The sequence below is a fragment of the Trichosurus vulpecula genome, chromosome 3 (genome assembly GCF_011100635.1).
Source record: "Trichosurus vulpecula isolate mTriVul1 chromosome 3, mTriVul1.pri, whole genome shotgun sequence".
Lineage (NCBI taxonomy): Eukaryota > Metazoa > Chordata > Mammalia > Diprotodontia > Phalangeridae > Trichosurus > Trichosurus vulpecula.
Genome location: NC_050575.1, coordinates 100,244,892 through 100,310,779, shown reverse-complemented (window position 1 = coordinate 100,310,779; position 65,888 = coordinate 100,244,892). Strand labels below are relative to the sequence as shown.

The following is a 65,888-nucleotide window of genomic DNA, read 5'->3' as shown; positions in this document are numbered from 1 at the left end:
GCCCAGGGTCACACGGCCAATACGTGTCTAAGTCCAGAGTTGAACTTACGAACATGAATCTCTCTGATTTCAAGGTCAGTATTCTATCTTCTGCACCACCTAGCTGCCCCTGTATGTATTTGATCCCCAGGATCAAAATATATTGACAAAAATAAAATAATTTCTAGGCCAACATTTTATAGCCTCCCCAGCTCAGCCATCCTTGGCACTGTGGCATCATAGAACACCATCCAGAGCTGGAAAGGACCTTGGAGGCCAACCAATGCAGCTATCTTACTTTCAGATGAGGAAACTGAGGCTCATAGGGGTCAAAGTGACTAATTGGAACTCAGGTCATCTAGATTCTGGGCAGCTAGGTGGTGCAGTGGATAGAGTGCCAGGCCTGGAGTCAGGAAGACTCATCTTCTTGAATTTAAATCTGGCCTCAGACACTGTGTGACCCTGGGTGAGTCACTTAACCCTCTTTGCCTCAGTTTCCTCCTCTGTAAAAGGAAATGGCAAACACTTCAGTATCTCTGCCAAGAAAATCCCTAAAAGTTTAGGGTCACAAAGAGTTGGACACAACAGAAACAACTGAACCACATCTAGATAATAAAGTACTGCTCTTTCCAACGTACCATGTGTCCTCCATCATAGTTAAGAACTGATGCCTTCTAGTTGTTTCAATAGAAGGGGCATTTCCACTCTTCAACACCACCCAGGCTCCAGATAGATAGGTGTGGTTCCCACTAAATCACAGATGGGAGGGGGCAGCTTTCTATTATGAATAGGGCAGGACCTCCTTGATTCAAAACTGACTCTTTACTTGGAAATGGCACAAAACATTCCATGACCATTAGAGCTAAAATAACTTTGAGCATAGGTAAATGGTAAGTAGGAATCCATAAAGAACATGGGATTTGGCTTGACCAGTAGTGGTGGGGTTTCAAGACACAGACTTTCTGGAGTCTTTCTTTTATTCACTTCCCTTCTGGGCACATAGGAGGGGTGCCCTCTCTCTTTGGTAGCGTGAAGCAGTAGGAAGCATTAATGTCTTCCTCTATGGACAGAAATGGATAGAGGGCTACTTTCCTATCAGGCAAAAACTGACCAGCTATCTTTTCCTTTATCTATCTTTTCTTCTTTCTCTATCGGAAATAGGGAAGCCCCTGTGTATTTATGTCAAAGAGATCTCTGTGCACAGTACATCTTTCAATTGTTAATCCATTGACATCTTCTCTTCAGGAGTAATTGTGTCTTTTATTTCTAGGATTATTGTTAAGAATTCTATTTTCAATACAAAGAAGCAATAAAAAAATAGATTGGCATGTTTGTACTGAGTTAGAAACTTCCCCTGGTCTTCTATGGGCTCAATATACGTTGAATTAATATGGTTGTTATTGAGCTAAGAATCTCCTTTATGGTTCATGTGCTTTGTGGTGCACCTTTCTCTACTTAGCAAAATTGCCACTATTTTGTGGGGTTCTGCTTCCAGATACTCTTGCAGCCAATGTCCAGAAAATCCAAAAAGTGCTCCAGATTCGAGGTCTAACAGGTTTGATACCAACTGGTAGAAGATGGTAGTAACAACTCCCCCTAAGTTAACCTTCTTCTTGCAGGCTCATAAAAACACTGATTAAATGCCTGTTGCATACAGAGCCTATACCTATATACTAGGTACTATGGGAAAATAAAAGACAGCTTTTTTCTTTTCTTATCCCAAGGAAATTAGAAGAATGTGATGATCAAGGTGAGATTACTAATAGCCATTCATGTTATTTGAGGCAATGAAGTGGACAGAGCAATGGGCCTGGAGTCAAAAAGAGCTGAGTTCAAATCCAGCCTCAGACACTAGCTGTGTGACCCTGGAGAAGTCACTTGACCTCTGTCTGCATCAGCTCCCTCAACTGTAAAATGGGGATAACAGCAGCTAACTCCCACGGTTGTTGTGAGGACCAAATGAGAAAATATTTGTAAATCTGCCTAACCCAGTACCTGGCATATAGTAGGCACCATATAAATGCTTATCTCCGCCTCTATTAATAAGTTTCTATATCACTTTAAAGTTTACAAAATAGTTTCCTTACCACAACCCCATGAAGTAAAAATTCAGATATATGATCTCCATCTTACAGGTGAAGAGACTGAGGTTCAGAGAGTTGCTACAGTCATGCAGCTAATATCAGAAGAACCAGGAGGGCATAATGGAGGGGTGCTGGACTTTGGAAATCTCCTTGACTTCTGATAGTGTCTGAAGGGACACTAAGCAAGGCACCTAACTTCTTTGGGCCTCAGTTTCCATCTCTGTAAAATGAGGAGATTGGACTCGATGTCCCGTAAGGTCTCTTCCAGCTCTGTGGCTGGCTAGTAAGGCCGGGTTACATAGCGTGGTGAGGGACATGATTGCCCAGATACCTGGGAAAACCTAAGCTAGGTTCCTCAGGAGGTTCCAGTTCTCCTCTTACAAATGACCATGCCAGTCTGTTAAAAAGTCTCTGGGAGCTCCCTATTGCCTCTAGGAAAAAGGAACCTCCTCAGCCCAGCACTTAAAGCCTTCTACAGACTTCTCCAAACTTATTTCGCATCATTGCCCTTCAGGTACTCTACAATGCTGCCACACTGGCCTCCATTTGGCTGCCAAAGTGAAAAGCGCAGGTCCCAACCACATCACCCTCCTAACTGGCAAAACTTCAAGAGCTCTGTATCATCTCCAGGATCAAATACAAAATGTTCAATTGGCCTCTCAAAGCCCTTCAGAACCCCCTTTATTGTGTTCTTAACCTTCACACCATCCTCCCCACCTTGTCCCCCTCTTCTCAATCCAGTGACTAGATCCTCCATCTCGTGGCTCCAGATTTTTTCAGACCTTCTCCCATACCCAGAAGCCGCTCCCTTCTCACCTCGGCCTCCTGGCTTCCTCAAAGTCCTCACTAAAATGCCACCTTCTACAGGAACTTGTCCCAATTGTTACTAGGCCCTCTCTCTGTTAACGATCTTCTGTTTGTCCTGTGCATAGCTTGTCTGTACATAACTTGTATGCTCATCATCTCCACCTCCTACCTCCCGCCCCGGGTTGGCTGTGAGCTTGAGGACAGGTCTTTTGCCCCTTTGTATTCCTGAACTTAGCACTGCACCTGGCACATAGTAGTCGTTTAATAAATGCTTTATGGACTACTAGGTGCTTTCTCAATTCAGCGGTCTCCTGTGCTTTCACCTTTTAGACTATCCCCCATCCCTCAATGCCTTCCCCGTTCACCTCAGCCTTTTAGAATCCTTCTTTTCAGGGCTCAGCTCAGGAAAATCTATCTCTGTGAAGCCTTTCCTGACCCTCCCAGTTTCCTTCTTCAAAACTGGCTCTATGCACTCCAGCACACGGTAGCCACTTATTACAGGTTTGCTGAATTAATGACGACTAGAACGTGTCCTTTGAAGTACAAAAGCTCTGATTAACAAACACAAGCCAGGTATCATGGCAAAGCTGACAGAGCTGGCCTTAAAGCCATCCAGGAAGACTGGTTGAAACCCCACCTCAAGTAAAGTGTCTGTGACCCTGGGCATCTCTAGACAACTCTCTCAGACTATAAACTTGGGAGGAGTCGCTGACTTGCAGCGGGAGGGGGAATTTCCACTATTTCCTGGGAGTGCCTTATACAAATGAGGAACAATACAATGAGAAATGACCTTCTAGATCCCCTTCTCAGATAACACCCCAGCCCTCCCACTTACTATGGAAGACACCAGGGGTTGATTGCATGACAGCCTCCGGGGAGATAGCAGCCCTTCAGCCACCCAGCCTTAGTGTGCAAAAGAGGCTTCTGAGTTCCCAGGATCACAGAATGGCAGAGCTAGAAGGGGGCTCAAAAGCAATCAAGTCCAACCCTGCTATTTTACAGAAGAGGAAACAGCTCAGGGAGGAAGAAAGGACTCGCTTAGAGGCACGTGGCTAGTCAGGAGAAGCAGGACTAGAATCCATGTCTCCCGATCGTCAGATGAGTGTTCTTTCTATAATCCACTCTACTACTAATAGGGGGTCAGGGGTGTTTGGTTAATGCTTTAACCCAGTTGTGGGGTGGGAAAAATTGAGAAGTATAAATTTCGAAAGGGCAACAGGTGACCTAGTACAATCCCCTTCAAGCCCTTTCCAGAAAAGGGCTTCTGATCCCTTTAAAGATAAATTCTCCTTCCTGGGAAACACACAGATGCCTCATAAGGTTATGATGGTTAAAGCCCATTTTCTACTTCTATTCTTTGGCCTCTGGCTGGGTACCCCTCACTAATTTCCTGTTCAAGAGCCTTTAACAGACCAACAAATCTTTACCAACTCTACTCCCCTTGGGCACTGAGTGAACAGAGATCATAAATTTAGAGCCAGAAGGCACTCCAGAGGCCATCTGGCCCAACCCCTTCATTTTAAAGATAAGGAAACTGGGGCCCCGAGTGATAAAGTTACTAGCACAAAGTCACAAGGGGATTAACAGCATTCAAAACCAGGATTATCTGATGCCAAACTCAGAACTCTTCATCACATTCTGGTGACAGGTCCTGAACTGGAATTGTCGTCACTGAATTTACTTTGGGGGGAAGAGGTTTCTGTGTTCCTCATGCTCCCCCAGAGAAGCAATGAAGCCCTGGCAAGCCAATTACCCAAGCCTGGGAACCTACCTGAATCACCTGGAGACAAACTGAGGACGACCAAAATTAAATGTTGGTGATCGAGTGACCTCTGGTCTGGGGCAGGCTAGGTCTTACATGGGGCGAGCCTGTGCTTCAGGAACCATTGAACCTCTCTCCTATTTCCACTTCTCAGATACCAACCCTCCCCTGACACTGCATTTCACAAGGAGCACTGGGAAAAGGAAAAGATCATGTCTCCTCCAGTTGCCAGGTTAGGCCGGTGTAGACATCTTGCTGTTCCAATTCCCGTTTATTACACAGAATGCTAGTTCTGGAAGAAACCTGCAAGGTCACCTAGTCCACTCCCTTTCTCATTCTTAGATGGAGAAACTGCAGCCCAGAAAAGGGAAGGGATTTGTCTACTATCCCATAGCTAGCCAAGCAGCTCACTTCTCTCTGAGCCTTTTTATACCCCATGGGTAAAATGAATGGGTTGGACTGGAAAAGTCCTAGCATTGACCACCAATGGCTCCCAGCAGCAACCTCCTAGTCCAGACCTATTTCAGCTACAGCACGCTATATTCTCTGGCCTGTCCCCTTGCTGGCTTCTGTTAAAGCAGACAGCATTCACACGTACAAATGAAAATAAACATGTTCGCCATGGTGAACTGATACTCATGATTGGTAATGCCTTGTAATATTATTCCTAAATATGTTGCTGGCCTGTAGTGGAGAGCTGAGCACAGGCAATAAAAAAAAAATGGCCTTGGCCTCACTTAGGTTCTGTTAGCTCTGAAAACCGTCATTGGAAAACAATGGTAAAATGGCCCAGCAGACAAAATGTGGAGCCAGCCATCCAGGGATGGAGGAAAGGAGCCAAGCAGAGGGTTAACAAAAGATAAGTGGTTTAATGATGAGGAATCATAGAATCCCAGAGTTGGAAGGGTAAAGTCAAATCTGCTGCCCAATGCATCAATACCCTCTTATAGCACACATCCCTTATAAGTCTAGCCGATACTTTAATACCTCCAAGGACGGAGAACTCACTATCTATCAAAGCAGCCCATCTCACTGTTGTACTGCTCTAATGGTCCAGGCAAGCTTCCTCATAGAGCCCCAAACTGCTTCCTAGTACGCTGCCTCCCCCCACCCCCTCAACTGCTCCTAGTTTTGCCCTCTAAGGCTGAGCAGAACAAATCTTTAAAATGATAAGCCTTTCTGGTATTTGAAGACACCTGTCATGTTCCTTCTAAGTCTTCAGCCTGAACTTCCCCAGTTCTTTCACAGGCTCTGTGTGGCAGCTTCCAGTCCTCTCTCTGTCCATGTCATCACTTGGATATGATCTGGTTTGTCAGCGTTCTTTCTAAAATGTGGTCCTAGTCCTGGGCACAACCACCACGTGTGATCTGACCAGGGCAGAAAACAAGATGAGTATAACCTCTCCCCCTCCAGACGCTGGGCCTGTATTACACATCTATGGCCTAAAGTCATGCTAATGTTTTGGGCTGCTTTGTCACATTATTAAAACATATCGGGCTGGTCATCCCCTCCAGCACTTGGGTTTTTCACATTAATCACATCTCCCTCACTCCTGTACTCGGAATCATAGGATTTAGAGCTGGAAAAGAACCTTAGAGACCTCATGCAACCAGTTTTTTGAACCCAATTTTAGGACTTAAAATTTCTCCCTATTCCATTCCATTCTGTTCTATAGGCTCATCATTCTAGCCTGCTGAGATCTTTTAGGGAACCAAATTCTTTTGTCCAGCATATGAGTAATTCTCTCCTAGCTGTAAATAATTTGATAAGCAGCTCTCTGCTTTAATGCCAATGGTATGAAAGAGGGCTCTGAAGACAAATGCATTGTCCGATCTGCCTGGGCATTCAGGATCCAAACTCTTTATTATCAGGGTCATCGTGAAGTCCCCTCCTTGTGGATTGCCCTCCCCACACCCCTAGAAAATCCCAAAGCCCTGCAGTGTTCTGGTCCAGGATATAATACAACTTCTGTGCTCTGCCCAGCCAGTCCCAGGCAGGAAGGAAGGCAGTTAGTTGGGGGACTCAGGGGTGGGAGGATAGGGAGATTTCCTGCTATCTGCTCCAGCAGGAAGGTGCCCAGGTGAGTTGTCGAGGGTACCAGGTCCATCTGGAGAAGGGGCTGGCTGGATTTGGCACTGATGGGTGACAGGTGGGTAGAAGCCGTCGGACCCACAGTTCTCCTCCGCTGCCCAGCTGGGGATGATGGCACCTGGGGGGTTGGGGGGTGATGGGTGGTGCCTGGCTCAGGGGGCCAGGGTCAGGGTTTGCCCTCATACCGTCCTCCTTGGGTCAGCCTGCAGTCCCTCCTATCCCGCTGTGAGAATGGAAGATAAGGAAGAAACACTGGTTTGAAGCACAACAGAGCAGTGTGTTTGGAGGATATGAATGAGTCAGGTCCTGTTCAGGGTTTGGCATTGGATCGTGAAGAGGAAAACCTAATTGAAACAAGGAGCACTAGGGAGTTTGCATGTCAGTGAGAAGCTCATTGAGAAGCCGTGTGGTAGAGGCTGGAAAAACACCTTGGACCTGGGAATCATGAGAGCTGGATCTGGGCTTGAGCTCTGGTTCAAGGCATTCTCCCACTCTAAGCCTCAGGCTTCTCTTCTGTAAAGTGGGGATAACAATCCTTGGACTACTTGTCTCACAAGACAATTCTAAGAAAAACAGCTTGTAGACTCTCAAATGTTACAGGAAATCGGTACAGTGGGAAAAGCCATGGATGTGGAGAAAGCTGGAATCAAATCCTATCTGATATACACTGGCTACACAGTGGGCACCACTTGGCATCTTGGCTTAATCTATAACACAGGAATGTTCACACTCAAAGTACCTACCTTAGGAGGCTGCTGTGAGGACCAAGTGAGATGTGGGTAAGGAGTGCTGAAACACTTAAAAAGCTATATTAAATGTCAGCTATTATTACTAAACGAATGATAGTTGGGTATTTTATTTTCTCTTTTTCTACGTAGTTTGCTACAACAAAGGGAAAACAAGATGCCAGAGCCAGCTGAGATAGGACATAAGTATCCCCCAAGCAGAGTCAGAAAGACCCAAGTTCAAATCCAGCCTCAGACACTTACTAACTGTATGAACCCCCAGCAAGTCATTTAACTTGGCTTAGTCTCAAGTTTCTTCATTAGAAAAAAAAAAAGGGATAAAAATAGCACCACATGGGGTTGTTGTCAGGATCAAATGAGAGAATATATGTCAGGCACTTTTATAAACGATAGCAATTATTTATTAATAATAATGGTGACCTAGTGGCACAGCTGAGCACTGAGGAGGGAGCATTGACAATAAGGCATGAGGCAGTGGATGGAGCTAAACTTGGACACAGGAAGAGCTGGGGTCAAATCCTGCTTGAGACATTTATTGTGTGACTTATCCCCTCTGGGCTTCAGATTCCTCATATGTAAAATGCTCTGAATCTATGATCCCTTCCTGTCCAGTAGGCCAGAGATAGAGGGGGAAAAAATCTCTCCATCAGCTTTGAGATGAGATTTATGGGCTTCTCCTGGTGCAATTTAACGCTTCTTTAACTGGATGCAAGATGCTGAGGACATTTCATCCTTGGGGAAAGAATCCTGGGTGGCCTAGGGAAGGATGGGGAGTGGGTGGGGAGGGTTAATGTCTTGGGGAAGGAAAAGGGGCATTCTTGGTGGCTTAAGAGGTCCTGGACACCATTTCGGGCCTGTGGAACAAGGTCAGGTTAGGGAGCAGAGGAGGAGGCCAGGCCCCAACCCACCAACAAGCACTCATTTAACCCCCCGTAACAGTCATTCTAGGAAGCCCATGATTGGGGACAAGGAGAACGGAGAGGGAGGAAGCTCTCATTACTATGCCCTGGTCAGTGCTGTGAAAACTGACTTCGGGCTAGATGTCCTTTGATGGGACCGGATAAAACCACCACAAACCTAAAGTGCAGCACCCCCACCCTTCCTCCCAATCCTCAGTCCCTCCAAAGCCTCATACCATTTACTGTAGAGTCAATTCGTCCAGCTCTGTGTATCGGCTGTTGTCCTGAGAGAGAAAGAAGGGGGGCAATGGAGGGAGGGAGACAACAGGTTAACACATATGAAGGGCCATGTTCAGCTCTGGGTTCATATTTTTGTGGGGGTCACTGATAAGATGGAACATCCAGAAGAGAGCAACCAGGACAAAACAGTGGAGGACCAGGCCATAAGCTCCACTGAGGGAATCCGGGACTTTTAGCCTGAAAAGTTAAAGGACTTGGTGGAGATGTGATCTGTCCTCAAGGTTTTGAAGAGCTATCACGAAGAGGGGTTAATTTGCACTCAAAAGACAAAAACAGGAGGGGGGGGGGCAGAGTAAAAGGGATGTGGATTTTGGCTCAATATATAAACCAATCAGAGCTTTCCAACAATGGCATGGGCTACCCTGAAAGATACAGAGTTCCTCAATACTATCAATAATCAGAGACACAAACTAAAACAACTCTTCACTTGCTTTCACCAGACTTCACACCAGTCGAACTAGAAAGATGAATTAAAAGCAAGGAAACCTAACGCTAGCAGGGTCATGGAATAAAATGTATCCTCCCCTCCCTCACTGCTGGTGGAAATGCAGGCGATGCAGAATCTTTTCCGAGGGCCGTCTAGCAGTATAAAAGTTGTAAAAATAATCTCACTTTGGGGAATATATCCTCTGAGTGTTATCAAGAATAAAAGGGCTGCCTGCTTAAAGAGTTTCATAGTCCTAGCATATGTAATTGTGAAAAACTGGAAATTACCCAAATGCCCAACAATAAGGAAATCTGGTATGAAACGGTCTATTAATATAGTGGAATACTATGGTGCGGCTGACACAAGTGTGAGTGATCCAAGGAAATGTGGAAAGATCTTTACACAATAGTGCAAAATAAGAAACATCAGCAGAACCAGGAAAAGGCTGCATACAGGAACTTCAACCACAAAAGAGAAAAAGTCAATGAAAAGGAATGGACAAAGAATCCTGACAAGGGAGTGACTGCAAAGTGCTGAAATTAATGTGAATGTCAACAGTTATCAAGCCAAGTCTAGTTGGTTGTATTAATGTTACACTTTTAATAGAATGCATAAAGGAAGTAAGAAAAAGGGAAAGGAAAGATACGAAGATGATGTAGAATACAGGACGGACCTGAGACCTCTGGAGCCTTTCTAGCTTTGAGAGTCTACGCTAGATGAGCAACTCTGGCCTTTTAGCAAAGGAACTGCCCAAGGGCAATGCTGTTCTGGTGTCCCAGGGAAGAGGAGAAGGGCTTAAATGAAAACAGGAAAAACCAGCCGGACACAAGAAAAGAATTCTGATCGCCCTGATGATGCAATGTCTAGCATAATGCCTTGCACACAGTAGGTCCTCAAACATTTAATAAGAATCCCAGAGCTGGAAGCAGTCTTAATCCAACCCAGGCATCCACTCCACATCACTGATGGGGCAGGGTGGGAGTGTTCATCTGGCTTCAGCTGCATTCTCTAGTCGCACAAAGGCAGCTCATGCCACTGCTGTACATTTCACTGAAGACATGGGGGCAGCTTCAGACTTTGAGGAAAAACAGGGAAACACCATGGGGTGGTGGAAAGAGAGTCCTGGAGCTGCCTCGTGTAACCAAATCCCTTTCCTCTCTGAAGCTCAGTTTCTTTCTCTGGAAAATGCAGGGTTTGGCTTAAGCAATCCCTAAAGCTCCTTCCAGCTCGCATGTTCTAGATAAATACTACAGCCTAAATCAAGTCCAGAGTTTAAGTATGAGGTGAGAGGCCAGTGGGATGGGGGCAGGGAGGAGGAGGAAGAGAAGGATGCCCAAGGACACATGACATACCATCTTTAAAGTGTCCCTCTTAGTAGGTACTGTTTTTAACTTTCAGCACGGACAGAATTTAACATTATTACAGCTACTTGTAAGTTCTTTTGAGTTCTTGTGATTCATAGCTTTTTTGAATGAAGTTTATGTTTCTGTACTGTTCAATGTGCCATAATAATTTCTAAAGGAAATTATATTGGAGACTAGGCCCCAGAATTAATTTAAATGTAAATCTATACTAAGCAAGTTTCATTGGTTGTCCTGATGTTCAATGTTAAGCTTTTAATAAAATACAGAAGAAAAGAAGGAAAGGAGATGGCAGCTTAAGGGTCCCTGAGCTCCCCTAAGGCATGACTCAGTTTATAGTGTGTCTGGGAACATAACAGTTTCTAAGACGGACAGTGAGTCCTTTGGGTGCTCTGTCTGTGTCTCTGCCTAACTGGTGGGCTCCATGGCTCTCAAGCCCCCAAGTTCATGGTTACTGTCCCCCAAGCTGCTTTTTTATTTTGTATGTAATTACATACATATAGATACGATAGATAATACATAGCTATGCAAAAGCTGAGATGGGGTTTCTTTTTGGTCTTTGGACTGGGAAACAGGCAGGGTCAAGGGCCCAAGCTAGGTCTTGGAACTGGGAGACATGGGCAGGGGCAGGCAGAGGGAAGCAAGAACCAGGGCTCTAGAGTGCATCACACTGAACACCTGAAAGCCGCCTGTCCAGGCGCCTTCTACTAGGACAAACCTTGGGGACTGAAGGGTGGATGCTCAGGGGCCCAGCTTCTGTCCTCCCTCTACCCTCACCAAGTCTTCGAAGTCATCCTGTGCCAGTGCCTCATCGCCGTCGTCCCCAGGCAACAACTCTTCCAAGGGGGTCTCTGCCTCCGAAGCCGTATCCTCCTGAGGAGCCTCGCTTTTCTTGCTGTCATTCTTCTTCTTGACATCTTGGGGAGCAGAGGGAAGGAGGGAGAAGCCATGGGTCAGGGCAGGGTGGACACCCCTAGGGCATCACAAGTAGGACCAAGGAGAGCTCAGCCCACAGAAGAGCCTTTGGACTTCTAGGCACCTGGTCAGGAAACTTGAATCTTTTCCATCATCTCTCTTCTCTTGGAAGCCCCGCTCCCCACTAGTGGCAAGCCCATGCCCTGCACACAGCAGGCACTTAATAAAAGATTGCTGGACTGAACTGAAACCAGCCTCAGCCCTACTATTTTAGAACTGAAAGGGTCTAGGAGTTGCTCTGAGACATGAAGCCCCTCACCTTGCATGCCCAGAAACATTAGCCCAGATTTAAGAATTGAAAGATGCCTCAGTCATCTAAGAAGGGAAGTGACTTGCCCAAGGTCATTGAGGCAGTAAGCGGTGGAGATGGAACTTGAACACAGGTCCTCTGACTCCAAAGCTTCGTGTTCTTTCTACTGTACCAGGCACTCTCTCTCACCCTCAAGCTCCCAGCTTCCCTCCCATCTCCCTGTCTTCTCCCTTACCCCCTCCACTTCCCTGGGGGTGAGCTAGACAGCAAGCCCGAGAAGCAGGGGTCTGACCTGTGCTAGGACTCTGCTCCTCTGAGATCTGGTCCAGCCGCCCCAGCAGGGCCTCAATGTTGTACTTGATCTGGGTAAGTTCTGTCTTGATGGTCTGCAGCTCAGTACATTTCACTGGAGGTACAAAGGGGATCAATAAGCACAGGCAGGAGGAGGGTAGCAGAACTGTAAGCAATAATTTTGGCTCTGAGGGCAAGCAGGGGTAAGGGGCTCATCTAGGGTACAGCCTACAGGAGGAAGGAATCCAACCCAGGTCTCTACAAAGGGGAAGAAGTGAGTCCTGGGATGATGCTGCTACCAGGGGTGAGTTCTGGCAGAGGAGAAAAAGTGCCCCTGGCTGGTGCTGAGCTCAGAACATAATCCTGGTGGCCTCACCCTCATTATGGCTCAGAAGGAGTTAGGAGAGAATCTATCAGGGCTGGCTCCTAGAACTAGACCAGCCAAAGGCCAATTCCCACTGGAGTGACCAGCACCAAGGGTTTGCCTTCCCTTTGAGCCCTAAACTAGGCCTTATGCTGTCTTCTATGTTTAAGAGTGGGGTCCAAGGAACTGAGATAGTATGGTTCGAGTTCCCAGTATATGGCCCAGGGAGCTTTTGGGTATGAAAGAGTGTAAACCGCTGGCATTAAGAATCCCCACCTCAGCCCTCCATGGCCTGTCCTAGCTTACCTAACTAAACCTTCCTGGTCCCTAGACCCTGGGTGAAGAACTCAGACTACGCCTTCTCGTCATGCCCTGTCATTACAGCATTTAAGTTATTCCTTCTATTTAACCCGTCTCTGAGTCCCATAGTCAGTATCATCATCATAAGCTCACATTTCCACAATACTTTTACAAAGGGCATTCCTCACAATAACCTTGTGAAGCAGAAGATGTAGGGAGGAGTACTCCCATTTTGCAGACAGGGAAACTGAGGCCCAGAGGGTAGAACATCTAGTAGGACCGATGGGACCCAAACTAAGGCTTCCAGTCTGCCTACCTCAGACTTTTTTGACTGTACTATACTTGTGTCAAATTTTATTTGGGGGAGCCTCAGTCCTCTCAGTCCCTTTCGAATCTTGTCTCCTCTCTGATGATCTGTCTCAGGGGCTGGTGGAAGTTCCTGGAGGGGGGAATTTCCTGGGAATTTTTTGTGTCATGAAGAAAGGCAAGGAAGTTCCTAAGAGCATTTCTAGGGGACAAGCTTGGAGGTGGGCAGGGAAATGATGCTGAGAAGGTGTCGAGAGCTGGGAGTAGGTTCAGGCATCCCTAGGACTGGAAAGAGGTTTCTGAGGTCTTTGAAGACTTGGAGAGAACTCTCAGGGTCTAACGGCTGCCCCCCACGCCATCCCATCCCAAGCTGGGACACTCACACTTGAACTTCGACGAGCTACTGGAAGTGGTGGAGCGGGCGAAGAGTCTGACAGGCAGAGTTGCTTTGATGCGACGGACGAGAGGGATGGTGACCCGTGGCCGCTTCACAGGAACCACCCTGGGCACTGGAGAGAGCCGGCCCCGGGGTTCGAAAAGCCTGAATTTCAAAACAGGACAGAGACTTGCAGACTGGGTGTCCCAGGCAGCATGTCCCCAGGGTCCAATGACCAAACCAGAGATGGATGATGTAAGGAAGACTGGAGGGATGGGGAATGGACAGAGGATGGATAAGCAAGAGAGGGGGGATGGAGGCAGGGAGAGGAACTCAATATACAGTGATGGAGGCTGACAGAGGGACTGGGGAGCTGGGGAAGGGATGTGGCCACCAAGAGCTGCTACTGCTTCGCAAAGGCCTCTTGGGGGCCCATGGCCTGGACTGTGGCTGAGGCCAGCAGCCTGAAGGCCAGGGCCCTGTCCTGAACTCCTCTCTCTTGTTATTCCCAGGCAATGGCTTCTTCCACACCTCCCACCCCCAATTCCTCCCAACCCCTGAATCAGGCCCAAGACCTCCAACCTCTGGATGATTTGCAGCCCCTCAAAAACAGACTGAACAGTGGCCCAAGAAAGTAGAAGGCAGATTTTAGAACACAGCAGGGCTCTCAGTTGAGGGGATAAAAAAAGGGATTTTCGGGGGGCTGGAGAAAGTGCGGCTGTTGAATTGGCTGTGTGACCTTGGGCAGTCAATGAAGCTCTTGAAGCTTTGGTTTTCTCATACATCAAATGGGGAAAGCAAGACCTGTCCAATCTACTTCACAGGGGCTGTGGTAAGGATCCAGCAAGAAACAATTTTTAAAGGCAAAAGGACCACCTTAGGGCACCCACCTGGAGAAGGGAGGAAGTTATGGGCCTTGTCAACCTGCTCTCTCTTCACCCACCCTGACCCGCTGCCCACCCTCCATTCCCCCATTCCCTCCAGTCTACAGATAGAGAAACTGAGGCACAGAGAGGGCAAGCAACTTGCCTCAGGCCACACAGTGGCTCCGTGGTGGATCTGGGGACTAAGAACCCAGGGTTCACATGCCTTCCCTCGGACAGTGGTCCTGACTGCACTCCTGAGCTGGGAGCCGGAAACCCCTTCTCCCGGGCAGCCAAGAGTAGGCTGAGGCTGAGGCTGGGACTGGGGCTGGGGCAGGGGGAGGAAGGGGAGGAAAGAGAAACAGGGGAGAGGACAGAACTTCAGGCCAAGCATGAAGATCTCTGGTCAGTAACCCCAGTGTATGAGGGGCAGAGCCTGGTGGGTTTCGTGTGGGGGACAGGGCTGGGGAGAGGAGGATAGGAAAGGTCTTCTGAAGGCACACCTTCAGGGCCTTCTGGTTTCACAGGAGCCCCAGTACTCTCCCAGCCCAAGACAAAAAGTGCCTTCCAGTCATAAAATCCTGACTTTCAATTTAATTCAACAAACATTTATTAAGTGCCTACTATGTGCAGAGCTTGGTGCTAAGGTGTAGAGAGATGAGGGGACTGAATCACAGCATGTGGGATTTCCCTGCCTCAAGTCACTGGGCCCCAGGTCCCTCCCCCTTCCCTTCCTGGTAGCCAAGAGCAGCCCACTGTTCCTCCTCTCTGCTCACCTGTCATACAGGTCTTCCCTGTAGTAATCAGAGTCAAAGTCGTAGCCCCTGAGGAGACAAAGGGGAGACACTCAAGGGTTAGAGTCTCCCTCCTGCCCTATGGCTGGCGTGAGCTCATTATCATCACTGCCAAGTCTACTTCCACCTCTCCTGGGATCAAAGCAAGCCTGAGGCAGGAAGGACAGAGGTCCTCATTGCCAGCCTACAGATGAGGAAAGGCTGAGGGAGGAGGAGGAGACCCTCAGGAAGTTATTAACTTTGCCAAGTTCATGTGGCTGGCAGGTGGTGAAGCAGGGGTCCAAAGTGCAATGGAAAAAGTATGGGACCTGGGTCAAAATCCTGGCCCCACACTTAGCAGGTGTGTGGTCTCGGGCCCACTTTGAGCCTTGGTCCCCTCCTCTGTAAAATGGGGATAATAACCTCTGTACTATATAACTCACAGGGCTTTCTGTGTGCCAAGTGCTCTGTGAACCCCAATCTGCTCTCTAAATAAGAAGAGCTAGGGCTTTAATACGTCTGCACTTTACACCTATTATTTTATTTGAACCTCAGAACCACCTCGGGAGCTGTTTTCATCCCCATCTGACAGCAGAGGAAGTGGAGGCTGAGAGGTTACAGGACTTGCCCAAATAATGGGCATCTGAGGCAGGATCTGAAGGAACTCTGGTCTCCTGACATCAAGCCTAGAGCTCCACTCTCCCACCTAGCTGAGTTATTATTAGGGGAGAGGCCACCCAGGGTTGAGTCTGGCTCATAAGAGTCTGGGATACTGATGCCGGGTCTCTTCCTGTCACCTTCTTGGGATCAAATCCAGAAATGCAACTGCTCCCCCAGATTCTGTGCTCAGGATGTTCCCAACCATACAGTGGGGTATGGTAGTGAGAGCCCTGGATTTGGAATCAGGAAACTGGGCTCAAACTCTGCCTAACACACTACCTGTGTGACCTTGGCCACAACACTTTACTACTCTGGGACTCAGTTAAGTCATTTATAAAATGGCAGGCTGGATTAAGAGACCACTTAAGAAGGTCCCTTTTAGCTCTAAACCCTATGAGCTCCCGAACTCTGCTGTTAACTTGGTACAACTTGGTTAACTTGCTTGGCAGGCCCAGTCTTTGTCCTCACAGTTCCCATGGAATCCTCCCCTTTCAGGCCCAGCTCAGCCCCCTGCCTCCTCTAAGTATGCAATGCCCTACTCATCTTTAGGCTCCTCTAGCCCTACCTGACCTTCTCATTTTGGTGCTAGTTTACTGCCTTTTCTAACCGTTTACTGGGGTGAGGCAGGGGTCCAGTAAATGCTAGTTATATTCAAATGAAGAGGTGGAATCTGCCCCATACCTCTGTCTTCTGAAAAGAGTGATACTATCTAGGGGTTTGTGGCTTAGCAACAGCAGAAAGGGGTTGGAAAGGACAGCCTGACCCTACCTTCTTTCACTGAGTCTTTATAGCTTATTTGGGGATTTAAATACTTACTTTCCTTCACCCAGCAAAAGCCATGGAGAAACTGAGGCACCAGTGTCTCTCCCAGGGTTTGCCTATGAATAGCTGGATCCTTCTACCTGGAACCTCACCTCACACCCTACAAGAACCAGGTCTTGCCCTCAATCCTGGTGGGGCCTCATCTGGGGGAGAAGGGCAGGGGAGGGATTCCTATGACAATCCAGACAGGATCCCACCTGGGCCGCGAGTGGAACCCTGTGGTTTGGTGGATAGAATGAAGAACCTGGACTCCATTCGTTCCTGACACTTAGCTATGTGACATTGAAAAGTCACTCAACTGAACTTTAGTTTCCGAGGATAATAATGGTGACACTGCCTAGCTATGTGACCTCTGACAGGTCACTTAAACTGTGAGATTCAGTTTCTGCATCTGTAAAATGGGGATAATGCTGTTTATCCCTGACTCACAGGCTGTTAGGAGATCACCTAAGCCAAATGCACTATAAACCTTAATAGGACAATACAAAAGAGCTTCCCGCCTCTACTCTTGGCTCTGCCAAGCAGAGCAAGCCTGACCCTTCCTCCACTGGAGCATCCTGGTGGGCCCCCCTTGGCCTCCGCTGTAGGCTAAGCACCTGCAGATTTTACAGCTGGCCCTCACTGGCACAGGGTCTAGGCCCTTCATCATGCTGGTTGCCTCTTTCTGTCTGTCTTCAAATGTGGCATCCAGCACTGAACACATGGCTCTTCAAGCGGGCCCAGACCCATACGGATGACAGCAGGACCATCACCCTCTTTCCTCTGGACACTATGCCTCCCAGTTCAGTCCATGCTGGAGTTAGTCCCCTTCTCCCTGCAGAACCTCTTCTCTCCTCCCTGAGACTCCTCTGGGTGTGGGAGAATCCAGGTGAGGCCCTCAGGGAGGAGAGGAACAAGGTATGCACAGTGCCTGGCACACAGTAGGTACTTAAGTGCTGTAAGCAGTAAGGGGGGCCTTCAATCTGTGATTTCATTGTGTATATAAAAATCCCAGGAAACAACCTAGCAACTATTGTGCAACAAACAGTCTTAGGAAGTCGCCTGGGAACAGCGAGAGACAAAGGATTTGCCTAGAGTCACCACAGCTAATCTGTGAGAGACAAGGCTAGAACCCAACTCCTCCCGGCTCTAAGGCTAAGTCTCTACTTACTGGGCCACACTGCCTCTCGACAGATGCTTGTTGAATTGAATTGAAGAAGGCACTGACCTCTGTAGGAGGTCACACAGGATCCAGGGACCCGAGTCCCCCCGCAGACCTTCGGTGCCAGCCCCAGACGCATCCCCCTGGGACACTGCACCAGCAGGCAAGGACACCCTCTGTCTCTAGGGACTGCCCCGCAGACAGGCTGAGAGGCAAACGCACATACCCATAGGAGGCAGAAGCTGCTCTCTTGAGTCCTTTGGGTCTGTTGGGTTTAGGTTCTCCAGCCATGTTGATGTCTATACAAAGAAGAAGCCAAGGCGGGTGATGGAGTGAGAGCACACACACAGACACAGGCACATCACACCTATCTGTATATACAGACAGGGTCTTAGAGATGACCTGACAGAATGGAGGCTTCCCTTGCCCAATGCCTCTAGCTGCCAGGCCACCCCCTTCACACATATAGGCATCACAAACACAAGCTATATATGAACATTTACACACACACACACACACACACACGCGCACGCACACACCCCCAAAATTATACTAAGACACAGCTTCGCCCACATGCAAGAACTGTTCACGTATACTCGTCTACATAAAATACAAACAAAAACACATTCAATACAGCCATGCTCACATACCAGATTCAAATCCACAAGTAAGGGCACTCACACAGTACCAGCACATACCAGGGTGCCTTTTCTGCCACTAGGTGGCGCTGTAGACCTTGGCAAGGTGACTGCTTTTGCCCTCACCATCCCCCGCTACCCCTCCTCCTTCCACTCCCTGGATAGGTACCACTCTTATCATCAGGTTCCCAGCTTCCCTTGCCTCGAATGGCTCTCTGGATGCTCGTCCTGGGTGATTGGGCTACTATTTACATACCCATGCCAGAAAGGCAGATCCTGGGCAGGGGCATCTCAGGAATAGAAAACAAACAACTGCAGGGGGGCTGATCAGGGAAGGGCCAGGACAGGCAGCAATCAACCGGACAGAGGTTTTTTCTCTGCTCTGACATACTCCTCTCCATATTCTTAGGGTCCCCCTGCCCTCTTCCCCCTCCTTAATACCTAAGGGTGCACAGAAGTAGTCACTGCATTGCTTCATTCAAGAGCATTTTAAATTTTAATTCTAAGTGTGTAATTAAAGGAATTTCAGGCACTGCAGGAACTGGACGGAGAGGCCTCTCAGGTCCTCAAAATCACAACTACCACGGGGTAGCTTTTGCCTATTTCAGCTACGGGCAAGGCCAGCTTTGAGCTTCAGTAAGGGTCTGCCAGAGCCCAGATACTGATGGGCAGGGACCTAGTCCTTACCCAGAGTCTGCCCTGCCAGCACTCGCCCGTTCTCGCCCAGCACGGCGGCACGGGCATGGCGCTCGCTAGCATACTGGACGAAGGCGTAGCCCTTGTGCACAGAGCAGCCGGCTACGCGGCCATACTTGGAGAAGATGGTCTCTACATCGGCCTTCTTCACCATGGCTGTGTTTAAGTTCCCAATGAAGACCCGAGAGTTGAGGGACTTGGGATCATTCTTGTTGGTGATGTTGCTCGTGTGCACTTTCAGAGACATGACGACAACCTAGAAAGACAGAAACTGGGTAAGATCACGACACCGGCCCTGAAACCCCAAGATGCTAGTGACTTTCCCCAAGTTACCTTCTCCCGCCAAAAGTTGCCTTGTATGTATTTTGTATATATTCACACATGTCTCTCGCAACAGGAAGTAAGCTTCCCAAGGTCTTCATTATCTTTTTCCCAGAACCTGATACAATGCCTGGCACATCACAGCACAAAACAAATGCTTGCTGACAGACAGATCCCCGCGTCACAGAAGAGGAAATGGGGACCTAGTGAGATGAACTGACTTCCCTGAAGTCACACCATAAGAAGCAGAGCTAGGATTTGAACCTAGGTCCTGTCTCTTCCCACTGTACCATGCTGCCTTTCACCTGGAGGCGGGGCCCACCCTTTGCCTAGAGCTGCCATCACCACAATGCCCTCTGCTTCTTTCACAGGGATGAGTGTGTGCCAAGGAACACCTCCATGAACTAGCTCTTCCCTGGTCCTAGGCCAACATCTCCTGGAACTGAATTGAGCTTTGATAGAAGCACCTGGTGCCCCTAGGGCAAGAGTGGCAAATCCCTGGAGGCTTGTGAAGCAACCTTTAACCTCCAACTGGTTCCTGCCAGTCAGTCAGATGGGCCAGAAAAAACATTCAGACAAGCCATGGGGTCTCAGACTGATGGGGGTCTTCAGATTCTTGGGCCTTGTGCAGTCAGAAGGGAAGCTCAGGGTCAGAGGACTGGGTGGAAGGGAGGTGTCTCGTAACAGTGGAAGAGACATAAAAAAATATCAAATACCTTCTGCCCTCCAGAAGCTAAAATACTAGTTGGGGAGATAAGACTTAAAACACTTGAGAAGTCTGTTATTCTTCCTACTAACCGTAAGACTAAAGTCTTGTCAATTCAACCTTCATAATATCTCTTGTTTCTATCTTCTCTCCACTCACAGCTACTCCCCCCCCCCCCCCTAATTTCTGGACCTGATTACCTCTCCCTCACTAGTCAAACAGCCTCCTAATTGGGCTCTCTGTCCCAAGTCTCTCCCCACTCCAATCCTCCACTGATTGTCCTAAAGCACAAGTCTGACCATGGCACACTCTACTGCTCCAGAGCTCCAGGGGCTCCCTACTGTTCCTAGGAGCCAATCTAACAGCTCTTCTCTTTGGCACTGAAAGCTTTTCACAGTAGGCTCTAGCCCACATTTTCCAGGTTTATTACACACTACTCTACTTCATACACTCTATGATTCAGCCAAACTGGTCTAGTTACCTATACTCACAAGCCTATTTTGTTGATGCCTTAAACAGAACACCCTCCTTGCTTCCAATTCTAAGAATTCTAGTTCCTTTTAAAGCTCAAGGTGCCAATTCCTCTCCTTGAGGCCTTTCCAATTCTCCCTGGCCCCTGTACAAATGCATGTTAGCCATTTTATACTGACAGGCCTCACGATATAATGGCTAGAAGGCCAGCCTTGAGTCAGGAAGATTTGGGTCCACATTCTGACTGACACCTATTAGTGGGGTGACCACGGGCAAAGCAAGACCAAACTATAGACAAGCTGGCGATCTGCGTTGGCAGAGGAAGTTTCCACACTGGGAGTTTCCCGAAATCCCAGGACAGGCCCAGACCAAAACTCACGAACTACAGTGCACATCCACATGACACTTTACAATTCACAAAACACTTGCTTGAGTTGGCTTTCGATGTTGAGAACAGCAGTGTCCTTGGAATCAAGAGACTTGGGTTCCAATATCAGTTGTGTGACCTATGTTCAGAGGCAGCTAGGTGGCTCAGCGGATAGAGCCTTGGACCTTGAGTCAGGAGGACCCGAGTTCAAATCCAGCCTCAGACACACACTAGGTGGGTGACCCTGAGCAAACTGCTTAACCCCATTTGCCTGGGTTTCCTCATCTGTAAAATGAGCTGGAGAAGAAAAGGGCAAACCACTCCAGTATCCTGGCCAAGAAAACCCCAAACAGGGTCATGAAGGGTTAGATGCGACTGAAACTAATGAACAAAGACCTAGGTTCAAGTTTGAGTTTCAGTATCAGCTCCGGGACCCCAGCTAAGTCAAGTTATGACTTTTGAGCCTCATTTTCTCCATCTGCAAAAGGGGAATAATATCAACGTCCCCAGGTTGTTGTGAGGAAAGAGCTTTCTAAGTCTAGGAAACTTTGATATTTAAGTATTTGTGATTTCGTAAGTGAGGGTACTCTCTCCACCAATGGAGCCAGTCTTCATGATTTACTGAGACTGAAAAAAATTCATTTTCTTTTGTCCAACTCTCTAGTGAAGAGCCTCTCAACTTAAGAACTAACACCCATTCTGTCCCTGAGCTTGTCTCTGCAATCTGGTAGGACCTTCCAGAGGTAAGAAGCTTTGAGAACCCAGGGTTATATCCATGCCAAGAGGCCTCAGAGGAAGACTGCAATAGAGGAATGTTATCCTTATTATCCCTCAAAACAGCACCAACCTCCAGGGTCAGCCTCTCCCTGCCTCAGAACCTCTTTCTCAGAAACCTAATCTCTGTGGCTACAAGGCATCCCTCCCCGGGAAACCTCCTCATTTGGTTCTGTCACAGCCCGGGGAGTCTCTCGACCTGCCCTGCCCCAGCTGGCTTTGCCTCCCAGACAGGCTACAGAAGGCAGGGCAGAGGACCAAGCCAGGTGCCTGGAGTCTGCTCTGCTCAGTGGCCATGGGCTGTTACAGAGGAGGTGCAGAGGAAGAAGGGGAAGGCTATAAAAAGAGTGAGAAAGTCCTTTGGGGACAGAAATAGCCAGACTTGCCACCAGAGTCAACTGATCAAATAATGTCTGGGCTGAAAGGAATCTGAGGAGAGAATCTGAGAACGTTAGAACTAGAAAAGACTTTCCAGGTCAACTAGTCAAACCCCTGCATTTTACAGATAAGGAAACTGAGGTCCAGGGAGAGGGAAGGACTTGGTTCAAGGTCAGACGAGTAAGTGGCAGAGCAGGAAATGGAACCCAAATAAAGCTTGAGAAGGACACAATCAGAAAAATGGAGAGACAGACAGACAGAAATAGAACAAACCTGTCAAAACAGAAACAGATGGACCATCAGAGACGCAGACAAGAATAGGCTCACTGGATTAGAGCTTTAGAGCCGGAAGGGACCTTCGTAGTAGTTAGTTCAATCCTCTCCTTTAATACAAGAGGAAATTGAGGCGCAGAGATGCTGAGTGACTTTCACAGGTAGCACGGGTCGTGAGGGTCAGAACCAGGATGGGAACACAAGTCCCCTTACTTCTTTGCCCTGCGCCCCATAAGAAGAACTGCATCAGCTGAAGTTATCAGGGATTTACATACATTATCTCATCTGATCCTCTCAACCTCAGTGTGTGAAGTAAGTGCTATTCTGGGGGAGGTGATTTCATCAGCATTGGGAACTCCCTGGTGTGGAGACTCCACAGATCAACAGCAGCTCTGCCACCTGAGAAGTGTGGAAAGCTGCCGGGGCCACTCAGAGGTGAAGAGACGGCTCTGTGGCGGGGAAGCAACATCTGAACCCAGGTCTTCTGACTCCAAGGCTGGCCCCTCTATTCATTGCACCACACTGCCCTCTCCTGCTACTGTCCTCTTCATTTTATAAATGAGGAAAACTGTAGCCCAGAGAGGCTGTGACTGGCGCATGGTCACACAGCTAGTGTCCGAGACCAGCTTCAAGTTGTAGCTCTTCCCACTTTCCACTACACTTTGCAGCCACTTGGTTGTAGAGCCAGTTCTCGACCCTCGGTTGGAATGCCTGAGTCAGGCCAGTGAAGCTCCTTTCTAGCGTCTTTCCAGGGCAATGTGAGGTGCCCTTACAGAGCTTTGGGGGAGTTTACATATTTCACTGACTGTACAAGTAATGGGGGAGCAGGGAAGCGGGAGCTGGAGCAGAGAAAGAGACCTCATGGAGGAGGGAGTGCTTGAGCTGAGCACTGAAAGGAAACCAGTGATGCTAACAGTTACTGTGCAGAAGCACACAGATGGGAGCCGGAGTGTCCTTTGAGGGACAGCCACCACGCCAGTTTAGCTGCACTAGACCTTGGGCTTATTTACACTCCCACAGGACAAATGTTTTGAAATATAATCTATAGCTCAGAAGACACAGCTCATTTCTGCTACAAAAAAACAAACCCATTTTCTCAGTTGAAATATTTTAGCCATTTTGATGGCAATAATCACCAGCCTGGGAAAAGCAAATGGGGTTTAGTAAGTCAGAGAAGTAGCAGAGGGTAACACGCTGCTCTTGGTACATCCACAGAGATACAGAGATGCTTTCATGAAGCCATCTATACCAGAGGCGTCCCCCATTCGGCCGGCACCACTGCAGATTCAGATTAAAATGTATCTCAGAAATATTTAACAATCAAAAAAAAGACATTACAACATAAATAATATTAATTTGTGGTTTTCTAAGTCTATGTGAGGCCTGCAGGGATCACTCTGTATGGTTCAGTTTACATCACTGATTTAACATCACCCCCTTTGTCCCTCCCCCACCCCAATCCTATGAGCTGTAATGCAAAGCTCCCAACATGACCAATCCTTTACATCAAGGTCAAAATCTGCTCATAGAGACAGATTTCATCATGCCCCACATCTTTAATTCCCCCCTCCTAGATGCCTACACCTTCTGGAAAAAATTATTAATATTTCTATTTTCATATTACCTTTATTCCCCCACCCCCACCTTATAACAATGAACAAAAAAAGGGTAAATGCTATTCAGCAAAACTACCCTCATCTCTCAATTCTGGCATCATATGCAGTGTTTTACACTCATAGTTCCCCACCCCATCTGCCCCCAACTCTTAGAAGAAGGCAGGGAGATGCAGTCTTATGGCTCTTCTTTGGGTCCAAGCTTGGTCATTACAATTGCACAGTATTTAGTCTCAATTCCCACCCCCCACCCCTCTTCTTCTTGTTCTTTTCATTTACATTGTTGTAGTCACGGTGCATATTTTTTCCTGATTCCACTTCCTTTACTTTCTATTAGCTGGTCTATGTCTCCCCACTCTTCTCTGTGTTCTGTGTATTCTTTATTTTTTTACAACTCAATACTATTCACGCACCACATTTATGTGGCTATCCCCCAATAGCTAGTCATCTCCTTTGTTTCCACAAAAAGTGCTGCTGTAAGTACTCTGGTGTATAAGGAAAAGGGTCTTTCTTTTTAATTTTTTACCACCCTGGGGTATCGCCTAGCAGTGGGGTTGATGGGCCAAAGGAAAAGAGCACTTTACTTTCTTCATTTAATTCCAAATGCTTTTCAGAATTACTGAGCCAATTCACAGCTTCACCAACAGTAGCGATGTGCCTGCCCTTCCACAGCCCCGCCAGCACTCTTTCCAGCTCTGCCAACCAATAGGCTGGGTGCACAGCAGGAGCTGCGCTGCTCTGACTCTTACTTTTCTCACTATTCGCTGTCTGGGGCCGTCTTTCACATTGTTGTTAATGGTACACAATTCTTATGAGAACTCTGTGTTTATATCCTTTGATATTCCACTGGGAATGGAGTCTGAGTTCATAAAAATGTATTGGTCCCTCTAGGTGTATCGTGGACATCAGACCCTTAACAGACGTCTTCCCGATTGTTTTCCTTCTTATCCCAGTTGCGTGGTTTTACTGCGTGAACATTTTGTCTTTTGTGATTGATTACTTCTATTCCTTGCTACCACCACATAACTTAAGAATCTTCTATGACTCCCTGATGCCTGCAGGATCAATTTTTAATTCTTCCCCAACTGATCCCCAACTTTCCTAAATTCATCTCACAGGATCCTCCCAACACGGATTCTTTCAAAGCTGGCAATTTCCCCCTAGAATAGCCTTTATCTGCAACTCAAGCTAGGACAGCTAGGTGGTATAATGTGGATAGAGTGCTGGCCCTGGAGTCTGGAGGCCTGAGTTTAAATCCAGTCTCAGGCACTTACTAGCTGTGTGAGCCTGAGCAAGTCCCTTCACCCTGTTCGCCTCAGTTTCTCATCTGTAAAATGAGCTGGAGAAAGAAATGGCAAACCACCCCACTATCTCTGCCAAGAAAACTCCAAATGGGGTCACGAGGAGCCGGTCACGAATGAAACGACTTAACAACAAAATCAACTCAACTTAGCTGAAGTCATAATGGAGTGAGGCATCTTAATGCATTAGAACTGGAAGGGCCTTTTAAGGCTAATAACATCTCGCACTTCTTCTATAGCTTTTCCTACAATAGCCTGGATAATTGACCTCCCTGCTTCTAGTCTCTCCCCCATCTCTGATCCATTTTCCTCTGCTGCCAAAATAAACTTCTTAAGAAACAGGTCTGTTCATGCGACTCCCCTCCTCAAGAGCCTTCAAGTAGGTTTCTAGTGCCACTAAGTAATATATCAACCACTCAGTCCGCTATTTAAGGCCGGCCATAATCTGGCTTCAACCTTTATGGCCTTATTTCACATGACTTTCCTCTCATGTACTCTAGGGCAAACTGGACTACAAGCTATTCCTGAACTCGTCTATCCCTGTCTCCATATATTTGTAGAACCATCCCCCCTGCTACAGGGCACTCCTCCTCCCTCCCCCCACTTCCTGCCTTTCAAAATCCTGATCTTCCAGGCTCACCTCAGGTATTACTTCCTTAGCGCCCTCTCCCTCCTCAAATGACTTTCTGTTTGCTTCTCTGTGTCCAGGCTGTGTCCTCCCTGTCTCTTTCCTAGAATCTAAGCTCTTCTAGGAACTGGACCTGTTTTATTTTGGTCTTTGCATCTCCAGCCCCACACAGTACCCTCTTTCTAAAAGATTCTTAATGTTTATTGAATCAAGCATCACCCCTACTTTACGGATGAAGATACTGAGATCAACAGAGGAAAACTGACTTGACCAGGGTCATGTAGCTAATAAGCACCAAAGCCAGGGCTTAAACTCAGATCTTCTAACATCAACCTCTTTTCTTAAACACAGATCCATTCGCCTACTTTAATTTACATCAATACTTTGACCATGTACCACTGTGGTTGATGGCTCTAGCAGTACAGTCAGGCCCCTTTATGTTTCAGTAGGTGCATTTATGAGTTGCCATAGTTGAAAAAAATTAAAACTCAGCCACCAACAAACAGAGCTCTGTTGATGAGTCTGTCTACACTGAGCTAGGCTGACAGTTAGATGACATACATACAGATACACAATCCATCACCATGCCTATACCAATTCCCTTATTTTTAGAGAGAGAAAAGTGGAGGTCTATGGAGGGAACATGACTTGTCTAAAGTCACACAGCTCAATATTAGCAGCAGCAGAGCCAGCATTCACACCCAGGTCTCCTAACTCTCAGTTTGAGGCTCTTTCCACCATCTTTCTGGCCTTGCTCAGAAATCAAAGCCAGACTTCAAGATCAGCAGAGTGTGACCAAGCCTAGCCAGGTGATGTCCTGCCCATGTGGCCTGGAAAAGAAACAGCTTTCTGTGGTGGGAAACATTTTAAAAGGAAAATGAAGCAATTAGGTAGGACAGTCACTCACTTGGGGCATCTTGGTAGAGAGGTGCCTGGTTACCAGAGCATCTATCAGTCTCATTCAAGTCCTCTGGCAGTGCAGGGTTCAGCCATCTCGTTAGTGATGCCCAGATGATCGTTACCAGCCAGGTAGGACTAATTTCCCCAAAAGCTTTTTAATTCTTCCCCATTTTTATCTGGTGAGGTGCTAACCCAGGGCTCCGCTTCCCTGCTGCCCTGTCCCCTTTCTACCCTGACAGGCCTCCTCTCTGTTCATCACTGCCTAACCTAAGCCAATCCGAGCAATCAATAACCATTTATTAAGAGCCTACTGTGTGTCTGGCACCATGCTAGATACTAGGAATACAAAGACAAAAATGAAACAGTCCCTGCCCTCAAAGAGCTTACCTTCTACCTGGGGGAAGGACAGAACACATAAATAGGTAAGCATATGCCAGTGTATTTGAGGAGAGAGAGTATCTACAAGTCAGGGATGAGGAAAAGCTTCCCTTCAGAGGTGGCACCTAAGCTGAGCACTGAAGGAAGCCAAGAATTCTAAGGGTTCAAGTGAGGAGGGAGGGCACTTCAGGCATGGGAAGCTCTGAGAGTCTGTGTACAGAAATCTGCTAAGGACTGGCCCAGCTCCATCCCCACTGGAAAGACTATCCTCTGAAACTTTTCAAAGGAAGCCCCCTAAATCCCCACACTTGAGATTGCTGCTCCCCAGGAGCTAATGCCAGGGATCCCAGGCATGATTAGTCGCAAAGCACCCCTTCTTGATCACAGTCATTCTTCCCTGCAAATGACGTTTAAAAGTCATTAAAAAATTTGTCAGCTGTGACTTATGAGCCTCATTCCCACCAGGAAGCTGGGCATTGACAAATGCCCCACTAGGCCTCTCATCTGTCATGTGGCCAGGAGGTGCCCAGTTCCAATTATGGGGGTGAAAATGACAAAAAAAAACCCTGCTTTACCATTACTCATTTATCAATACTCAGGCACCTCCTCCCAGGCTGTCACCAGCCCAGAAGGGAGCCTGACCATGCAATAACAAACTGGGGTCTTTGCTCAGCTCTTCCTTAGTCCTCCAGACCCCAGGTCAGGACCTTTGGCAACCTCTACCTGCCAAGATCCCGAGTATCTGAATTTGAGGTGATCGTTGGGAATAAGAGGAATGGGGTTAGCTTCCTCCCTTCCCCCTTTTATGGCTGAATCCTATCCCTTAAAGCCCAATCTAAATGCCATTTCTTCCAGGAAGCCTTCCCTGAACATTTGTGGGTAATGACCTTCTCTCCAACATCCCCAAAGGCATTCTTTTACCTCTGCAAAGCAATTCTGAGGCACCATTATTAGCTTTGGAATTAGGGAGACCTAGGTTTGAGGTCTGCCCCTGGCTCTCGGGCCCTAAGGCAGTGGCCTCACCTCAAAGTGCCCTAGGTACTGTGGCAACTCTAAGACCCAAAACTGGAGAAATGATGCCAACTTGCACTGAGAGTTCTCTTTAACAGTGAAATCACAGGAATAGTTCAAAATAATAATGTATTTATCAGATAACATGGTATATTATGTATTGGTGTCTTATCTTCCTTCTGTAATTGTGAATGCCATGAGGGTGTGGACTGACTTGTCTAAATTTTGTATCTCTCCCAACACAGGGCTCTCTACACACCACAGAGACAGGGACTGACTCTGTGATTTTATTAATATTGAGAAATACAAGGAAACTCCTACTAATGCAGGTGAGCACCTTATCTGCCTAGAACAAGTACAGAAGTATCAAATAGGATGTAAATAAAAATACAATGAAAAATAGATAATATAGCATTTTAAAACTTAAGTCTGTATGAGGAGCGCAGGGATCCTTATACATGGATTAGTGGCCCCTGCTTCTCTTTGAGACTGACACTCCCAGGCTAGAGCACCGAGAAATTAAAGTGATTTTCACAGTTACATAACTGGGATGTCAGAGGCAGGACTTGAATCCATGTCTTTGTAGCTCAGCTAGTTACTACATGTTGCCTCTCATAGTAGACATTTTATAAATGTTCACTAAAACGAAATACTTCACGGTCATAATATTTATTCCCAAACAGCAATTTATACTTCTGGAACCACAGAATGTCAGAATTGGAAGGACAACTGAGACCCTCTACCCATACCACCCTCTCTCCCCCATTTAGGTGTGAACCAACTCAGGCCCAGAAAGGGAGGACTTCCCCATGCCCCACAGCTAGAGCAGCACTCCAGTGCCAAGGCTCCTGCCTCCTCGTCTGGGGCTCTTTCCACAGCACCACAGTGCCTTCAGTGTCCCCACTGGCCCCTACAAAGGACAGAGTGCATCCTTTTTCTTTCTGGTCCACTGACTGATTTCTTTTACGTTTTGAAGGCATCCTGACTTTTCCTGTCGTGACTCCACCTCTGTGACCAAACTCCCTTCTTGCCCAAGAATATTCTTGGGACCGGTGAAGGAGTAGGTGAAGGGAGGAGGGGGGGGGGGGTCTAGGATTCCAGAAGATACAGCAAAACCCTTAGGATGCCCTAACCCTATTGGTGAAGCTGGGCATGGTTTACTAGAAGCAGAAAACTATTAGTGACAAGTGCCCCAGGGAAGTAAAGTAGTTTTAATTGGATGGACTGAAGTGGAGGGATGGAGGGAGGAAGTAGAGGTTTGGGGCTTTGAACAAGACAAGGTTCTAACTTCTCTCTTCATCTCTACCCCTACCCCCCTTCCATTTTCTCTCCTCTATTCTCTTGGTCTCTCTCTCTCTCTCTCCCCCCTCCCTCTTTAATATCATTCCCCTTCTTCTCTTCCACACATTCTTTCTCCCCCTTTCTCTTAGTCTTTAGTTTTCTCTCTCTCACTCTCCTAAGCTCATTAATATTCTGGAAATTAATCATGCTGTGGAGCAAGGCTACGAAATGGAAGATAATTACTGGGTAATGGGATCCCTCCTCCAGCCAAATCCCACCAGACTGGGAAGGGAGGAGCCCATTTTACAGATGAGGAAGCTGAGGTCCTTTTAACCAGGCAGCAAAAATGTTGAGAAGCTTGAGGCAGGGGGAGCCACAGGGGCCCAACTGGAACTCAGGGCTCTGAGGTCTCCAGTCAGGCCCACACATACTCTCAAAAGCCCCCAACATGAAGAGGCCTGGGCTCTGGGCCCCAGAGCCTAGGGGTCCTGGCTGAGACTGTTTGGGCACGCCTGGGGCCTCACTTAGCTCACTCTCAGTGATGGATGAGGGTTGGGAGCCTCCAGTAGGGTTCCAGCCACCGAGATCTTGGGAAGATGGAAGGTTAATCTGGTGCTGAGGCTGAGCTGTTCCTCCCTGGGGTGTCTGAGCGTTTGATTAAAATCTTTTTATGGGGAATCAATATTTTCCTCATTCCTTCTCCTCCCTAAAAACACCAGGAAGGACCTGAAGGGGTTACCCTCCCCACCAGGGCATCATCCATCAGGTTCTAGCCTGCCTGCCATGTTTGATTTTATTTCATAAATATAGCAAGGAAAAAACTCATCCCAGGGGCTAACTCAGATGGCCCTGTCACATTCTGTCTCATGGTTACCACACAGGAAAGGCCACTGGGGCCCTGGCCATGTGCTATGGCCACAGTCCTAAAACATGTGAGGCCAGGACAAGACCATTCTCTTATTCCAAGTCCTTCCCTATCCTGGCTTTCATCAATATTCAAAGCTTGAGAAAACTGGAAAGACCTTAAAGACCATCTAGTTCAACTCTTTCATTTGACAGATTAAGGAGGCCAAGGTTAAAGTGACCTTCCCAAGAGGAGCACAGAGGTAGAAGACAGCATGGCATAGCAAAGTGAGCACTGGCTGTGAAGTCAAGAAGATCTGAGTTTGAATCCCACCTATGTGGTCTTGGGCAAATCATTTAACCTAAATAGCCTCAGTTTCTTCATCTGTAAAATGAGGGGGCTGACAGATGGGCTGAGCTCTCTTCTAGATTTAAATCTATGATTCTCTAAGCAGTAAATGCATTTTAGTTGTGGTTAAAATTTGGTGCACAGCCCATACGTACTATCTCTCAGCTAAAGGCAGGACCAGCTCCTCTGCAATCCTCTAGCTGATTCTCATCCAGGAGAATTCCCAAAGTGGCCCTAGAACTAATGCCTCTTGTGATCCCAAAGCCATAAATGCAGAAGTTCAGTGTCAGAACTAAAAGGATCCTCAGAGACCACCGGGGTCCATCCCCATCATTGTGCAGACAAGGAAACAGATTCAGAGAGGGCAAAGTACTCCAAGGTCACAGAGTCAGTGGCAGGGTGGGGACTCTAATACTGGTTTCTTGAGTTGGGATCATTTCAGAAAAGGTGGACTCTGTGAAAACAAACACAATTCCAAGCTCTTATCCCATGCCCACTAGCTGGACTAGCCTTGGCAACGGGACCATCATTTTTTTTTAAAGGGGCAAAAACTCAAAATCTGAAGGCAAAATGAGGCTCAGTCCCCATGTGCTACCCTTCATTGGGGGGTGGGGGTGGGGACCTCCAGTGTTCCAAACTAACTTCCTTCAGTGGTTCTCCTCACTTTTAGAATAAAATCTAACCTCTACAAACTAACATTTGAGGGTCTTTTCATTTTGAGATTTGTTCCTTACTATTTCCCTTCACTCCTCCCTGTGCTCCAGCCATGCTGCACTTCACATTCCTCCTTCATGTCTGTTCACACTATCTCTCTGTCTGGAATACCAGCTGAAATTCTCCTCATCCTTCAAGACCCAGGCTCTTCTCAGGAGGAAGACACCACCCCAGAACGACTACAGAGCCTTATGCCCACAATAAGGTGGGTGGCCAGGAAACAGTGCTACAGAGACGCCCATCTTCACAAAAGAGCCTGTCTAATAGATAGGTTTGGTTTGGTTTTTAGGAAGGTTCGATCTGACCATGTATGCCAACTTAGGGTAAGAGTTTGATGTTGTACAAAGATGGGACTTGAAGTCAGAAGGCCTGAGTTTACGACCCAATTCAGCCACCTTGGCTTCCACACGGCCAATCTCTTCATTTTTAGAGATGAGGAAAATGAAATCTAGAGAAAGGAGGTGACTTGTCCAAGAACACACAGAAGTTAGGGACAGAACCTGGATTCTAACTCGGGACTTTTGATTCCAGGTCTAGAATTTATCCCATTATCCCATGCTCCTTCTAAAAAGTTCTCTTTAACTATATAGAGAAAAAGATTAGAACTGTAAGACTATATATAGAAGACTAAAAGACTATATATAGAAAGGATTAAGATTCATACTGATAAAGGTCAGTGAGAAAGGTGCCTAAAAGCATCTATGAAAGAATACTGAACTGGGGAGTCAGAAGACCTCTACTCCAAGTTCTACTTGGACTAAAAACTGTGAACTCAAGGCTGTCTGAATCTTGATTTCTTCTTCCGTACAATGGGAGTTCACTACTTCATAGGGCTTTTGCAAGGAGATGATGAATTGAAATGCTTTGTAAAACAAAAAGCAGTACACAAATTCATGATAAGCAAGCCCAAAAGGCAAAGGACTACATTTACCAGAGTACAGGAACAGGGAGTGTGGAGGGGGAGATTACAAATATTCACTAGGCTAGAACAAGGTCTCCATTTCCCTGAGCTTTCCTGGCTCTTACATTCTGCAGACCTCTCCACTCTTTCCCAAACAGCTGCTGTGCCAGCCTTTGACTGGAGACAGAAACTTCTCAGAAGGAGAGCTACAGGGAGTGAGAAGAGTGTCCAGGAGAGTGGGAGCTACAACAGCAAGAGTTTTCGCTATGGGACCAGCAGCGGACCACTCCTGAGGCAAGCAGGGCAGGTGCAGAAGACGTTATGGCTGCCGGAAAAATGCAAAAAGTGGCAGAAACTGATCAAGCTGGGATGAAGACATGCCAACTTCCAAACCCTATCTTTCCCTGTTTCCAGTAGAGAGAGAATTTGTCCAAGCCTTCTGCATTGGAGGCATGAGTGTTTGGAAGAGGGGAATGCAGAATGAGACTGTACTCATAAAGTTTACTGTTCGTTTTCGTCCTGAATAAATGTTGTAGATGTCTAAGCCTATTGGTAACCTCTGGTTTTCTAGAAGGCCTGGAAATGGATAATTTAGACATGAGTTAGTTTCAGAAGTTTCCAGTTCTGAGTGCACACAAATGAACCATAGATGATTTATGGATGAGAATTTCCCCCCACATGAATCCAGAGCTGTCGGGTAACATGGGCTGTGATCAGGACATAGTGGCAACAGAGTTTTGTAAACTAAAAAAGTAACGTAAGTGTGTGTGTGTGTGTGTGTGTGTGTATTTCTACAATGGGCCCATGTGCATGTCTGAGCTGTCACATCCATACCTGCAGCCCCATTAATAAAACGGGCAAATGGATCAAAGTATTAATTTGCATGCTGTTTTGCATAAATTTGAAGCTTCAAGTTCAAGAGGCCACCAAAGTCAAGGTTGTCCAACCCATGACTCACCATGATCCATTACTTATTTCAAGAAAACCCCTGGATACTCAACAAAGCTGGAAAACAATCACTTTAGTAGATTACAGAAAATAGGGCTGTGGGAGGTGTGACCTCAGTCCCTTATAATCTTGGCTCCCATCTTGGTCAGGTGAATTTCAGAAAGCGGAAGGGACATCAAAGACCCACCCACACCTAAGAGGGAATCCTCTCTTTGGCGTACTGACAAGCCATCCAGTCCTGCCCTTAATGAGAAGACCTGTACGGAGGGGGGAACCTATTACTTCCCAGAACAGTATAGTCCACTTAGAGACCCATCTGTGGGAAGTTTTCCTTTACTAGCAAAGCTTAAATCTGTAACTCCCTGTAGCTTCCATCCATTACTACTAGTTCGACTCTCTGGGACTGAGCAGAACACTTTACTTCTCTAAATATTTCATCACTTTAAACAGAAGGAAGCAGCAGCAAGATGTAGTGGAAAGACCTACTTTGAAAGCAAGAGACCTGGGTTCTAGTTGTGGCCCTTCCTGTTGACTCTTTGGACATGTTTTCTCATTTGTAAAATGAGTGTGATAATAAAAGCTGTGCCTGACTCCTGGGGTTACTGTAAGAGTCCTATAAAATAATGCAAGTAAAAGGGCTATGAAAATGTGAGTTCTTAAGACAGCACTCCAAATAGCAACAAACCATTCCCATGGATAAGTGGTCAAAGGAGATCCATATGAAAGACTGTTCCAAATGACTAATCAGAGAACTGGAAATAACTCTAAGGTTCCACCTCACACTCAGCAAATTGTCAAAGGTGACAAAAGATGGGAATAGTCAGTGTTGCAGAAGCTGCAGCAAGACAGGCACACTAATAGAGCTATGAACTGATCCATCCAAAAAAACTGGAATTATTCAAAGGAATTGACTAAAATGCCCATACTTTTTGACCCAGAGGTCCCACTACTAAGTATATACCCTAAAGATCTTAGAGAAAATAAAGGTTTTATGTAGAAGGCTTATCTCCTTAGCTACTAGTGCCTTCCTCATCCCAATCTACCTCGTATTTATTTTATACATATTTACACATGTACACATTTCCCCTGACAAAATATCAGCTCCCGTAGGACAGGAACTTTCTCCACACATACCAAAACAATTCCAGAAGCACTTTTTGCAGTAGCAAAGAACTGGAAACAAAGTAGATGCCCATTTGGGAACGGCCAAATAAATTATGGTGTGCAAATGAAAATGAATCTTATTATGCCATGAGAAATGATGAAGGGGAAGATCTCTATGAACTAATGCGAAGTGAAGAAAGCAAATCAAGGAAAACAACGTATACAACTACAACAATGTAAATGGGAAAAAAAAAACTGAAAGAGAATGTTCTGAAATTTACAATGACCTATCTTGGTCCCCTCAAAAAAGATTTAAGAATATTCCTCCCTCCCTTCTTTACACAGGAGAGGAAGGCAGAAGAGTTAAGAAGCCAGGATGCTGCGGCTGGGAACCTGTATACACTATTATATTTGACTCATACACTGATTAGTTTTATTGAACTGCTCTCTGCCCCACTTTTCTGTTATAAGAAATGGTTCTCTGATTGGAGACTGGGGGATGAACATAATATAAAAACAAAATATACCAGTAAAAATTAATTTTCTTTATAAAAGACAAATGCTCCTGACCCTACATGAGTCTTTTAGATTATATAACATCCTGTATTATTCTCCATTTGCTTCTTTCTCCCCAAGCAGAGCCCTAAGCTCTGTGGGCAAGGACTCTGCTTTGTATATATCCTCTTCTGTGTTGGGCACATAGCCCTGAACTTTGCAGATGCTGGATGACTTATGGAAAGACAAAGAGGAAGACAAGAGCTTATGTACTTTAAAGTATGCAGAAGGAAATGTCCGTTTCTGCAGCTCTTTAAATTGTATAAAAGCGTCCTCACTACAAATCTATGAGGTAGGCACTGAGAAAATTATTACTTCATTGCTACAAGTGAAAAAGGCTCTAAACTTTGCTAACAATAATCATCAGTATCAAACTCAGGTCTCTTGACTTCCAAGTCCAATGCTCTTTTGACGATACCAGACCACAACACTGCATGGGCCTTAGAATGCCTTGCTGGAGGTCCTAGGTCCTTATCGGACCCACAAATTCTAAGCAGATACTTGGTCCTTTCTCCACTTACCTGCTCCCCTGCCCCTATTCTTTACCAAATAACTGAGGCTAGGGTGGGATGTTGGGGGTCATTCCAGTCTTCCTGCCAGTTATGGCCAAAAGCTGAAAGAAAAACCCAAATAAGGGCAAAAGAAGATCTCCATCCCCCATTCCCACTGAAAACCACGCTGATGATGGCAGCAGAGGTGAGAGGTAAGATGTCAGAGGCCATCTGGTCCAATCCTCTAAATTTATAGATAAAGAAATTGAAGCCCAGAGAGGTGGGTTTGGCTGGTGCAGGTTGTGAATCCATGACACAAGCCTGGAAAGGTTCTGATACTCTGCAAGGGGGCAGATGGATAAGCAGTCCTGGGGTTAGACCTAGGAAAGCAGAGACGATAGCGTGGGAAAGAACATTGGCTCTGGAGTTAGAGGAACTAGGTTCCGCTTGTTTTTGGTTCTTACTGCTGGCATGACTTAGGGGTAAAACCTCCTTAGGTCTCAGTCTCCTCATGTGTAAATAAGGAGGCTGGCCTAGCTGGCCTCTGAGGCCCCTTCCAGCTCTAGAGCTATGATCTGATGATACTATAGAAAAGGTAGAAATCCTAGCACAGAAAAGGGAGCATGTGTAAGAAAAGCCATATGAATTCCAAAGGACTCGTGATGAAAAATGGTATCTACCTCCAGAGAGAGAACTGATGAACTCTGAATGCACACAGAAGCATATTTTTTTCCCACTTTCTTTATTTTTCATGTTTTTTTTGTTTTTGCAACACGGCTGATACAGAAATGTTTTGCATGACCTCACATATATAGCTGGTATTCTACTGCTTGCCTTCTCAAGTGTAGGAAAAGGCCAGGAAAGCAGGAGAGAATCTGGAATTCAAAAAATTTTTAAATGATGTCAAAAATAAGTTAATTAAAAATTAAAGGAGGGAGGCGGGAAGAAAAGCCATGTGAAAAATTCAACTGGAACAAGACTGCAGACGCCCCCAAACAGCCCTTGCCTCTATATTGACTCTACAATCCTCCTAGGCTTGCTTGGCTTTAATATGCTCCTCTGGTTCCATGATGGGTTCACCCAGTTACACAGCAGGACTAGCTCTTTGTCCAATCCTGCCCTCTTCTTTCACTTGCCAATAACCTCTCAGCTTTGTTCTATAACACCTGCCTGAGCCATGCAATTACCAATCACTGAAACATTTGTGTTCTTAAGTCTCTATACCATGACCTGGCTACACCATGACCTGGGCCAATCCAATTTGAAGGAGCTGCTGCTGCTGGGGCTGCCTGACACTTCATGGTTTTCAAAGAGCTTTCACATCCATGATCTCTTACAACAATTCTATGAGGTTGGCAAGGCAGGTTTTTACCCTGATTTAGCAGGTAAGAAAACTAAGGGCCAGAGATGGGAAAAGCCAAAATCACATAGTAGAAGCAGATGATGAATATGAAGAACACAGAAAGGAATGAGAAAACCCAAATGAACTGAAAATAAAATAAAGTAAGCATTAAGTCGGGATTGAACCCAGATTTCCTGGTGGCCCAACCCAGGGCTCTTTCTACCACATTACACTGTCTCTCAAATAAGTCCCAGGATCTCTATGCCTATGACTATTCAGTTATAAGGAACACAGCACAGCCCTGACTTCCCTTCCACATTCATTCCTCAACCTCAACTACCCCAAGACAACTCTGGTTCCTAAGCAAAGAAACAGGAAAACTACCTAAGCTGGTAGTCAACCTTCCAAAAAACCATATGGTCCCACCCCTGTTTTCCTGGCTATTTGCAAACATTCTGTGACTCCTTCATTTTCTCCCTCTTGAAGTAAGTGCATCCACAGGAGGGCCTGGAAGCTGTAACAATGCTGGCTGATTAGTGCTTCCCAGAAGTCTCATCACTGAGGCCCTGCTGCTAGAATTCTTACCTTGCTTCCTCCAGCTCTGCTGGCCTCCAATTTGTTAGTAATACAGGAAAGGGGGACCATTTCAGTTAAGTGAATATTCTTGTTAATAGAATCATGGAATCTCAGAGCTGGAAGGGACTTTAGAGGGCACCTCATTCAATGCTCTGCCCAAGGCATGAATTGTCTCTATATAGCTTCTCCTTCGTGCAGTGATACCACCTCAACTTAAATACTAATACTGATAAGCAGCTCACTTCATACTAAGAATTTACCATTTCTACACAGTAACTACCATAATGTAAATGGAAAGAATGACACATACGTGCACACACACACACAAATAAATATAACAAAATTATAAAGATCAAACAGGATTCAAATGAAATGATATGAGAAGATGTCCTCACCCTACCCCTTTAAGGAGGTGGGAGGTACACAGGTGTTACACATTGCACACTTTTTAGGACTTTTTCAATGCCTCAATCAGTTGTGACATTTTTTCCCCCTCTTAAAAAATATTTTTTGAGGTCATATGGGATGGTTCTCAGGAAGGGGAGGGAGATGAATATATGGGATACTATGGGAAGGAAAGGAATGTATGGGATACTATGGTAATGTAAGAAACAAAGTATCAATAAAAACTTTTTTTTTTGAAAAATCAAGTATTTCCTTCAAAATTCTTCTCAGGCAATCCCTTCTACAGGAAGCTTTTCCTTTTTTCTCTAGGTACTAGTGCTCTCCTCACCCCAATTAACCTTGTACTTATATTACGTATTTATATGTGTACATATTTTCTCCAAGAAAATTTAAGCTTCCTGAGAACAGGGACTTTCATTTTTTGTCTCTGTAACCTTAGAGACTAACAAGGTCTTGGTTCACAGTAAGCATTTAATCAATGCTTCATTGATTTACGGTCCATTTCATACCGAATGGCTCTAATTGCTAGGAAATTCTTCATTCTTCCTCTATTGCTAATAGCTTCTACCCAAATGTTTACCAATGATGATCTATGTATCACAGATTACTGATTTCTAAAGAATAATTCTAAAGAATAAAAATATAATAAAATATTCTTAGACTAGCCCTGGCTTTGCCACCAAACTGTGTGACTTGGCAGACTGAAGCCTGTTGTTTTTCACTTTATTTTTCTTGCCCTTTTTTTTTTTTGCAACATGGCTAATATGGAAATGTTTTGCATGATTTCACATGTATGATGGGTATCATACTGCTTGCCTTCCCAATGGGTAGGGGAAGGACTGGAGGGAGGGAAAAAATTTGGAACTCAAAATTTTAAAAATGAATGTTTAAAATAAAGATAAAAAGTTGTCCAGAACAAAAAAAAAAAGAGAAAGATATTAAACTTCTCTGAGGCTCAGCTTCCCTAGCCAACAAATAGGAATAATATTAGAACTAGAACCTTAAGGATCATCTGATCCAATCACTCTGTTTTAAAAGAGGAATAAAATGAGGCTCAGAGAGAAGCAGCTTGACCAAACCCACCCAGTAAGTAAAAAGAAAGCTGAATCTAAAACTGAGGTCTCCTGATTCCCCAGTCCAGGCCTCTTCTCCCTTTACCTTGCTCATTACTGAGAAAATCAAATGAAGGAACGGTCAGGAAAGTGCTTTGAAATATATAAATCACAGTACTCAGATGCAAGGGATCATTAAAAGTACAATGAGCACAACTGAATCTTTTCCCAGCGATTCAAAAAGCTCCCCAGGATATCACAGGGCTATAGGGTCAACATTCTGAATATCAATTATTCCTCTGGGTCTTGAAAACAAATTCTTCCTCTCTGATCACAGAACTGAAAGTCAACAGACCCATGTTCTAGTTCCAGCTCTATCAATGACTGGCTGATGTGTGATCTGGGGAAAAGTCCCTTTCCTATGGTGAGCCTCAGCCTCCTTATTTGCATAAGGAAGCAGGACTAGATCACAAGATCATAGATCCAGAGCTGAGAAATCACCTAGTCCAATCCCCACTTTTAACAAATAGGATGTGAAACCCAGAGAAGTTAGGTGACCTATTAGACATTGTAGAAACATAACAAGACATGGCAGAGCTGGGATTTGAAATTCAGTTCTCTGACTCCAAATCCATCATGCTTCCCCTCATACCTTACAGCCTTCAGGACCTTTAAGGACTCTTCCAGCTCTGAAATTCTATGATTCTTTCTAGATCTAGGCAAAGCATGGGGTCCTGAGCTGGGCCCAGCCTGGTGGGACAGGGGCCAAAGACCCTTAGCAGCAAGGGGGTATAGTGGGATGTATGCTGCACAAGCTGCCTCCCCAGGCACCAACTTGTTTAATTCTTCTTGATGAAGGGCCAAGAATAAATTGTAGGTGAACAGCAGAGCATTTTAATGAGTCCGTAGACTAATGAATCTTTTCCTTCCCTGCGTCAATTAGAATCTCGGAGCCAGTTCCCAGAGGACCAATTTATTGGGAGCCGAGAGAAGCCTTTTGTTCGGCAGCTGGGGGCCTGGTTATGGGGCCTGGCGTGCAGATGCCTAGCAGCCATCCTGTTCACTCAGATAAGACTTAGAACATGGAGGCTCAAAGCTCAGGGGACACATCCCCACATCTGGGGTTCCTGGATTCCAGCAAAGCCCCCTCTTGGAGCAGAGGGGAGCTCTGCTTTCCTCTCCTTATGGTCTTTAATCCAATCCAGCCTTCTTCTGACATATGGGCCACCAGTCAATCACAGGATCACAAGGTTCAGAAGCCATCTGATCCAACCCTCTCATTCTACAGATGAGAAAACTGAGGCCCAGGGAGGTCTAGTGATTTGCCCAAGGTCACAGAGGCTGTGACTATCAGAGGCAGTGTCTTTCAAGAAGGATTTATTAAAGGTTCACTATGTGTCAGACAATCAGTCAATCAATTAGCAAGCATTTATTAAGCTCCTCTCTTGTGCCAGGCACTGGGCATACTAAGGCAAAAGTGAAATAACCCCTCCCCTCAAGGGGAAACATGAGGATAGACAAAATATATACCAGGTAATTGGCCGGGGGGGGGGGGGGGGAGCGGACAGGGAGAGGCTTCATGCAGAAAGGGTCACTGGAGCTAAGCTCTGAAGGAAACATGGAACCCTAAGAGAAGGAAGTGAGAGTGCATTCCAGTCATGGGTATCAAGTGGTGCAAAGACAAGCAGAGACAGGAGATGGGGTGTCAGTACATTCATAATGGGGAGTGATATCTAATAAGGCTGGAAAGGCAGGCTGACGACAGCTGGTGAAGAGCTTGGATCACCAGATGTACTAATGAGCTGTCCTCTCAGCTACTCCTCATCTAGAGTGGATTCTCCTTTTTCTATTTCAGATTTTGGTGATTTAGTTTTCTGCTCTCTTTCAAAGACTCAAGTTAGGTAATGGGGTTTGTCTATTTTTTCATTAAGACCAGCTCCAAGTTTTATTCATTATTCAAACTCCATGGGTTTTGGGTTTGGGTTTTTTGTTTTATTTTCAATTTTATCTCCTTTTGTTTTCAGACTTTCTATTTTTTGTTTTTATTTGGGGTTTTTTGATTTGTTGCTTTCTCCACCAAAGCCTGTTCCATTCATGAGCCTGGAACCTCCTTGTTTCTCAAGCAGACCTGGACCCAGTGGAGCAAGAACAGCTCAACAGAGCACATCTAGCTTAATGTGTGTGTGTACTGGTCTTCTAGTCTCTGCTGAAAAGACCCCAAGTGATGGGGAATTCACTTCCTTCCTAGACAGCCAATCAGATTTACAGATAACTATGATTATGAAGTTTTTCCTTTCATCCAGTCTAAATCCATCTCTCTGCAACTTCTACTACATTGTCCCTAGTTTCATGGTTCTGGGCCCAGAGGCTGGGGTTGGGCCCTGCTAACTTTCAGACTCCATCTTCCTTTGGATTTGATGGGAACGAAAGCCGATGTTAAGGTTGCAGCCCTGGGGTCAAAATGTGCCTCAACTCACACTGTAACAAGGAATCGTCCCCTAAGCCCAGGCTCCTGAACCTGCCTACTGCCTGAACTGAAGGCAGGAATCAGAATCTCCCAAATAAAAGGTGTCTCAGCTCTTTAACCCTCCTAGGATAAAGAACCTCAATCTACATTAACCTCCACGTGGGTCAACGATTAAGGAATCACCAAGTAAAATAATGGAATTCAGCCAAACAACATGTCTGAGGCTTAGCTAAGAGGCTGGCAGATGTTGTAAATTATCTCCAAGCCATGGACCCTCTTCTGCCCCCTGCCTAGGTCTATGCTCTTCCCTCCTTCCCCTCCACCAGACAGAGTCTGATAGCTTCCCTCCCTTTAACCACACAATAATGTTCTTTCTAATACATCATTACTAGCTCTTATAGTTTGTTTTATTTAAGTTTTTTTGCTTTTATATCACCTTCTTTTCCATATGTAACCCTTCCCCAACACTATAGAGAACAATCCCTTTGTAACAAAGGGAAAGCAGTTCAGCAAAACTTACCAACACATCAACTGAGTCTGACAGTATATACAATGATCAATACCCACAATTGTAAAAAAAAAAAAAAAATTCATTCATTCATTCTCCTATTTTGTCAGAGCCAAACTTGGTCATTCTAATTAAAGTATTTCATTTTGGAATTTTTTGTTATTGTTTTCTCTATTTACATTTTTGATTTTGATCTCTTCTCATCTCAGGTGACAGTTTCAAGATTCCCCTTCCCCTATCCAGGATCATTAGCGGGAAGGCTCCACAGACAAAGGCTTTGAAATCCATTCCCTTACAACCTCCCACTGAGTAGGCCCCACCCCTTGTCCCCAGCAAGAAGGGGATTCACACAGCTTGCCCTGACTTCGAGAGATCTCCTAAAGCTTTTCTCTCCATTGTATCAAGTCTGAAAGTTGCTGCCAGAGCCCCTTCTTGAAACAGGCTTGTCCCTGGAATCCTTGTGCTGCACCCTTAGCTGAAGGAGAGTCTTTCCATTGATCAGCAGAAAGGATGGATGACTGCTGTGAGCAAGGGTCAGCAGAGGGGGATGGGATGAGAGAGAACAGCAAGGCAGAGCATCTCCCTGTCTGGGGAAGGAAGGGTAGAAATTCCAATTCTGCTGTAAAACAGAATTCCCCAATGGAAAACTGAGATTCTGGTGGCTTAGAATTCTAGGCTGTCAGAGCTGGAAGGAACCTTACTGATCACCAAGCCCAAACCCCTTCATTTTTATAGCTGGGGAGAAGTGAGGCCCAGAGAGGGGACGGGATTTGGCTAGTGATCATACAGGGATCTGCTGTGTGTCAGGGACTATGCTAAGCAGTTTTTACAATATTATGTCACTTGGACCTCACAAGAGCCCTGGGAATACTATTATCACCCCCATTTTACAGAGGAGGAAACTGAAGCATAGAGTTTAAGTGACTTGGTCAGGGTCACACAGCTAATAAGTGTCTGAGGCCAGATTTAAACTCAAGTCTTTCAGATTCCAGGACCACAGATCTACCCATTGGGCCATCTAGCTGTCTCTAACAGAGCGAAGAAGGGCCTAGAAACTGGGTCTCCTGACTCCCAGCCCATTCCTCACTGAGGAAAGAGCTCTATTCTCTCAAGCGCTGGCAATACAGCTGTGGTGTATGTCCAGAGGAAGCATGTGTCCATGTGTAGGCATGTGAGGGGAAATGGGTTGTGCATGTCTGTGAGAGGCAGTGATGTACAGAGGTGTATAGAAGGCAGAGGGGGCTGGACACGCTTCTGACTCATTCCACCCCAGCTCTGCCTGGAGGCTCATACCACTGAGGGGCAGGCCTGCCTGGAGACATTTCTCATTAGAACCGACATTTTGACAATTATTTTAAAAATGAGTTAAAAAAAAGAAGAAAAAGCACATCTAAAGAGACAGAGACAGGCAAAGAGACACAAAGAGAAAAACATAAATATAGATTAAGAGACAGAAGCAGAGCGGAAGAAAAAGAAAAGCACGGGCAAGGCAAAAAGAGAATTGGATTTCGTGTCAGAGGGCCTGGGTATGACCTAGATAGTTACGTAGACTCTGAGCCTCAGTTTTCTCAAATGTAAGTTGAGGAAGCTGGACCAGAAGTTCTAAATATAAATGCTTAGGTAGAGAGAGAAAGAAAGAAGCCCCCAATGCAGTATGAAGTCAAAGAAAACATTGCTACTGGCAAGGCAGATGCTCATATCTATGCACCAGTCACTGCCAGTTTTACAGGAAGTGTTGTTTGGAGTAAAACACAGTGTCAGTCTACAGAAATGCTGAATTACCTGGAGGAGAGGAAGGAGGCAAGGTGAGAGGAATAAAGATCAAGAAAACACTTGGGAGAAGGAGGTGTGCCTAAACGAAAGGATGGCATGTGTGTCTCTGCATTCGTGTGGTAACATGTGTGGAAAGGGGATGTCTAGATATGAAAGCTGTGGGAACATTGCTAAAAGTAGCATGTGCTAGTTACACTTGATAAAACACTGTGTTGGACACAGTGTTGGTTCTGAAAAGGCCAGTTCTTGTGAGCAGCAGCAGCTGGTGACAATCTAGACGTAGTGAGTGTGGATACCAAGGGTCTCAACTATGGACAGAGCAGAGAAAAAGACTGGATAAAGTTCAAAGACTGTCTTGAGCTTAAATCCACAGATTCACACATCTCCAAATGCTCAAGTCCTACCCACACTTCAAAGCCTCTCTCAAATAACCCCACCAACCCTCCAGGATGCCTTCCCTAATGCCCATACCCAACCCAATCCCACACTGAAAGTAACTACTGACCCATCCACTCTTGTTTTTTGGTTAGCTGTTTTTCAGTTGTGTCTGATTCTTCGTGACCCCTTTCGGGGTTTTCTTGGTGAAAATATTGGAGTGGTTCTAACTTTCCTTCTCCATCTCATTTTACAGATGAGAAACTGAGACAAACAGGGTTAAATGACTTTCCCAGGGTCACACAGCTAGTAAGTCTGAGGATAGACTTGCACTCAGAAAGATAAGTCTTCCTGACTCCAGGCCTGGCACTCCATGCACTGCCTCACCTAGCTGCCTCCATCTCATCTTACAGCACTTTATATTCCTTATTCACTTATCACACTCTCTTTTCTATTACAGTTATTTGCCAGTGCTTCACCGCACCCCCTCTCTCCCAACTAGACAGCGAGCTTACTGATGACAGGGACCATGTTTTATTCACTTCTAAATCTTCACTAGCCCTGCAAGAGCACAGTATGTGCTTAATATTTGTTGAATGAATGAATCTGATGCCTACTAAATGGCCCATTCCTACCCTCTTCTACTGCTTTTGATGAGGGCAGTGTGCAGAAGGACCTGGGGATACGGAAGCCTGGAGAAAAGCAGACTCGGGAGGGGGGGATGAGACAAGATCACTGCATTTATGTAGTCGAAGGGTTATAACATGTACTCTTGCTCTGTTAAGAGACACCAGGATGGGGCAGCTAGGTGGTTCAGTAAGTAGAGCACCAGCCCTGGAGTTAGGAGGACCTGAGTTCAAATCCTGCCTCAGACACTTGACATACTTACTAGCTGTGTGACCTTGGGCAAGTCACTTAACGCCAATTGCCCTGCCTTCCCCCTGCAAAAAAAAAAAAAAAAAGAGAAGACACTGAGGTGTAACTAGGCTTGGACTCAGGACGACTCAGCCCCAAATACTTACCAAAGCTATGTGACCCCAGGAAAATCACTTAACCTCTCTTAAACTTTGGTTTAAGGAAAAACTTCTTAACAATTAGAGCTGGCCAAAAGAGGATGCAGGTTCCCCGACTCCCATCTGACTCTAAAAGCAATCTTTTTACACTGGCTCCTGACACTTAAGATCTTCAAATGAAAGGTGCCCGTAAGGAATGTTATAGAGAGGTCAGCTAGAAGGTGAACTCGACAGCCTCTGATGCTCCAGATGCTGTAACTTTCAGATACCACCTCTTACTAGCTGTAAGATACTGTCTTGGAGCCTATTTTCTCCTCCATAAAACGAGGCTAATTCATGTCCTCCACTGATCATGGTGTGTTTGTTAAGGATCAAATGAGAAAACTGGATCCATATCAAAATGCTTTTTTTCAACTGTAAACTACAATATGACAGCTTCTATGTTGTAATCTCCCCTCACTACCTGCTCCCCCACCCCCACCCAATAGACTGTAAGTTCTTTGAGGGGAGATTCTGTCTTCATCTTTGTGTTTCTGGCATATAGCAAGGTCTTAATAAATGTTTTTTTGAATTGTGTTGTTTGTTCCCATTGGAGGATGGGGGCAAAAGTGATGAGTTCCCAGTGTTGGGACAGGCCCCCAGCCCTGAACGACTCTAGCTAGCCCAGAACCAAGAACTCCGCAAGAGGCAAAACACCAAGGCACGGGGCAGGTGAGAGAAGGCCTGCAGGTAAAAAAAAGAACAATTTTATCCCTGGTTGATTAGGAGGTGGGCCCAGAAGCAGGGCTAAGCTATTTGGAGCCTGCTCTTTCCCAGTAACAGCAGGTAACTGTGAGGTCAGGGGAGCTACTGAATCTTATTAGTTCATAGAGAGTCAAGAAAAATGGACACTGAGGGAACCACACTTTCTTCACTGAAGTAGAATGAGGAAAGGAAAGGACAGAAGGAGAGGGAGTCAAGCAGTGCAAGATTGACCATCCCTATGGAGGCTCAGGGCAGTTAGGCAGTCTGTCCAAGATCACACAGCTAATAAGTTTCATCCAAAGATTTCAACTGATAACTGATCTGCCTGATAACTCCAAATTCAGTGCTCTTTCCCTTGTACTGCACAGACTCTAAACTATACAGTCGGTTGGGCCCTGTTGATCATTTGAGCTATGAGCTTCAGGAGCTCAGTTATCAGACTGGGAGAGCTTAATTAGCTGATTAACCAGGATTCACAGCTCGTCAACTGCTCTTTATCCCTGATCCTCCACAGGCTCCTCTGAAATGGGCAGTTTTTGTCAAATACTGAGTTCTTGCCCCAGTAGCTGGGCTCTTTGCGTTTATCAAACACTTTGGGCAGTGTGCTCATTTCCTTCTGTATATTGTGTACCTAATGTGTTCCACTGGTCCATGACATCAGGGAAATGATGACATGACTTGCAGCTGACTTTTTTTTTTTTCCATTAAAGGGGCCATCCCTTGATTACCTTCTTAAAGAGACCTATTCACTGAATAGGCATTACCTCACTCAAAGTGAGAACCTGAAAAGACCTTAGCCTGAAAGGGCCAGGGTCTCCTAATACATCCTGGGCCATCTCCAGTTGTCCTGGTGAATATCAGGCCCCTGGACACAGTTGGCTCTGGAGGAGAAAGTGAGGCCAGTGACCTTGCACAGCCCTCCCTCACTCAAATCCCCGATGCCATGGTCTTCTTCGAGAACGAAAGACAAACACACAGCCTGTTCCACTGGCGAACCACTCTATTTCTTATCCAGTACCAAGTGTTTTGATGATATCACTTTGTAATATAATTTGATATCTATTATTGCTAGGCTGCCTTCCTTCACTTTTTTCATTGATTGCTTTGATATTCTTAACCTTTTGTTCTTATAGATGAATTGTTAGTACTTTTTTTATAGCTCTGTCAAGTAATTCTTTGGTAGTTTGATTGGTATGGTACTGAATAAGTAAATTAATTTAGGTAGTATTGTCATTTTTATTATATTGGCTTGGTCTACCCATGAGCAATTAATATTTCTTCAATTGTTTAGCTCTGTCTTTATATAAAGAGTACTTTGTAATTGTGTTCATATAATTCCTGTGTGTGTCGGCAGACTCACAAATATTTTATACTGTCTGCAATTATGGAATTTCTCTATCCCCTCCTGCTGGGTTTTGTTGGTAATATATAGAAATGCTGATGATTTGTGTGTGTTTATTTTTTATAGGCTGTAACTTTGCTAAAGTTGTTTATTATCTCAACTAGTTTTTTAGTTGACTCTAGTGCCACTAACTCTTGACATTAAGCAAGTCATGTTCCTTTGCTTAGCCTCAAATAATTCTTCTGTAAAATGAAAGGACTGGACAAATTATTTAAGGTTCTTCTGGCTCTAACACTAGCAGAGTCTGGTGCTATGAGCAGGCAGGCAAAGAGAATAATAGGAAAAGAACAGGAGAGGAAAGGAGAGAAGAGCAGAAAGGAGAGAAGGAATGAGGCGAGAGGGAGAAAAAAGAATGAGAAGGGTATAGTGAGACAAACAGAAGAAGAGAGAGAAAGGGAGAGGGGAAGGAGATGGAAAGGATAGAAAGGGCTCCTAAGGAGGTAGTGGGTTCCGCTTCCCTGGAAGTATTCAAGCAAAAGTTGAGTGACCATTTCTTAGGCATGGTGCAGAAAGGATTCTTTTTCAGGGATGGAGTGAATTAGATAGCCAAAGGTCCCTTCTAACCCTTAAATTTTGGATTCTATGAGAGGAAGAAGCAAAGAGGGAGAAAGGAGGGAGGGAGACTCAGCATTACGATTCTTAGGGACTGGGCGAGTCTTCAGTGTCCCTCCAGGCACAGAGATAAGGTCACCTTCATGCATGTTACAGAAATAGACCCTCAGTACTAAGATTTAGGCTCAGTACAGCCAGTTGTGCCAAATGAAACTAAAAACCATCCTCCTCCCCTAGGAGCAAGGAGGCCTGTCTCAATCCTTACATACATGCAAGATTTCCTGCCCCCTAGTCAGAAACTCCTCAGAACAAGAAGCCTCCACAGGGCCCGTTATTTGAAGCACGGGTTGTTTGGCAAAGGCTGAGAGAAAGGCTCTAATTTCCCAGCCTCTCCTATGCAGTAGGGGCCTCATCAAAGGTAAAATTAGATAGCGGCCAACCAAGTGAGTTGAGACGTGGGGTTTCCTGTCACCCTGGTCATCCAAGTAAGGAACTGGACTCTGCCCCTAGGAGCTGAGGAAGCCAGAACTCTAGTGTGAGTAGATACCTTAGGCCTGCATCACCCTGAACTTCCCATCTGTCAGAAAGGCATATTAATTACAGCCTGAAGAGACGCACAGCTACTGCCTCTCCAGGGAGATTGGAGTTCTGGCCTTGGGACTGCAGCTCTCCTCTTCCCCACTCCTCCTCAAAGGAGCTCTCCTGTCAGTAACATCCTCCAGTCTGTTTTCTGAGAGCCCCTGAGATGTCACTGCACAAAGTGCAGACAGTTTGAATTCCACAGGGGCAAGCTATTTACAAAACAGGCAGCTGAAGAGTAGGCACAGGCTTAGTCTTAGAGATGGTTTGTTGTGCTGAGACTTGGGCTGTGTTTCTGGCTCCGTAAACCCAGCCCCTTTTCTCAATATAGGCCTTCCCTCAGCCACCTGAGGTTTCTTTCCCTCAGTCTAGACTAGCCAATGCAGAATTAAGTGCTAGATGTGTGGGAGACCATAACCTCCTTCCCAGAGCCAAGGCACTGCTGCACCACAGGCCAGATTTTAAACCAGGTGAGTGGTGCTCTCACTCAGCCACCCACCAATGAAAGACAAAGAGAATGGTGGATAAAGCATGTTCTCTTTCACTAGAGTGTACAAGCAAAAGTGTGTTACTGCTCACCAGGGACCTTGAGCCCTCACAGTAACATATGCGACTTGACTTATCACAAAATAAATCCCTCCAGGCACAGGAGAGGGGGATTTTCTGGTGTTAAAATATGTGCATTTATAAAAATCCTTAAAAAACATCCCTGGTTGCACTGCCTAAGTAGTGTGCCTCAGGTAGCTGTCTACCCCCTTATCCCACCTCTGCCCCTCTTGGTTTCTCTGTCTATAAGATGGGGAGAACAATCATTTTCCCTGTCTTCCTCATAGGACTATTTGGATCAGCTGGATCTAATGGCTGTAACAGTCACCAATTGTGACTTCAGAGGTCTGGCAGTGAAGCAGGGCTCCCTCCTCTCAGCAGATATAGTGTACTATAGGTGTGGAATGCAGCACATATTTTCAAAAATGGCCTATTTTTGTTTGTTGGTTTGTTTTGTTTTTTCCCCATTTGCACTTCTTTGTTACAGGAGAGAATTGTATTGGGGGGAACGAGGTAGTCATTAAGAAAGTGATTTTTTAAAAAAAGCATCAATAGAAAAATTTTAAAAGGAAATATACTGCTGTGCAAAAACACAAAGAAGTAGGAAGGTATATTGGGCTATATGATGTCTCACATGGGGTTAGCAGAAGACTGAGTGGCCAGAAGGCTTGTGTTTTCAAGTAATAATGAACTCTGATCTCACATTAGCAGAGGCCATGTAACCTTCTCCTTTTGAACCCCTGAACCAAGAAACAATCTAGAGGCAATGTGGTATAAGGAAAAAGTAAGCTAATAAATGTCAGAACTCAAATTCCACCTGTTATTGGTTATCTATGTGGCTGTGGGCAAGACATTGTCTTTCCCAAAGCCTGTTTTCTTATCTATACAATCATGTGATTAGACACTAGATAATCTTTATTAAGGACTCTGGCATTCTGAAGTCCCTCACAGTTTTGAAATTCTATCAATCAATCAATAAGGATTTATTAAGTGCCAAGTATGTGCCAGGTCAGGTGCTAGAGATACAAAAAAAAAAAAAATCCCTGCCCTCAAGAAGCTTACATTTTTACAAGGTATTTTGTAGAGGAGGCCATCAAGGCCAAGCCTCATTCAGGTAGAGCCTGAGGAGCTGAGCTTTGAAGGAACTAGGTAGGATTCTAAGAGGCTGAGGTGAGGAGGGATAAAATGTTCTAAGGTCCTTCTAACTTGAATTTTGTGATTCTACTGGTGTCACAAGAGAGGAGACTGTAGATGGAAGGTAACCTTAAATGAGAAGGCATTAGCTGCCAGGGAGACTTGCTAATGAGCTGCTGGTGTTCTGTGAACTGGTCCAACTATTCTAGAAAGCAATCTGGACTTTAAAAAAAAGTGTTAACAATGTCTATATTCTTTGATACAAAGGCCTCATAGCTAGAGATATATTCGGTGGAGGTCAAAGACACAAAACAAAGTCCCATATACATCAAAATAATATGGCAGCTTTTTTTTTTGGTGGTGGTGGTGGCGAAGACTATTGGCTATTGGGGAATCACCGAATAAGTTGCCGTACGTTACTGTGACAGAATATTATTGTGATGTATGAAAAAAATGAATATCAAGAATTCAGAGAAGCACTGGAAGACATATGAACTAATGCATACTGAAGGAAGTCAAACACATATACATATATATGTATACATGTATACACACACATGACAGCAATATAAAAAGAAAAGAATGAAAAACCCAAACTGAGTACTTGATAATTATGGTGACCAAGATCCTGCAGGAGAGCTAATAAGTGCACCCCCCACCTCACAGAGACCAGGAGCTGTGGACAGGGAAAGGCTCCGTGTGCTGCCCATCTCGCTTGCCTTATGTGCTGAGAGTGCTCAACTGATATTTCCCTTTCTTTTTTTCTTCTTTACTCCAAGAAATGACTCTGTAGGTGGAAAAGGTGAGAAAGAGTCCTTCCCAATAAAGATCTGAATAGTAAGTTTTCAAAGGAAGAAAGCCGTGTTATCAACAACCCCCCATTAAAAAATGCTCCAAATCACTAATTGGGGAAATGTAAACTAAAGCAACACTGAGGTTATTTATGACCTAACACCCGTTTGCAGTTAGAGGTCCTGGATTGGAATCCTGACTTTGCTGGGTGATCTCAAGCTCATCACCTCATCATTTTTCTGGGCCTCAGGTTCCTCTTCTGTAAAATCAGGGAGTTGGAAACAACTCCTAACCCTGAGCCTCTGAGTCTATGAACTCCTTAGCGTATAGATCTGCATCACTGAGGGGGCATCCACAGAAACAAAATTACGGAAAGGAAACTGAGAATAATGGCTCATACTATGTAAAGAAAGAAGTATGAGAACCTGAGGCAGGGCGAAGGAGGTGTTAAGCCTGTGGCTGGAGGATTTAAAGAAAGGAAACAAAAAAGCAATGGAACTATGGCCTGCCTTAGTTCTAGATTCTCCAAGAGATTTGGAGACACCAAATGACAGGTTCCAGGCCACTAGTAAGGAGAGGTTTAAAAAAAGAAAAGAAAAAACAAAGGAAGGTGGTAAAGAAAGAAAGGAAATAAAAATTAAGGAGATGGGGAGCCACCTTAGTAATCATCTCAGGTCCTTTAGGTCTCCAGGTCACCTCCCCTTCAGATACTCTCCAGTCCTATCCCCTGGAGAAAAACCATCTGTTTTTACCCTGACCATCATCCCAGAGAATTCTCAATTCCTCTGTTTCCTCATGTGTAAAATGCAAGGTTTGGGCTTGACCTCTAAGGTCCCTCCCAGCTAAAATCTATGATTCTTTGAACTGACCCAGAAATAAAGGATCAGGGATGGTCAGGCAGGAACCTGTAAATGTCAGGAGAGGCAGGGACACAGAGATAGGGATGTAGGTTCAGGAGGGTACATGTGGATAGGATCTAGAAGAAAAGTACTCATGGATGAGTTATGAGATCAGTCAGGCAAAAATATACAGCAGAGAGAAGCCACAGGGTAAAGGGTGAAAGCTGAAGCTGGGCTCTGAGCATTAGCTCTGACCAATCCACCTCCTCCTTTCCCATCAAGCTGAGCAAGTCAATAAGCATCTCTCAGTACTCAAAACTACAAACTAATGGGGGGGGGGGGAAGGGTTTGCAGACAGGGAGTGGGAAATGATGTTGGGTGGGCCTCCAAGAACACATGCACTACATACAAAAGTACTCTAGGAAAACAAGGCAGAAAAAGCCACATTTAGCCAGAAAGGTGAAGGAAGAGGGAGCAGCACTTGAGGTAGATCTTCCTTAAAGGAAGGACTTCCAATAGGTGGAGATGAAGAAAGTGTGTGCCAAATACAAGGAACTTGGAGCCCATGTGAATAGAGAACGGCAGGAAATGTGATAAGAGACAGGAGCCTAGTGTGTGTAGAGAAGAAACCCTTAGGAAAGGTCACTGGGCTAAAGCTTTCCCTGCCTTTGCCCCTGACAGTGTAACTCTGCTTTCTACTAGAACAGAAGAAAACACTCTTTATTTGATTACCATACATTCACAGAGAAAGGTGTATACTGTTAGAAAATTCTCTCTCTGTGCCTTGAGAGCACTATGAGTGAATGACACCATTTTCGAGGAGGAGTGAATGGAGGGAAGTTTGCAGGAGGCACCAGCCTGGTATAATAGTCCCCAAGCCTACAAACACAAAAAAGAACTTCCATCTTGAGAAGGAGGGTCAATTACCTGAGTGGAGGGGCTTGAGGGAATCACTTACGTATTTCTGTGCCCCAGTTTCCCCAGGCATAAAGTAGTGACTATTGCTTGTAGGATTATTAGAATTTAGTGTTGGAAGGGAACCCGAAGGATACATAGTCCTACCCTCTCATTTTACAGAGGGGGAAACTGAGATCCAAAGAAGAGAAAGGAAATCAGCTTGTCTATGGGTACAAAGCTCACAAATGGCAAAGCAGAGCAAGGATTCCCTCTGGTTCTCTGGAATAATTATCTCTCACATCTGTACTACCTTTATGCGTTGGAAAAACACATCCATGAAACATCTCATTTTATCCTAATAGCATCCCTCTAGGGTAGCCAGAACAGGAATTATTGTCCAGATTTTAATTTCCATTTTATAGATGGGGAAACTGAGGCACAAGGAAAGCTAATGGGAGTCAGGTTTCTGGGGCTAGAGAAAGTTGAAAGAAAAGTCACATAGAGGGAAACGGTTCACCAAATTTATGCTACAAAGAGGTCAAATTATTATAAACTCAGATTGATTGGGTGAGTGGGTGTGTAAACCACACAAGGTGAGGCAGGAGGGATAAACAAAAGGATCGCAGATCATGAACAGACCAAGCTGGACAGTAGGAAATCCTAAAGGCTGCAGTATGAACCTGCTCCCAGAACCTGCGATGGTCTGATCTGAAAGCAATCCGTCCCTGAAGTCAGTTAGTTCACCGTCCAGGAAAAATGAGTCCCTGGAGCCCTAAGGAAGACTGGTGAAAAGATGTAGGATCAGTGCAAGAGAACCTCGAGTCTGAGGGGAAGAGGAACTCTGAAGGCCTGCCCCAGCACTCCGGTCAGGGTCGTCACGTAGGCCCCCATGTTTCCACCTTTTTCAGAGCAGTCATTTCACTGCGCTCTGCCCCTCAAAGAAGGGAGGCCCAGATGGGGCTGGACAGAGCTGGTGTGGCTCCATGTCTTGTTAACCCTCCTGAATGCAGTCCCTGGGCCTGCCAGTCCTCTCTTCCCCCTCCAATAACAGCCCTGCTGGTAGCTAATAACAATAAAAACCAGAGTTTACGTGACGCGCTAAGGCTCGAGAAGCACTCTGCACGTGCAACAACTCCGGGAGCAGGCACTATTGAGGAAGTGGAGGCACAGAGTTTAAATGACTTTCCCAAAGTCACACAGCTAGCAAAGTCTGAGGCAAGACCCAACGTCCCCCGCTCTAGCCACTGGACCACCTAATTGCTAGTCTTCCCAAAACCAAACCTGTTCTCAGGAAGAGCCCAACATTCATTCATAGAACAGCTCGATATAAACTCCTCCCAACAAAGATCAGGGAGGGGTTGGGGTTCTCAACCTTTTCTTCTGTTGTCATGAACCACTTGGGCAATCTGCTGAAGTCTATATATGACTTCTCAGAAGAATGCTTTTTGTTTTTTTTGGAGTAGGGAAGGCAGGGCAATTGGGGTTAAGTGACTTGCCCAAGGTCACAGAGCTAGTAAGTGTGTCAAGTGTCTGAGGCTGGATTTGAATTCAGGTCCTCCTGACTCCAGGGCTGGTGCTCTACTCACTGCACCACATAACTACCCAAAAGAATGCTTTTTAAATGCATAAAACAAAACACACAGGATTCCAAAGGAAACCTACTATGCTGAACTACAGTTGCCAAAATAATTTAAAAAACAAGACAAGTTCAAGAATCACAAGTTAAGAACCCTTGAGGTAAAGTGGTGAATTTATCCAACGTTTACTAAGTACCTACGATGTGCAGGACACATCCTACTGTACTTGATGCTAGGGTTACAAAAATATAGCAGGTCCTGCTTACTAGGACTTTACACAGAATGGAGCTTATATGGGGTGGAGAATAAGTACAAAAGTAAACATGATACGAAGAGAGAGGAGGGAAAAAGTGAGGTCCCGGCAAGGCACCTGGTGACATTTTGGGGTGGGGGTGGAGGGTGAGAGGTCACTTTCACCTCAGGAAGGCAGGGAGAACAGGGGAGGCTCTAAGAAAGAACTATAGCACCTGAGGGTCTTCAAGAAAAGAATTTCAACAGAATGAAGTCCTAATGGTAAAATTCCAGACATCACAAGATTTAGAGCTGGAAAGGACCCTAGAGGTGCCAACCCTCTTGGTTTTAAAATGAGAAAACTGAAGCCCAGAAAGGAACAGAAACTGGCCCAAAGTCACATACATGGTAAATGTGAATGAGGATTTGAACTCAGGTCCCCTAATTCCAAGCCCATTCTTGCCATTAATCATGGCTGCTTCCTCACAGGAAGGGGAGAGTTGCTGGAATTCACTCCCTATAGCAGGGGTCTTGAGGACACATGTGGCCTTGTGCGGCCTTTTGACGGAGATCCAAGTTTTACAGAACAAATCCTTTTATTAGGGAGATTTGTTCTGTGAAGTTTGGAGTCAGTCAAAGGGTCACACTTGAGGACCTAGAGGGCCACATGTGGCCTCGAGGCTGCAAGTTCCCCACCCCTGCCCTACAGGTAGGTTTGTACCTATTCCACCTATGAGCAAGCCATTCTATCTTCCCTCAAACCCTCCTCTCTTCTGAGCCTCCCTATTACCATCATTGTCTTCTCAATCATCCAGTATTATCACTCACCCCCTATATCCAATCCATTTCCAAATCTTGTCATTCCACCCTTACAGCATTTCTTTTATAAATCACCTCCTCTCCATGCACAGAATAGCCATCACCCTAGCTCAGGCCCTGATCACCTCTTGCCTGGACGACAGTAATAGCCTTCTATTCGCTCTTCCTATTTTGCCTCTCTGCCCATTCCAATCGTTTCTCCCACCCAGCTGCCACTCTGATTTTGCTCAACTGCAGGGCTGACCATGTCCCACCTCTGTCCCTGACTCTATTAGCTTCAGGACCAAAGCTAAAGTCCTCTATTTGGCACTGAACGCTCTTCTTACACTTTATCCGCACCCCTCCCCACCCCCGCCCCCCACTCTGTAATCCAAGAACAACAGTCTTCTTGCTGTTCCATGAAAAAGACACTCCATCTTGTGTCTCACTGTGCCTGGAACATTCTCCCTCCTGAGCTCTGCCTCTTAGAATCCTTGACTTCTTTCAAGATTGAACTCAAATGTCAGGTTCTGCAGGATGCCTTTCGTGATCCCCCTCCTCCCTGCAGCTGCTAGTAACTTCTATCTACTATGTATGTATGTATGTATGTATGTATGTAATTGTGGGAAGATGGAAGCATTTTCGGACCCACTGGAGCTCAGATCACCTACAAATATCCTAATAAAACTCAAAAAAAAAAATGTACCACAAAGAACAGTGCTAAGTATCAAAAAAAAAAAAATACTTATTAATAATAAGCTCTTCCACACAGCACAAAATCCTGCCAGAATCCTATGGAAGTTATTAGCAGAAAAAAGCCAAGGTGGGTGGAAGGTGAAGCACAAAACCAGATAGAGAAGGAAACAGAACCAGGTCATCCAGTTCACACCCCAGCCGCCACAAAAGACATGGCCCAGGACCAGGCAGTCCTTCCCAAGGCTCAGCAGGAGACAAGGCCAGACCAGCTAGACCCATTGCTAGAGCCATTAAAGAACAAAGGACCAGCACTGCACCTGAGAAGAAAAGCACCTGGGGGCCTCACAGGAGGCCTGATACCAGTACAAACGACATCATCTGGTTGGGGCTTGTCAGCAAGGAACAAAGCCAACCCTGGGCTCAGGAAACCACAAGGGGAGGGAGGCAACTAACTGTCCAAGGCCAAAGCCCAGATTGTACCAGTAGGGGACCGGGCCCAAACCCAGAAATTCTTGCAAAAGGGGGTGACTAGTCTAGAAACTGAGGCTGGAGACATAAGTAAACAGAAAAAACTGCCAAACACAACAAAAAAACACTACAGACTGAGAGAAACCCAAAAGGTAAACCCAGAAGAACAGAGTGAACTCCACCACAAGTCCTTAGCAGAGCCTCAGAAAAAAGAATGTTTCTGGCCACAGGGATTACAGTATAAGAGCAACTGGAAGAAACAAGGCCAAACATACTGCACATACATTTCAATACGCTTGTTTACTGTCATCTCTTCCAGAATATACGCTTTTTTCTAATTACAATTAAAAACAATTTGAATGTAAGCTTCTTGATGGCAGAGCTTACATTCTATTTTTGCTTTTCTTGTTCTCCCAGTGCCTGACACATAACAAGCACTTAATGTTTACTGACTGACTGATGGAAGACTGGCTAGGCTCCATTCATGCTGTTCCTCCAGCCTGTCAGGATCTTATCCATTCTTCAAATTCCTGCTCAAGGCCACCTTCCTTGTGAAGCCATTCCTGATCCCTTTGGCTGAAAATAAGCTCTCCCAACCCTCTGCTATCACCTCTGTGATGGATTTATCCTGTACAACCTCGTATTACAGTTTTCTATGAGGCAGCATTACATAGTGGAAGCAGCACTCACCTTTGAATCAGGGTACCTGGGTTCAAATCCTGGTTCTAACAGTAACTGTGTAGTCCTGGGCAAGTCAATTAATTTCTTTGAGCATAACTTTCCTCATCTATAAAATGATAACCACACTTGCACTGCAGGCTTCTCAGAGCTGCTACAAGGGAAAGTGCTTTGTTTATAGCCCTATGGAAACGGGAGTTCTCCTTTACGTGTGTTGTCAGGACAGGTCCCTGGTCTCATTCATCTGTGTCCTCACCCAGCTCAAGGCCTGCGCAGAGCAGCTGGTCAGGAATTCATTACTAAGTGATCAGATGAGGATCTAATCCACACCTACAGTGCTGCAGTGTGGTTCCAGTCAGTCCTGGTTCCCCCTAAGGAGCACTGTGGTGCAGTAGAAAGAATGATTAGAATCCCAGCCCTGTCACTTCTTACCTGTGTGACCTTCAAAGTCACTTAACCTCAGTTTCCTTCTCTGTGAGGTAAGGGGTTTGGACTGGATGGTCCTGGTCTAATTCTCCAACCAGGATCTATCAGCCACTTTCATAGACAACAGCTGTGGGCCCCAAACACATGAAGAGGCCCTGGCCTGGCTAAACTGAGCAGGAACTGACCTGACTGCTGTGAAACATGAAAGTGTATCAGGGAGCAGGCAGAGCTGCTTCATTTCCCCAAACTGGGTAATTCAAGGCACATTTTCTAATATTCGCTGACAGAACAAAGAGGAGAGAAAAGCTCTAAGATATGACCCATGTTTGCCTCAGTCCTCAGAGTGGTTTGGTAAAATTGCAGAACATAAACAGGTAGTCAGGTCCACAAGGCGGATAAAAGCAGACAAAGAAATGGCATTTTTTCCCCTGAGCAAACATACAACTAATGGGCGAATGCTGACAGACCCCAACCCTCATCTGTTTGTTTGTTTTTAAATAGAGCAGAAACCCTCTTGCAATACACACACCTTGGGCAACTGGCCATTCCTGAGATAAAGTTCTTCTTTACAATGAGGGTCGTTAACAGAAGTCAAGCTGCAAACTGGTCTCCTGGTCTCCAATCCATCCAGCACATCTTGCTAATACCCTGCTCTAGTCACATCTCTACACAGCTCAAAAACCTTCCACTCCCCTTCACTTCCTACAAGATACAGTCCAACCTCCTCAGTCTGACATTCAAGGACCTCCATAATTTTGCTCCAACTTCTCTTTCCAGGGATCTTGGATTTTACCTCTCCCTTCCATGCACCCTATAGAGTTTAGCTCCAAAGGATTACTCTGTTTTCCATATAAATCTCATGCTATCCTGACGCAATACTTTTGCTCATGCCATTCCCACCTACTGAAATAACGATCTCCCATTTATACAGCACTCTAAGGTTTGCAAAATGCTCTCCCCACAACAATCTTTTGACATAGGCAATGCAAGTATTCTTTATTTCCATTTTACAGAAGAAACTGGCCTCGGGTTAAGTGTCCTACTCAGGCACAGTCGCACAACTAACAAATGCCTGAGGCAGAACTCAGAAGCATCTCCTGACTCCAGGTCCAGAAATCTTTTCTTCAAAATTCAGCTCTAACACTGCTGCCGCCTCCATGAAGCTTTCCAGGATCTCCTCAAGCCTGAAGCAATCTCCCCACCCCACCCCACCCTGCATCTGACCTCATAGTAATCTGTATTCCTCTCATGCACTTGGCAGGCTCTAATATGACTTATGGTGTTTGTGCTATCCTTGAAGGCAGGGACTAGATTTCATTCATACAGCATATAAAATGAGATAATGTACTTTTTAAATCACAGAAGGCTAGAGAAATGTGAGCTGTTTTTCAAAAGGTGGAGTGGTGCAGGTAGAGAAAGTAATGCACTGAGCGAGAAGCCTCCGAGACTTACAAGCCCGTGTAAACCTCTCTCTGAACCTCAGGCTCCTCATTTGCAAAATGAGAATAATACTTTCAGTACCTACTTCACAAGTCTGTTGTACTGAATGATTCAGCAGCAGTAAAGCAGATGTGTAAATTCTATGTCATTATATAAATGAGTTATCACTAGGATTAACAGTCTAGCACCGGGCCCCACAATACTAAGTATTGATAAATGAATGAGCTTTACTTGGGAAGGCTGAAAAAGACTAAATAATCTGCGTAACTTTAAAACTTTCCTTCAGCCAGGAACAGAATCTGAAAAGCTAATATCAGTGCAGGGCAGCTAGGTGGCGCAGTGGGTAGAGTTCTGGGCCTAGAGTTAAATGACTAACCTTTCCGAGTTCAAATTTGGCCTTGGACACTTATTAGCTGTGTGACCCTGGACAAGTCACTTAACCCTGTTTGCCTCAGTTTCCTCATCTATAAAATGAGCTGGAGAAGGAAATGGCAAACCACTCCAGTATCTCTGCCAAGAAAACCCCAAATGGAGTCACAAAGAGTCGAAGAGACTGAAATAACTGAATAATTTTAGTGCAGTTACATGCCTGAAGGGAATAAAAATTGTGAAAAATCTACTCAGAGTGAGTCTTTAAGATATGAGGAGAAACTACCCCTACAATAACTGGAGCCTCCTCAGGATATTCTATAAAAAGTCCCAAAATACTGAACTGGCCCATTTGCATAGCAGGGTTTTGCTTTCTTTTTCACCACAGCCTGGGCAAATCTTGCTTAGAGAAAACCCTGCTCCATTAAAGATGAATGAGAGAAATGACCCTTTTTGATTCCCTACAAGTTACAAAGGAAAGTAAGATCAACAGATATGAAGAAAAACCAGTCAAAAAGCCCTAGCAAGAAACTAGAAAACAAGAGATAAACTCCTCTAGAATAAAGATTACCTAGCCAATAAAACAGGGAACTTATAAATTTGAGCTTTTAGTAGAAAATACTTAGTGAGAATCCACTAATGATTTATCCGGACAGGTAATGAGCAGGGTTTCTGTCTTTACAAATGGTATTTACAGAATCCTCAAACGTCAGAACTAGAAGAAACTTTAGAGATAATCTAGTCCAATCTTGTCACATAATATAAAGAATATGAACTCAAATTGGTCATCTGACTATAAATCCAGGGGTCCTCCTCACTCTTTAGATTGTAAACTCCTTTTGATCTCACTTCACAGAGCTCAATCCTGGCAGAGAAGCAGGGATTAGGAAGCCCAGGATTCACTGGGGCCTAAGGAAAGGTCCCTCTACCTACTTAAGAAAGTTTTAACCTCATAATACTTTAAAACAAATGTAATTTTAATAAAATCAATGGTCTGACCTAAAATGAGACTAAGCACGATGTTAATCAGTGGGACTATCGGGATCACTCCTACTCAGAGAGCAATGGAAGAAAAAGCTTTTGGAAATAGAAGAGTGTGGTGGAAAGAGCCCTAAACAAGAAAACTGGGAGCCCAGGAGTCTTGGAAGCTAAGCCTAGCTCTGAAGCTAACTTACTGTGTTAGCTCTATCAAGACCCTTCCCTTCTCTGGGTCTCAGTTAACTGACTGTCACTTAGGTGTCTCATTTTCATGACCACAATACTGTCAGAGAAAAACTACAAAACTTCTGATCTAAGCAGTGACCTATCAAGATTTCACAAGAATAATGGTGAAATAGGTGTCCTGCCTCTAAGCAGAGAGGTGGCAGACCACAGATGCAGAATGAGGAATGTATCTTTAGATGTGGCCAATGTTTTGTTTTGCTTGAGTGGATCTCTTTTACTTAGGGAGGATGTCACAGGGAAGTGACAATAATGTAAAAAAAGGAAAAGAACATCAATAAAACTTCTTTTTAAAGGGATCTCATAAGTCTTCCAATCTACCTAATCCATACCTTAACATGAGTCTCTTCTACATTACTGACAAGTGATAGTTACCGAAGAGCCATCATTTTAATTTTGGACAGCTCTAATTGTTAGGAAGTTTTCCCTACACCAAGCCTAAACATGCCATTTCTACATATTGCTGTCTCCTGGGGCAAAGCCAAACAAGATCATTCCTGCTTTCATGTGACAGCCTCTCAGACACATGAAGACAGCAATCACATCCTATCTAAGTCTTCTCTTCTCTAGGTGAAAACACTCCCATTTCCCACATCCTACCATCATACAGCAGGGTCCCCAGTCCATTCATCATCATGCCTGTCTTCCTTCAGACAGGCTCCAGCTTGTTAAATCCTTCCTAAAAATATGGTGCCTACAACTGAACACAGTATCTCAGATGTGGTCTGACCTGGGCAAAGTGCCAGAGGACTATCACCATCCTCATTCAGGACACCATGCCTCTATTAATGCAGCACGCCACTGAATTAGCTTTTCTGAATGCCCTATCGCACAACTCATTTTGGGCTTGCAGTCACTGTATATCCAAGATTTTTGACACAAGCAGTTTTGTCTAGTCATGCTTTCAGGAGGCATTGTGGGACACTGGAAAAAAACAAACCAAATCATAATGCCTCTGGAGTCAGAGGACCTGTGTTCAACTCTCACCTCTGATACTATCTGTAGGACCCTGGGTAAGTCACTAAACTTCCCCTGAGCCTCAGTTTCCTCACCTGCAAAATGAGAGGGTTGAACTAGACTGTCCCTTTCAACTCTGGATCTATGATCCTCATCCCCTAAATCACAGAATTTAGAGTTGGAAAGGGATTTGGAGGGACTCTAGTCCAACCCCCTCATTCTTCTGATAAGGAAACTGAAGCCCAGGAGGCAAAAGGGCTTTGCTCAAGATTTCAGTAGGTAAGCAGCACAGCCAGAAACTAGGGCCGCAAACTTATTCTTGACATGACACCATGGATGTCACTTTTTGCCCTCCCCAAAAGGCTGCCTTTAATTAAATCAACTAAGTAGAGAAGGAGAAGCCTAGAAACATTCTGGGAAAGAAGGGGACACAGAAATGATGGAGTTGCCATCAGCGCTGAGATGAAAGGTGATGGGGGAGGCAGATGCACCAATCTTTTCTTTGCTTCCAGTTCTTCCAGTCCTACCCTCATAGAATCATAGAATCAGACTCTGAACAGAAAGGGAAGTTAGAAATGTCTTAGTTGAATCCTTTTTATAGATAGGGAATCTGAGGCCCACGCAGGGGAAATAACCCTAGATTCTCCTGATCCCCTGGCTAGGGCTTCTTCCTCTATACTTCTACTACACTATAAAGACCTTTGCCAAATTAAGCCACTTCACACCCAGTTTCCTGTCACTTTCTCCTAGAAATCCAAAGGGCAGTCCCAGAGAATAATAAATAACAGCTTATGTTTATATATCATTTAAGAGGTTTGCAAAGTTCTTTAGAGACATTATCTCCTTTGATTTTCCATTATCCCCATTTTACAGAAGAGGAAACTAAGTTAAGTGATTTGTCAATAGTCAGACAGCTAGAACAATATGAGCTTAAACTTGGAGCCAGTTCTTTGATTCCCAGTCCACAGCTCTGGATGATATGCCAGGCTGCTTTTCCAGTGCCACAGATCATTATGATAAGACTAGTACTGCTAGGTTCTTTTGGTGACCACACAACATCCTCATTATCTAAATCTTGATCTTGTCCTCCATCCCTGAGCAGTTATTTGGGTCACTGAAGGCCCCAGGAGTTTGTTGTCAGACTAACTCTTTTGTCCCTGTCTCTTATCTTCAGCCACCCCAGAGCCAGGCACCTAATAATCAGCTGCCTCTTCTATGGGAAACACTGCCCACCCCGCTTATATCCTTTGCCCCAACCCTTGGAAGCCCTGTTTACATCTGATAAGAATGTGAGGAACTCTTCATAAGCCCAGGCTCTCAGCCAAATGCTGCCCCTGAGTCCCAGCACCCTAGGTCAGGATTCCTGCAGCTGCCAAAAACTAATCCTTCCCCCGGAACTAATCCCTCCCCAGGGTCAGCAAGGTCAGGGGAACAATCTTTCAGAAAGGTGATCTACCCAAGTAATCCTCTTGATCTATCTAACCACAGGGAGTTAAATTCAAATCTCACCCTCCTCTGGACAGGGCCCCAAGCAGTCTGGGGGAAAAGATTTGGACTAACAGTGAAGAGAACTGGGTTCCAGTATCAGCTGTTTTACTACGGTTGGTCACTTTCCTCTCTGAGTATGTCTTCTCCTCAGTACAATGAAGCTGAATGGACTAGAAAACCGATACCAGCTGACTCCCCAGGACTGCATAAGCAGCTTACCTGGAGTTTTTTCCCTGACATACTTAGGGAAGACAATTTTTAATGCTCTTTGCAACCAGTTCAGGACAGGCTTTGGGTCAAACTCACTAGTCTGAAACACCAATAGTTTCTGGGAGTTCCAAAGGGAGAGAGGAAGCCTGTGTTGAAAGCCCAAACTTGGATACCTTATCTTCCCACCAACCTAGTTTTCCTTACCCAACTCCCTTTAACCAAAGAGGTGTCAGATCCTCCCCCTCCCCAAATCCCCAGTCCATTCCCTCGTCCCAGCTAGGTAAGGGAAGGATCTGCCCAGCCCCCTTTCTCTTCCATCTCTAGGGGATCTCCAGCTGAGACCTCTTAAGGACTGAGGCCCTGCTTGTTGCTTAGCCAGCTCCCAAACGGGCTTCAGACAGGATGCTAAAGCCGTAAGGGACCGTAGTTTTCATTCAATCCTAACTCCAAACATATCAGAAGAGACACCCTGCCAGGAACTTCCCCAGAGAGTTCAAAGAACCAACAGGATGGCAGCAATCCGACAATTCCATTCAACGAGCCTACGGAGTGCTGGAGACAAAAGGAAAAACAGCCCCAGCCCTCAAGAATCTTACATTCTACAGGAAGGTAAATTCAGGGCTAGATTACCTTCCACCCCAGGTCTCCAGATGCGACCCTTTGGACAGGAATTCCTCAGAGTTAGGTACAGGGATGAATTGCTGTCCTCCTCTCCGCTCAAAAATCTCTCCTCCTCTATTGTTCCCCTCCCCAAGCCCAGAGAAGCCTGTGAGGTGCAGGGGAGAGGGTACAGAGAAAGGCTGAAAACAAATTTGTTTAATTTTCTTTGCATTTTCGGTAGCCTGGGGGTCAAAATAGGGAAAATAATTCCTTGCCCACCTAAAGGCTGGGAGTTTGGACGGGTGACCCTTTTAAGTTCTTCAGAACTCACATTAGATTACAAAAAGTACTTTTTCTGTGCGTGGGGGAAAAGGAGCACCGCAAAGGAAAAAAAAAAGCCTGGAGGGCATCACCCGGTAAAGGCCCCTGGGGCTCTTTAGTAGCAGATCTCTTCTTGCAGCAGAACAGCCCCGGGCCTCGGCAGGGCGGGAGAGCTGGCTACCTGCGGCCCCGCTCCCGCTGGGGCACGGCCACCACGCTGGGCCCCGTCCTGCAGGAACGGCCTCCAAGCCTCAGCCCGGAAGAGCCGGAGGAGGGCGCGTCTCACTGCGGGGAGGTCAGCCGCTCGGGCCGAGGGGAAGCATCGGGGCCTGGGACCGCTTGGTTCCCTCCAGCCTACCGTAGGGTCCGAGGCCACTAGTGTCCCTTCGGAGCGGCCCCGGCGCCATCGCGCCCCCCCCCCACCTTCCTCCTCGACCCCCACCCCTCCCCCAGCTCCCAGGCCGGACCACGAGAGCAGCCCCAAGGGCCACCATCTTCACCCGCGGCTACCCAGAGCCCGGGGCGGCGGCGGCTCTGGGGACCGAGGCCCAAGTGGGGCGCATCGGAGCCGCGCTCGGCCGAGGGCTTGCAGCACCCGTAACAGGGCCCGCCGAGGCCTCGGGGCCCCTGCCCCGCGAGCGCCTCTACTTATTTGTGTATTTACTCCGTCCCGGGCCAGCACGTGGTTCCCTCCAGGAGCTGAAAGTGTTTCTAAAAATAGGAGGGGGTGGGGGTGGGGTTGGGGGTGGTCGGAGAACCTACGAAGAAAAACCACCCGGAGAAGAGGAAACGAGACCCACCCGCCCCGCTCCACCCCCGAGCCCCACTCACCCAGCGAGGAAAGGTCAGGAGCAAAAAAGGTTCCGAGAAACAACGAGAGGCGGAGGCGGGGAGGAGCGAGGGCCGGGTGGAGGAGGGGACCGAGAGGCGGGAGCGCCCGCGAGTCTCGCTCGGGCTGCAGAAAAAGCCCGGGGGCGGGGGCAGTTGAGGGAACTAAGGCAGGGGTGGGGGCCAGAGAAGATGTGGCCACCCCCGTCGTCGTCGTCGCCGCCGCTGCCGCCTCCAGCAGGCCCCCCGCGCACACCGCTGGGGAGCCCGGACGCACTGACAGCGGCGCCAGTCGGGCTGTGGCTAGTCGTTCTCGCGGTCCACACCACTGAGGCGGGAGGAGGAGGGGGAGCTCTGAGGGGAAGGATGAGGACGAATCGGCACCTTCGCACCTCGACCCCCCTGCGCTCCTGTCCACCCAGCGCACGCACTTTTTCTCTTGTGTCTGAGCGCTCTGATGAAGGAGATACGGCCGAGCCGGAGGCAGCCTGGTCCCGGTAGGCTTCCCGATACCCCTCCTCTCAGCTCGACTTTGGAAAGGCCCTAGGTCTCGCGGGGGAAGGCGGGGCTAGGGGCGGGGCGCGAGCAGCCCGGGAGGGCCTTCGGGAGGGGGCATCCCTCCGGTGCAAGCCCCACCCTCTCCGGGGAAGGGGATGGGGATGGGGCTCCCTGGAGCAGAGCCGCCCCGCCCTCATCCATGGGCGGATTGCTGCGGAGCTAAGCGAGCGAGGGGGACCCCATCCCCCAGCATCTCCTGCTCTCTGCCTCCGCCTGGTCTCCGAGAGGCCGGACGCAGCGAGTGGAGGGGAGGAGACAACTTAGTCCGGGGCCCTGCCTCCCCTCCTCCCGTTGCACCTGAATGCCCCTGATCGGAAGAGGCCAAGTCCCAGCCTGCCTGGTCCCCCAACCCCAACTTAAACCTCCTTTACGCTGGGGACAGGTACCTTATGAATCTGTAGAAACACCGAGGTGGAAGGATCGTATATTGAGCTAGAAAGAGCCGCGGAGATTTTCTTTACGCTTACCTTCAGTTTTGCAGGTGGGGAAACTGAGGGGAGTAACTCGCCCAAGGTTGAAGAGGAAGACATAGGCCTGTGACGAAAATAATTCTGTGTGTGTAACTGAGCCAGATGCAGGGGCTTACAAAACACTCCTCTATTATCTCATTTGAATCTCCCAACTACCCTGTAAATGAGGCAAGACTAGGGTTTATTGTTATCTTCATTTTGCAAACTGCAACCCAAATAGAAGAATGGACTTGCCCAAGGTCACACAGATACTAAGTGGCTAGATCAGGACTCAAGCCAAGTTCCTGGGAGCATAGATTTCAAGCTGGAAGGGACTTTAGAGGCCATTGAGTCCGACT

The 65,888-nt window shown here is 46.1% G+C and overlaps 1 protein-coding gene across 12 annotated transcripts; it reads right to left on the bottom strand.

Moving 5' to 3' along the window:
• Positions 1-5,476: 5,476 nt before the first annotated feature.
• RALY (RALY heterogeneous nuclear ribonucleoprotein) lies at positions 5,477-64,826 on the bottom strand. 12 transcript variants are annotated; one of them, XM_036749675.1, is made up of 10 exons: positions 64,526-64,810; positions 18,903-19,167; positions 17,804-17,876; positions 14,958-15,005; positions 14,348-14,509; positions 13,326-13,483; positions 11,974-12,087; positions 11,234-11,373; positions 8,605-8,652; positions 5,477-6,946 (listed from the first exon to the last, which is right to left on the bottom strand). In XM_036749675.1, exons 2-9 carry the CDS (start codon positions 19,156-19,158, stop codon positions 8,608-8,610), a joined length of 996 nt encoding a protein of 331 aa, XP_036605570.1. In that variant the 5' UTR covers positions 19,159-19,167; positions 64,526-64,810; the 3' UTR covers positions 5,477-6,946; positions 8,605-8,607. The 12 variants fall into 12 exon arrangements, with proteins under 12 accessions (XP_036605570.1, XP_036605573.1, XP_036605578.1 ...); XM_036749671.1 differs by lacking the exon at positions 5,477-6,946 and adding an exon at positions 7,845-8,323; XM_036749674.1 differs by lacking the exon at positions 5,477-6,946 and adding an exon at positions 7,845-8,225.
• Positions 64,827-65,888: the final 1,062 nt, after the last annotated feature.

What these genes read in the sequence shown, in the direction of transcription:
- RALY (XM_036749675.1), bottom strand. Translation starts at nt 19,158, where the DNA reads ATGTCTCTGAAAGTGCACACGAGCAACATCACCAACAAGAATGATCCC. An exon ending in TAGCTCGTCGAAGTTCAAGT is followed by an intron (nt 12,088 to 13,325) that starts GTGAGTGTCCCA and finishes TTGTACCTCCAG; the next exon opens with TGAAATGTACTGAGCTGCAG. An exon ending in GGAGCAGAGTCCTAGCACAG is followed by an intron (nt 11,374 to 11,973) that starts GTCAGACCCCTG and finishes CTGCTCCCCAAG; the next exon opens with ATGTCAAGAAGAAGAATGAC.